The sequence below is a fragment of the Dreissena polymorpha genome, chromosome 1 (genome assembly GCF_020536995.1).
Source record: "Dreissena polymorpha isolate Duluth1 chromosome 1, UMN_Dpol_1.0, whole genome shotgun sequence".
In the NCBI taxonomy this organism is placed as follows: domain Eukaryota; kingdom Metazoa; phylum Mollusca; class Bivalvia; order Myida; family Dreissenidae; genus Dreissena; species Dreissena polymorpha.
This window is the reverse complement of record NC_068355.1, coordinates 131,568,700-131,640,788: the sequence shown is the minus strand read 5'-3', so window position 1 is coordinate 131,640,788 and position 72,089 is coordinate 131,568,700. Positions and strand designations below refer to the sequence as shown.

General features: G+C 33.8%; 1 protein-coding gene and 1 pseudogene across 2 annotated transcripts; both read left to right on the top strand.

The window, feature by feature from the left end:
• The first annotated feature begins 23,907 nt into the window (after positions 1-23,907).
• LOC127867149 (putative nuclease HARBI1) lies at positions 23,908-26,963 on the top strand (annotated as a pseudogene).
• A 16,522-nt stretch (positions 26,964-43,485) lies between these two features.
• Positions 43,486-68,081, top strand: LOC127850277 (uncharacterized protein C56G2.4-like). 2 transcript variants are annotated; one of them, XM_052383197.1, is made up of 11 exons: positions 43,486-43,777; positions 50,410-50,682; positions 50,922-51,033; positions 51,551-51,674; positions 52,596-52,776; positions 61,473-61,577; positions 62,110-62,230; positions 63,327-63,448; positions 64,177-64,293; positions 65,147-65,285; positions 65,923-68,081. In XM_052383197.1, exons 1-11 carry the CDS (start codon positions 43,738-43,740, stop codon positions 66,194-66,196), a joined length of 1,608 nt encoding a protein of 535 aa, XP_052239157.1. In that variant the 5' UTR covers positions 43,486-43,737; the 3' UTR covers positions 66,197-68,081. The 2 variants fall into 2 exon arrangements, with proteins under 2 accessions (XP_052239157.1, XP_052239148.1); XM_052383188.1 differs by having other exon boundaries at positions 43,489-43,777; positions 64,174-64,293.
• The last annotated feature ends 4,008 nt before the right edge of the window (positions 68,082-72,089 follow it).

The window sequence follows — 72,089 nt, the reverse complement described above, 5'->3', positions numbered from 1 at the left end:
TATAATAATTTTAAAACAAACCCAACTAAAAGAAAAGCAAAGATTAATCCTAAGTGAAGTCCGATGTACAATACTCATTTTTGACATGCTATAGATACTGTTTATTTCAAGTGCTCGTTACCACTTGACCCACGCCTGTCACCGCTTTATACTCCCTGACAAGTACGTGACTTTCGCTGTTCTTGGACAGATGTCATATTATCCAGGCGGTCACTGTACGCGCGGGTTTTTGTTTGAGTTGACATATCCAACTTGTATCTACTCCTAGAAGTTATATCGGAATGTTGCTTCTTCCTACTAATTGTTTTTATGCATTTTCGAGTAACGTTTTTCTATATTTTTTCCGTTCGTTACGTATTATATGAGAGAGTCCTAATTGCGTGTTATGAAATGCGAGTTTTTTGTTTTGTTTGTTCTCATCTTAATTATCAATCGTATTTAGTTGGTTATAAAATTGTTATTTAAATTTTGTGTATATTTCTTGTATCTACATTATATTTTGGTTATAACATTATTTATTCCTACAATTTTAAAATTTTACGTCACAATAGTTCGTCATTAATTAAATAAAAACATGTTGAATGTAATTTGATATCAGACGATTAAAGTGATGTCCTGTTTCTTTTGTGATATGTTTTGATTCCTATACATGTGTAAGTTCGATACATTGGCAGTATTCAATTCAGTGATATTTTCATATCATAGTCACTCGAAAAGATCATTTGTCATATTGGCTATTTGTATACCTGTGCTTTGCTTATAAAAAGTGTATTTCGACACATATGAAAACAACGTATACGAAGGAATCTTAAGATGATGATCAATTTGTATTTACTTACACAATTTAGATCGATAATTATCACAATATTAATATGCATTGTATTTAGTACAGCATATAAATTCTCGCTTCGATTGACGTACACGTTATTCACGGGTTGAATAAATGTACATGTAAATAGATAATATACAGTCCCGATAGGAAATGTTGATAAGAAATCGCGATAAATTAAACGAGTCAAAATATCTTTTTTTAAACCGTTTAACTTTAATTTTAACTACGACTAAGAATAACAACGCTGCCGATATTTTAATTTTTGTTATCATAAACATTAATTCAAATACACGATGAGGTAACACATATAAATTTAGAATAAATGAAATAGTGTTATCGTACATGTCCCGAATTATAACTGATTTGGATCTCCCATCCTTTGAGGTAAAGACTAGCGCAAGGCAAGGACACTACGATCTTTAATCTTTTCGCTTGTAATCGAATTGAATATGACTGAAATAACACGTCGACCCAGTGGAAACAGCGTATTCCAATATTAAAAATGATAACAGCATATATAAAACAAAATAAAAGATCTATCTGATACAGCACATACTATAAGCAGCGTCATCAACAGAAGCAAAACCAATGCTTTGGGCATTAATAAATACATGCACAGTGCCTAAACACATGATGAGACGGTTAGCTTCATGTAGGTCTGCAGCTTTGTGACCAAGAAGATCGGTGCTGACGCAAATTGAATGGTCCGACTAGCAAAGCCAACTGTGCCTAAAACTATTTTTTTCAGCTCAAATGGGTATCGGTTGTCCTAGATAGATCCGAGACCTGAAAGCACACCTCAGAACATGGCCATAACATATTTATTAATAAATCGAATTTTTTATAAGCATACTAACAAACAAAAGCAAATCACCATGACCATCAAATAAAGGCATGCCGTTGACTAGAGTCAACAATGGAAAAGGGAAATGGGTAGACCGGTGACTACCTGTCGATAGTCACTTGAGACTAAAAGGTAGACCAATACAATAATTAAATATCTAAAAAAACAAAGTGTTAACAGCAGATATACGAGAAGCCAGGATGTTGGCAATTGCACTTGGTTAGAATTTAACGATTTCAATGGAATTTCCCATATGTTGCCAAAACTGGTAACGGCGAGATTTGTTTAAACGATCGTCTACACATTAAAGTAATAAAGCTGCGACAGATTGAGCCAAATCGGTCAATTAGGTAAAGATGAGTAAAATACTCAACAATGTGTTTATTATATATATTTTTGTTGAAAAAGACTAGTGGTTAAAATTCTGTCAATACCGATCACAGCCTAAAAACATTATGTGAACAATCAGGAAAGTTAGCTTTGCCAGTTTGAGCGCAATCCATGGGTTCAGTATATATTGAAGTTTGAAAAGATAGAAAAGTAAAATGCTTGATGCAACCCACGTTGTAATTGATGGTGGTGGGTGGCGGTAACTAAGAATATGAACTTGCGAAACTGTTCATTACAAATAATTAATGATCTAAACACATACACTGCGCGAAAACAATAACTCAATTCCCAAAGCCCCATTAGTAACGTAAATCACTTCTACGATAAAAACAATCGAAACTGATATCTAAACGAAACAGCTCTCCATCAGACGCTGGACCGAACCATTTTACAATCAATAATAAAAAGTACATTGATGTGATTCATGGTTTGAGCACTTTTGGTTATTTAAGTATAAACCCTCATGTATTCTGTAAAATTGATATCTTAATGCGTCGATCATAAAATTCACAAAACACTCAAAAACGTAAAAGCCAATATTTCCTGTGGGTTCTTGTACTATGATATAATTGACACGTTGTTAAATGAGGTACACAAAAGCTGCCATTCTGTCCATATCGTAATGTTGCAATTGTGAACAACGCACATTCGAAATACACAACATTAAGGGAATAATTTAAGGGAAACACGTAAGGTATGAGGAACAATATATTTAAGATTGATATTGAGTTCTGATCGGCACGGCAATGCAATTATGAAAATATTAGATTCAGATGTTTATTTTCCACATTTCGAAACATGTTTCATTACATTAGATTTCCGATAAAGTATCCCCCCTCCCCTTAAACATTTGGTTCAAATTAAGTCTCCAAATATATGAGGGTATATCCCTTAAATCTAAGAAAAAAAATAACCACTCGATTTAGGTTAATCAAACTGCATACGAATTCTATTAAATAAACCTTGCTTTGAGTAATACACTATGGAAGATTTATCTACAAAAAAGAGAGAAACAAACAAGTTAATGATAAATGACTACACACTTGAACACCAGTTTTTTTGGGTTAAATTCCGAAACATAATACGACATTACACATGACCAATGGAACAACACAGCAGCAAGCATTTCATTTCAAATTCCTTTAATTGGTCAAGTTTAACTATGTCCTCCCTTTTACTGACTTAATACATTTAGTCTCATAGAAAGCGTTTAAAAGAATATATATTTGAACTTATTTACATTTTTCTTTCAGTTATAAGAAGTCAAATGTGTATTGGTGTGTGTGTATGTTTCAATGGAACATTTTTTGTAAGAATCATAAGAACCATGTATCATACAATGGTCTGAGTCATAGGTTATAGAGCGTTTAATAGGTCAGACAAGAAAAATACGTGAAATAGCATTTGAACGTGTTTTTAAACTTTGCATAGCCTACATTAAACTACGCAAATCACCACGTGCTACTTCAGTAAAGTTTCAATCCTTTTGTAAACAGTAGTTTCGTTGTTAGATAATGATGAATACAAATAACTATGCATTCTATACGTACTTGCGCAAATTGCGCCTGTTAATGAATTTGAATTAATGATTTTATCGCTGAAAACATTTGACTGTTATAGTGACTTCACAGAAATTAACATCTCTCAAACTTTCATAACTTATATATTTATGTTTTCATAACTTTTATGCAAAATTGACAAAGTCAGGTCGCTTCATAGTCCTGTGTTACACTCGATCGAGATGCATTGTATGGGAAACAATGAATCAACCTTCAGAATTAACAAAACAGCAGTGTTAAATAACGAATATTATAAGTATTTGTGATATTTTAGTCAATTAAAAGAATGTTGACATATTTTGTGGTTTATTAGTCAATCAGCCATGGCAGTGTTAGGCTATAAAACAATTTTAGCATTAAAGTGATATTATGGGCATTTTTCACTGTTAAGTTGAGCTGAAAAGAATTAACAGGTCAAAAGAGTTCGTTAAAATGTGGTTACTGACCAATTATCTGCAACTCATTTTGCTACCAGTTGTTTTTAAAACTATATTTTATATTCGAAATTTTACGTGACTGGTGATTCATGTAAGCCGAAATGATCCGTAAAACAAAATTGTGTCTTTGTGTCGTATGAACGAATCTGCACTTTAACTAAATTTAGTATCACATCGTACATGCATGATCAGTTGTCAAACGAAAGTACGGATGATATTCAAATGCAGTATTTTTCTCTTTCCGGGATATTGTTTTAGTATGTTGATGCTGCATTAACAAATATAAGTGTATATGAATTGAAAACACCAAAAATAAACAACGGTTACGATAGACACCTATAAAGTGTTAGATGCCTATAATATCACTTTAAGTCGGGATGGTTAAAAGTCATTAATCGGAGCCGACGAGGTATATTTGGCTATATTGCAGAAGTGATTCAGACGATCTGGTTGGTTAAAGAAATGGATTGAGATATGATGCTCATTTACATAACAATGTTATTTAAAAGAATCCCACTTGGAGATCTTGAAATATAGAGCAGAAATCGTTTTAGATGCAGTTAATATGAGTGAAATATTTGCTTTGTTTCTTTAAGACCGTTCTCATTCATATGATTTACAACGCCGGAACCTAACGGCGGGAGACATTTTGTATATTATACTATTTTTGGATTTCATAACACCCGTCTTGATCCGCTCAGACATTAATCATTTTTACAGACAATAACCTCACAACACGATGCATATTATTTAATGAACAAGCATATTGATTTGTTGATATCTGAGATGGTTATACACTAGAAGATCTTTTAAAGTACATGCGCAGATAAAAAGATCATGACAAATGCTACAAATATGATGTTTGACAAAGTGTAACCTGGGGTAGCAATAGAACATGAGAAGTTTGATTTTATAATCCGAGTTCGTTTTTTTTTGTCAAATGCACTAAAACACCGAAGCTGATATTTTTCAATAAAGCTGAACAAAATATCATATGTGAAATCTAATAAAAGTTCAGATAACATTGTTATCACAAATAACTAAAGAATAACTTATTATTAGTGTATGAAAGAAATAAAAAGAATAAAAATATAGATGCATTTCCACTTAAAATAATTCGTGCTACTTACATTGTTTGTAAATTCAAACGACCATGAACATTTAACTGTTGTTGTCGTGGAAGTACAAAAGCACTTTTAATTTCAGGAAAATTCTCTCGCAGCACAGAGGATCCGGCAAATATGAAAATAATATTCGATTCATAAATAATTTACTGTTAAACATATTTACAAACGCTTGCCCATTGAGGTCGCTGGGTCATAACGACAAACCGCGATACAAATGGTTGCGCTTCAGGACAAAGGCATTAAAAAATCACATATCTTTGGAGCAGAACCATTTAAGGGCAGCTTAATTCATCATGCATTCTCAATAATGGTTGGCTATATTTCCGTATCAACGTTTTCATCAATTGCGTCAATGACGCAATAAAGCGTAACTATTTTTTTTTGTAAAAATGTTATTCTAAAGTATTTTGTTGTTTGGGAAGCAACAGATACAACAGAAACAACATTTGGATAAGCGGATGTATTGATACATTGTGTGTCAGTTGGATGATTTATTTTAAAGCAACATCGTTTCGCAAGTTATTCCTATAATTAAACGTATGTGATATGTGTGCAACTGTGTTTGTTTTTACGTGTGTGAATTTGTATCTCTTATTGTTTATTGTTAGGTGCTTTTCTTTAAATATTGTGATTATATTGATAAAACAAAAAAAAAACGTTTAATTATTATCGGTAGATTGAAATAGTTATACATGTTTCTTTTTAAATTAACTTTTTAATTAAAACGGTTTATAGCAACAATTAAGTGTTTAGATGTATCAGCAACTATCATTTGACTTAAATCACATTAAATAAATCCATTATACATCGATTGAAGGCAGATTTGTTTCGCAAATTTGATTGAAATTATCCTTCTATTTTTTTTTTTACATTTGGTGTCTATTAACCAATATTTCGAAGGTATATCAGTAGTTAATCCTTTATATTTTTTAGAACGGCTGTACAATATGTATTCAATGTTTGAATTAAAGTTTTGGTTTTGGAAAAAGTCATATTAAGCTGATCGAAAAACTTTTGGTACCAAGGCAAAGGATAAAATTATTTGTAACTGTGAAATGACCGTTTTTGCATTCAAAATTATGATAATTATCGTATTTTTTTTACATTTAACTATGTTTTATCATGCACTGGTAAATAAAAGCTATTTGATTGCGAATAGTTATAGCGTTATTGAAATAATGTCGTTTGGAAATGAGTCGTAAATATCTTTAATGGTCTGTTATAGATTTGAAAACCAACTGATATTTTTAGGGTCCATCTCTTTTTACAACATGCTGTTTTGTGTGTTTACATGTACGGATATATTTTTTTTTCAAGAATATTGTCGATCTGTTCATATTATGGAGGTTATCAATTAAATAACAATAATGTGACTTGCCGATGATTTGTATCGCATCAGATAATTGTTTGACATCTTATAGCGTTGTATCCGGTTTGAACTAAGATTAAACGCGTGGCACACACATATGTCGAACGCTATGGTTTATCTCATGTAAGGCTATGTGAACAAATCACACAACATTAATTGAGAAAACATACTTTGCATTGTATGTAAAGAAGAGTATGTGCAATCACATGTGAATCCGATAGGAATTTCAGAAAATCCTGTTTTAATGCCAATCGTGTTTGGGTTGCTGAAAAATTGTTTAGGAACATCGTAACATAACTATTTAGAGGAGTAACGATAACGTGTTAAATTAACCTTAGCTTTAATTTTTTTATCAGCGTTATGATTACTAGGTCTACGTATGTTCATTCATAACATTTGAACGTTTTTATTTAATGAATAATCGGTATTTGACGCGAATTGAATGGACTAAGTTACTGGCATCTATTCATAGTTCATACAATATTTGTTTAATCTAAGTATGTAATTAGTCTTGTTATTATAGATTTTTTTATTACGTTTTCAAAATTGCTGTTTCTTTTGTAAGTGTACTAATATCGTTATATTTCAGAACATGCTTTCAATCGTTTGCGCTGTATTGATCTTAATTGGTCATGCGCCCGACGTTACCTGCCAAACAGGGGCGAACGTAAAGGCTCTCAAACAAAAACTGTTTGTCACGGATGCCTACGACTACAAGGTCCGACCCACTGATAATCAGTCAGAGCCAATCGGTAAAAAATATTAGCTATTTCTGGACGTGTTATCGAGATGCGCATTTTTTGGTGCTATTCCTTTAAATAACAGTGAATGTATTAATTGTACATAAAGCTATTCCAAAAATAACAAGTGTTACTTAAAGATGCAGACCGTACAACTTTTAGTGCATTTCGTGTGTACTATTGGAAACAATAACTAATATCACTACGATTGTTATTTTATAAAGAAATCAATTACTTAAATTCAGCAAGAAATTTCACAAAAACGTTAGCGTGTGTCATCATTATGCTTTCACCGAGTCACGGAATATAACGGTTTTTTGATAAACTACATATGATTCTTTTAGCATCTCAGATTCCAATTTAAGTTCTAAAGAACACATATATATTAAGAATTCTTGAATACAAGTCTTTGCGCACATCTCATTCACTTTTTCACTCAGCTACTGTTTGCTATTTTGTTTTCTTCAGTTCTCTCTCAGAGCACTCACTTGTTATGATGAGCACCCAGTTATAAGTCAGTTCACTCCTTTCTCCTAAAGCAAAACGGCTGCCCGCAAACGAAGGACCTTCACCTACAATTGTCTTTTTAGTGATAGTTCCTCCATGAGGCATCTTTAAAATAATAATTTTATTTTACTTTGCTCACCGAGCCATTAAAACATGATAACATCATAAGTGAAATATTATAGAAGCAATTCTCTTATCAACCTCTGTTGACCATTTTGAAAACCAGATGTAAAAATGTGTATTTGTTATGGTTTGATTTCTTAATAAGAAACTTGTTTCGAACGCCAAATTTGAGAACGATAAAAGCCCATGTTCCTGCAGTTATTTTAATATCGACGCCATAAATTGTAAGTTGTCCTTAACACGTATTATTTAATACTAAATTTGTTCCAGTTAAGTTCAAACGCCGCCGGAAGAGAAATGTATTTAATACAAACGGATAGTGTTTTTTATTTTTCACAGAGATCTTCGTCGACATTTATCTATTGGCAATAAATGAGATCAACGAAGCACAAGAAACGATAAAGACAACTGCATTTTTAGGTTTGACTTGGACAGATGAGTTTCTACAATGGGACTCTTCAAACTATGGTGGCATAGAGAGAGCATTCTGGCCTCAGGTACAGATCGAACTATTATTTTTTGTTATAGAAAATGAATTCGTATATCAACAACAACAACATATTTACATACGCGATGTTATTATTTTCAATGCGCTCCTCTGGATTATGTCTTAAAGCGAGATAATACGATTTTCATATGTGTTGAATTGTAATATATTGATAAAATATGTTACAATAACACAAAATAGCCAAGAAAAAAATATACATTGAAGACGAATTTTATAAAATGCAGACAAATAAGCGCCCGAGTCGACTGTGACGAAGATATTTCGTACATATTTTCCTACAATAACCGTCTTTTTATTAGGATCAGAGTTAGTGTTCGTGTGCCGTATGAATAGATATCGTTGCAGGAATTTAAAATGAACCGTAAAACTAAATTAAGATTCACATCGTACATGCATGATTTACATGCTGGCGATTTCGGCTGTACAGACATTTTTGATTTCAGAATTTAATATCTGGCTCGACACATGTTCTTCTTAACTTTTATTTTAATTTATATTGAAATATATGTTTAATAAGTTTTTTCACATTTTATATAAATTCATAAATATTTGACAAAATCGTATAATCTCGCTTTAAATAGAAAGGCTGTATTTCCTTAAAATATCTTACTAAAAGAGTTATGATACCGGCGTACTCAACTTCAGTTCATAATTATTAATGCACATGTATGCATAAATATTGACTTTATACTCTTTGGAAAATAGCCACACTAGGAGATTCACATCCATCTATCCTTATAGGAAGTTTGAAGGAGCGAAACCCGACTTTATACTATATAATTTTTATACATAAATTAACTTTACTGATTTAATGATAAAGTGCTAGATGAATTAGCGAGATTGCTTCAGAAATCTTTAGAGCAGCTTTTGATCTCAGACAATAGCTTTATTCGCAAATGATTGCGTCAAGGTGTAATATATATAACAAGAAATGAAATACGTTGTTCATTAAGATACCGATTCTTGAAATTTCCAATTACAGGGTGATGTATGGAAGCCTGACATTGCCTTGAGGAATTCCAACAAGGATTACAAGGAACTCGGTGTACCGTCACTCAATGTTTTAAACGGAAATGACGGACAAATGCAATGGTTGCCTTTCCATGTGAGGGACTATGTATTCGCATGTTTTAGTATACAAACAGACACACACACGCACATGCGCGCACACACACAACCACACATACATAAATAAATAAATGTATATATATATATATTGATTAATAAATAAATAAATATATATAAACATGTACATTAATGTTTCAATATTACTTTTCTACTTTTATAATATGATAATAGGGTGATTTGTCATATTTGAAGGTGTTTGAATCCACGTGTTCGATCGACATCACAAACTTTCCATTTGACTATCAAACCTGCTACCTGAAGTTTCAGGCTTGGAGTTACTCCAACGAAGAGGTAATGTGTATTTCTTTGGAATGAACAGCAATGTTAAAGCATTGGTATACTTGTTTTGTTATATCATCGATAAAGAAAAATACTATGTGTATTTGCAGTATCTTACTTTCAGATTAAAATTGAAGGTGGATTGAAGGGGATCGGACTTACCAATTACGAACCAAATTCGGCTTGGGATATTATTGACTCCAGTTGGAAAGTTGATGAAAACTCTACTGAGAGCACCATAAGTTTTAAGCTAATTATAAGACGAAAACCGCTGTTCTTTATGCTGTCTGTTCTCTTACCTATATTGACGCTAGCAATTTTAAACCTCTGTGTTTTTCTGCTGCCGACTACGAGTGGGGAAAAGGCCTCCTATGCCATAACGGTGTTCTTAGCTTTCGCTGTTTTCCTTACAATCGTTTCTTCATCGTTGCCACAGAATTCTGAATCCGTGTCGTTGATTGCGGCCTTTCTCATTATCCAAACTATCTGCAGCACATTGATAACCATCCTCGCATTGGCCCTTCTGCGAATGTCCAGTTTTGATGAAACGGTCGCAATACCTCGCATTTTCGTTTTCTTCATGCGATGTTTGAAACGCAAATCATGCTTCAAAGGGCCCAGCGTAGCATCGAGTCGAGAGGGCGAAATATGTGATACCGATAGCAGAATGCCCGATGAATCATCTACTGCTGACGTCAACTACTCGTGGAAAGAGGTCGTCAGCATTCTTGACGCTGTACTGTTTGTGCTATTCGCATGCACTCTCGTCGCATCGATGCTTGGCTGTTTTTTAAAAGCAGCCCTGAACCCAAAACCAAACTAGTAAGCTTCTTTGTCCATCTATCCATATTATACTCCGATTTTCCATTCATTGAGGGACATAACTTGACACAATTGAAAAACTTCTAGAATATGCGACGATTTGTAGCGCAAACATTAAAATGATAATTTCATAATGGAGGTAATTTGTTGAAGTGAAACACTTACAAACATTTACATCGTATTAGAACTGTCTGGCATTAATTAATTTTAATGATACAGAATATCGTCCATACCAACTTTTTTGCGAATATCTAGGAACATTTGTTTGCATGTTGTATATTGCACGGTGTACTATATAATTATGTAAGAACCTTTATTTTTTATTACACTTAAGTAATATTGTTTTTTGTAGATTTATTGTTACAGAATTAAGTTTTTAGTTTGAATTTAATATATTTACTTCTGTAAATGCATCGTCTGCATAGTATTTTGCTTTATGAATGTGCTTACCCATCAAGTATAGATAATCATATTTTATGATCGAGAAGCTTTTAACAAAACAAAACAGTGAGTTGCAGTTGTGTAGTGTAGGTTTTTGCCTAGCGATCAGGAGGTCCTGGGTTCGATCCCCGATTGTGGGAGCGATCTTTGAGTTCCCGCATAGACACCAAGTTCTGGTTCTAGTCTTTCTATGCAATTGAGCTAAAATAAATAAGTTTAAACTAAAATAACAAAACAAGAAACTCCATATTGACCGTTTAAAGTATTTGGGTATTTATATCAACCGCAGTGTTTTATTACAAAATAACAACAAAAACAAGAAAGGGCGGAATTGTAATTCTATTAAACCATTCATTTATCGATCGTCTATTGCAAATGACCGTCAGCAATTGGTTGACATGCTGTTTGATATCTGAAGTGATTGCACGCACGTAAAATAATTTGTTATTCAGATAAAATATTATATTGCAAGTTCGTAATTTGAGGCCACACACCCGTGTCAATCATATGGCATGAATGTTTAAAGGCACGATATTTTGTTGAATTTTAGTCTTTGGTATTTCATTGTTTTGGAATCTATATTTGAATTTGTGTGGGAACATTCTTAAACTTGTTTATGTAACTGGATATTTTGTAAACATGGTGAAAGCATGAAATAAAAATGACAAGTTGAAAAATAAATTGTTTTTACTGCTTATATACCATACCGTTTTACACAACATACAAGTCGTATCATGCTATAATAAATAGAATCAATATTTACAAATGAAATCCACAACCAAACAGCCTCACATGTGTGCCGTAAACAAATGTTTGCATGGTAACAATTCTTACACCACGATATAATCTTGAAAATCGAGCGATTTTAATATCTGAGAATAATGGTTATGCAAAACATATAATAAAACTGTAGCATTAAGTTATTAATCATCGTAAGTATTTACATCAGAAAACAATAAGGTGTAAAACTCCTCATAGCGAAGTTTAAGTATACTACTGAATAACTTTCCTTATGCATAAGATGTCTACATTTTTAAATTTCGCAACAAAGTTCATGTACAAACATCATGGAGGAAGAAATCCTAGAAAATTTGCCAAATGTAACACAAATACCACTATCGTGGCACATAGTGAGATGGAATGTCCTTGAACATTTGCATACAATTATTATCGTCTGATGGTTCTCAACGCTCTCCATAAGGATCTTCTTTCTCGTTGTAGTATAAAATGCCAGCCTCATCAGCATCAAGAAATTGTAATTCGTGGTAATATCATTAAATGTCTTAAAGGGGTTTTTGAGGTATGCCTTTCACTCAAAGAAGTGGACTGCCTTGCCCAGCTCAGACACACGATGATGAATGTGGTGAAAGATCAAGGATAAAACTTGAACGATTGAAATGATTAATTTACACTCCGAATCAGCTGCCATCCACTTCACCGTCAATACGCCAACGTGTTAGTGTTGGGAAATGTATTGTGTCCTTCCAGCATATGGTATAATGACTACCTAAACAATGCATATGATATGTTATGTTATTATGTAAACAAAACATACGGAATGTTATTGTAATATGGTGTTTAAAGATCAGGCTTCATTCAAGTTGATTCTCCTCAGTCACATAGCTATCCAGCCTCAAAAGCAATGCTTTCACAAATTTAAATATTGAGAAAAAAAACACGGTAATAATACTAAACTTGCATTTTGAATATTATTTATAGCATTTCTTTTGTTTTTAAGAATATTGTGAAACAACAAACATCATCGCTTTTTAATGTTAAGTTAGTAAAGACGTGAGAAGCAGACATACTATTTGTATCATAATACTAACTGTTTTCCGGATAAAAGTATGATACCAAAATCAAAAGACAACAGCTAATACGCTTTCACGTATATTGAATATGCGTGTGTATTAGTACAGTAAGCCGTATTATAACTATTTAACTTTGCTGAAAACAGGACATTGTCAATATCTTTTAATTGCATTGTTTGGAAAAATTGGTGCAAGAATAAAGCCTCTTTGCCGATTATTATGTTGTTTTAACTAAGTTTTTAGCATCACACGCCACATGAAATAACAAAAACAAACATAATTAGTGTTCTTGCCCGTTGCAAGTAAAAAATATATATTTTAGAAGCATATTTTTAAGATTGTACAATGTAAGGAAATAACCATAATGTTATAATGTTGTTACAAATGCATTTGTATATTGATGTTTTAATGTTCAATAAATATTATGAAATAACTATATACGGAGTGTGACTTCAATAAAGAACAACAATAACAAAAATAGGATCAGGTATCTGAATATGATAATTGAAAGTCCATTATACTTTCGCATGAGTCACTTCACCACTTTAGTGCTAAAAGTATGTGTGAAATAAGCTGTCTCCATGCATGGATAATCTCTAGGATATATGGCTGGTGTATGGCATTTTTGTTGTACAAATTATTTAAATTGTTTTAAATTATTTAAATGTTTAAATGAAAATTAGAACTCATAAGAAATGAACAAGTACATACAAACATCTACCAATATATCGGACGATTTGGTCATATCATTAAATGATATACCTTTTTCTCTCTGAACATATTCTATGATAATTTTCTGTGAAATTGGTCTCTTATAACTTAATTTAAAAGGAATTTTTGGGTGTAAATTATTATTTTTGTGTAGGCATTGTTGTCCCCCACTAACTTTACGCAACTTTGCATATAATAAAATGACATCAGCTGGCCAATGTTACCGCGGCATGAATAAGAATGTCGATGCTTACAGAGGATTTTTTATATATAAAAAGACAACTAGAAATGTCAAATAAATTAAACTTATGTTTTCTACTTTACGATATGAGTGTTTACACCCATATTAACAGTTGTATCCGACACGATTCGCACACATTATTAGAGATTAGATACTGGAATTATTCTAAAAATAGCGAACGGTAGCAATGCGCTAATATGTGTATTCTTACCCCTGCATGTGTCCATGCATTAATCGGCAACAATATGAATAAACACAACAAATAAATGGTACATATTTATATTTAACAATAGTTATATTAATATATATTTAAAGTAATATTGTCAGTTTTTTTAAAAATGTATCCCGCTATGTTACGGGGAGCATAAGTGATGCCAAAAACAAACTGCAACATGACGGCTGTATTTTCTGTGCTGCGACTACAGACGTCATGCTCAGGGTAAGCCGGACACCAGTGTACTCCCTGTTTCATCACGTGGAGTTGCTTCTGTAAAACATGGTTCCGATGGGGTTCCGCATTGAGCGGGTGCAGGGACGATTGGACATAATCAATCCCATTGTGTATCTGATGACTTCCCACAACAACCGCTGCAATAATGACAATTTACTATAAACACTGTCATACCACGGACAACTGATGAGTACGATCCACTTTCTCTCTGCAATACCACTGGTTTCTCAGGAATTTTCACCAAGCCCATGGGTAACTGTTGACTTCACACTACATACCGGGCAATACTACGATTGCCGGATGAATACACCACAACACACTAAAGTTACTTCGGGTACCTGATGACTATCCGCCATATCCGCAGCAGTATCAAGAGTATCTTATGACTTCCCAACATACCCACTGCAGTTCCATGGGGTTTTGATGATTATTCACATCCACTGCAGTTAAACGGCTATCTGATAAAATCGCACCACACCCAGTTCCATATAACAGACTATTTAGAAAATCGTTGAAAAATCTAATAGTATGAATCATGTTTGTTCAAGGTCAATCATATTTTGACATTGATGAAATACCGCATCTCACTAACCAACCATTTGCCAACTATATACATTCTTTAATCTAGATTTCTACAGATGCCCATCATAGCGTTTAATCACTTTCTTGACAAAGTAGGGCCTCATTGATAAGTAAACGTATAATAATATATTAAAAGAATGTCGAACTGATGTGCTCCACGCTCCTAGTCTAATCTATAACTTCTGAATGTGTACTGCAAAGCTGTTGAAATGAGGCTTATGCCAGAGCATAAAAGTTTATCCCACAGTAGAAAGCAACTACCGCCCAGTTTTACTTCTTAATACGATGGAATAAATGTTTAAAAAAAAACCAATGTATTCAAACACATTGAATGTTATAAAAGACATCATTTCAGTCTCACTTTTGGCCAAGTTACTAAATCACTAAATCCATAGCCTAGGATTAAATGACTGAATAATATCCTATTTACACTTGAATGCTTAATTTTCTAACTGGTTATTAGAAGTGTATCGGCTATGTCTACATAATTCGAATTGTGTGTCTCTTCCGTAAAATGTAATTGCAACCGATGCTGTATATGTTTATGCCCATTGATAACAGAATTACATTAATTGCAAATTCAAGCACAATCAATTGTGTTTGTTTATTTTGTCATTTGATTTGGGCTCTTGTCATGGTTTGTTGTTGTGTAGAGCCGAAAAATAAATTCAGCGTATCATCTCCGTATATTAGTAGATTACACTTTTGTTTCGGAATATTCTAGAAATAAAATAATTTCACAACCGACGATCGTTTTTGGGTCTTTTTAATATAATTTGCATTTAGGCAGATTCATTGGTTGATAAAATAGCCTTTTCTCCGATGTGTTTAAATGTCCTAATTTGTTTTATGCACAACATTAATAATTATCTGTGATATTTTTTTGAAACTGTTCAGATCTCTAACTGCAACATAGAACAATTGAGAGGATTCCGTTCCATATTTACCACACGTTTTGTTATTTCAAGGCTTATATATCTCATGTTATCCTCTATTAAGAACTGATAATAGTCATTTTGTAGAGTTGCTTTCGTTTCACTGAGAACTGGACATTTGGAATCGATACTTCGATGCATTTAAAAACAACAGTCACATGTGTTTGCACGATTCCCGTGGTTTTTAGGTAGAATTGTTGAGTTAAGAGTAAACAATAATTGGCTAACCCATTTTATTCATTGAGAGATAAAGACCAATATATATCATAGAATATACACGTCTTAGTATTTAAAGTCCTCCGTTTTACTTGTGTTTTCGTTAGGTATAGTGTAGTGATAGTGAAGAAAGTTGAGTACATTTTTGTTAACTCAAGCAGGTAGGAATAATATATTCTATTAAATCATAAGAAATTCTTGAATCGCAAACATCGAAGAACGAACTTTATTAAAACAAGAGGTATTAGAGATGAACATGCACTATGCAGTATGCAGGATATTCCATGTAAAACGAAAAATGATCTGTATTCATTTTCGTGTTGTTGTTTTTTCGATACAAAAACATAATGCTACCATGTATTTATATACTATTCTTGTCATAAATTATCATAATAGCTAAACAAATAGCAATATATATTGTTACATTAGTACTTACCTTGACCATGCACTATGCAATATAGTATTCAAAATGAAATTTTACAATATCTGATTCGGTTGTATAAACGTTCGGGGTAATGATCAAAGAGCAAATATGAAAACTTTTCTGAACATATTATCTACTAATAAACAAAGTATTTACAGTCACAGTGAAACATTGGATAGAAGTTTATTATTTTTATGAAAAGAAAACCATAATATATCACACCACAAATAGCACACTCATATTACAAGCATCTCATGTCAATACAAGCTAATATTCTTGTGGCGAAAATGAAATACTTGAGTACTAAAGTTTGGGTTGGATTGTAATTTTAACAATCCTCTATAAACACACAATAACTTGTTTAAACAGCGTAAATTTAAATTTGCCTGTCAAGGTAAACATTAAACTCAACAAACCGACTACCGACTGTTTTGAGCTAAACGTTCACATACTATTCGATACGTCATGCCTTTAATACTTAGTCATTTTTGCATTTTATGACAACTGTTTGGACAAAGGAAAATAAATTATTAAACAAAACGTTCAGTTACTTGCGTCACATTTTTGGCTTCTTTTCTAGTAAGCAGGTGTTTGTCAACGTACTTTCAAAGGAACCTAAAGCACGTCAATGAAAGTAAGCTTCTATATTCAACCATTATTTCTATGTAATCAATATATAAATTAGTGCAAACGACACTCGTAGACAGCTTCTATAACTGCATAAGTTTAATACAGAATACGTCGGACATATATGCATCTTTACGAAGTAATTCTAGTTTTACAGCTGTCTGGTTAATTGTATAAAGTTTTAGCGGGTAAAGACAGTCGTTATGTAATCCAATTTTTTTTATAAAATACAAAATGTCTCCCGACGTTGGGTTCCGGCGTTGTACAGAGAGAATTTGAAAGAAACAAAGCTAATGTTTCACTCATTTTATTTGCCTCTAAATTAAGTCAGTAAGCAAGATGGACATCAATTCTTTTATATGATAATTGTCTGCAAATTAATTTTGTTACTAGGCGTAAAACTTAGTATAGTGTAACCTGTACATTAACGTTGCGGTTAATTATGTTTTGGTTTGTCCCAAGCGGAAGTCATTCGCTTGTCAATGTTTCATAGATCGTATTTGGAGAAAGAAACAGAAATCCAGTTAGTTTTATATATCTAAATAGGAATCAGTAAATGATAAGTAAGTCATAACATTAAGAGGTATTACTGCTTTTGTATTTGTGTTTATCATCCCCGATTCTTTCTTCTATTCTTTTATTTCTTTACTCAAACTATCGGGCTATCGGTAAAAATACGTTGTTATGAATTATCACTTTCACTTTGTAATAATTAATATTTTAGCTAGCAAAACTAACCCCACCAGCCATATATAGGAACAGCAGGTCGTGAATAGCACATATTCAGTGAGTAAATTGTGTTTAGTTAGTCATTTGTATGTATTTGTTCATGTTGTATGTTTGTATCATTGTATGATGCAGTATGTGTAGGAATTTATATCTGTGCAAGATGATTTATTGTTTTAACTTGTTTTAATATTAATTATAGTGCTTTGATTCTTGTGTGTATGCGTATTGGCATATACTCTTGAGGGGAACCACACATGTTTTAATAAATGTATGTTGTGTTGTATATTTTCAGGACGTCATCTTCTACTACTGACTTCCTATACACAAGCTATCAGAATATTGATAATAAAATAAACTGTAACTTGCTTGCTACGAGTAAAAGTTAATAAAAAATACCCCGCGTGACAGGAGGTTACATTATTACAGTCCATCAGAAATAGCGGTATTCAAAACTCGAAATAAATATACCGTAACTATCGCTATGTATGACCCGATACTTTCACGTACTTGATATGAAATGTACTTTTGCACTCGAAATTTTCATATATGCATTATGTGCCTTAGCCGAAATGGAATTGCAATGATCTTATTGAATTCACTTGGTAAGAGAAAACCGATAATACAACCATTGCTGCCATAAAATAGTTACTCCCCCTTTACCAACCGTTCGGTCACTTGGCAGCGTGAAAACAATGCAGTGTACAAAAACCAACAGTACTGTAAATTGTAATATCTGAAAGAATGTTTCAATACGTACACTTTTATCAAAACAATAGTTATGAAATAAAAGCCAGCATAATAAACAAATACACTTGACTTTTAGATAACCTGCATTTCAATCAACTCATAACACGATGTATATTATTTGAAGAACACGTATATTGAGTTGTTGATATCTGAGATGGTTATACACTAGAGAACCTTTTAAAGTACATGCGCAGATAATATATCATGACAAATGCTACAAATCTGATGTTTTGATAAAGTTTAAACGGGGGTAGAAATACAACATGAGAAGTTTGATTTTAAAATCCGAGTTCGTTGTTTTCTGTCAAATTCACTAAAACACCGAAGCTGAATGGTGTTTTTCAATAAAGCTGAACAAAATATCATAGGTTAAATGTTATAAAAGTTCAGATAGCATTTGGATCTAAAAAAACTAAAGGAGCATTTATTATTAGTGTACAGAAGAATTAGATAGAATAACATTAGAAATGCATTATCACTTAAAAGAATGATTGCTTCTTACATCGTCTGTAAATTAAGACGACCATGAACATTTAACTGTTGTTGTCGTGGAAGTAACAAAAGAATTTTTAATTTCAGGAAATTTTCTCGCAACAAAGAGCATCCGGCAAATATGAAAATAATATTCAATACATAAATACTTTACTGTTAAAAGTACTTACACACGCCTGCCCATTGCGGTCGATAAATCATAACGACTTGTTTATTGAACAACGCGATAACAAATGGCTGCGCTTCACAACAAAGTAATTAAAAAGATCGAATATCTTTTTAGCAGAACCATGGCATTTTAGGTCAGCTCTATTCATCACGCATTCTCAATAATGTATGGCTATAATTCCGTATCAATTTAATAAATTGCTTCAATGACGCAATGAAGCGTTACTATGTTTTTGTAAACACTTTATTCTAAATTACTTTGTTGTTTGGGAAGCAACAGATACAACATTTTGATAAGCGAATGTGTGGATACATCGTGTGTTTGTTTGATGATTTTTACATTAACATCGTTTCGTAAGTTTTTCCTATAATAAAAAGTATGTGTGTAAGTGTGTATGTTTGTACGTGAATGTGTAACTCTTATTGTTTATTGTAACGAGCTTTTCTTTAAATATTGTGATAATATTGCTAAAACAAACAAACCGTTTAATAATTATCGGTAGATTGAAATATTAATATATGTTTCTATTTAAATTAACATTTAAATTAAAACGGTTTATAGCAACATTTAAGTGTTTAGATGTATCAACAACTATCATATGACTTTAATCAAATTGAATGAATCCATTATACATCGCTTGAAGGCAGATGTGTTTCGCAAATTTGATTGAAATTATCCTTTTATTGCGATTACATTTGGTGTCTATTTACCAATGTTTCGAGGTTATATCAGTGGTTAATCCCGCTGAACAATCTGTATTCAGTGGTGGAATCAAAGTTTTGGTTTTGGACCAGTCATATTAAGCTTATCGAAAAACATTTGTGACAAGGTGATTGATCCTATTATTTGTACTGTGATTGAAATTACCTTTTTGTATTCAAAATTATGATAATTATCGTGTTTTTAATATGTGTCATCACGCAGAGGCAAATAACAGCTTTTTGATTGTGGATAGTTATAGCGTTATTGAAATAACGTCAATAGGAAATGAATTTGCATTAAATCCGTTTACGTAGTCCGAAAACGGACTACTTTTACGTGTAATAGTCGTAAATATCTTTAATGTTATAGGTTTGAAAACCACCTGATATTTTTGGGTCCATCTCTTTTTGCAATATGCTGTTTTGTGTGTGTACATGTTCGGACATCAAATATTTTTTTCAAGAATATTGTAAATCTGTACATCATATGGAGGTAATCAATAAGATATAACAATGCTGTGATTTTCCGATGATTTCTTTCGCACCAGATAATTGTTTGACATCTTATAGCGTTGTATCCGGTTTGAACTACGATTAAACGCCTGACACACACACATGTCGAACGCTATGGTTTATGTTAAGTAAGGCTTTTTGAACAAATCACACAACATTAATTGAGAAAATATACGTTGCATTGTATGTAAAGAGGCGTATGTGCAATCATGAGTCAATCCGATAGGAATTTCAGAAAATATTGTTTAATGCCAATCGTGTTTGGGTTGCTGAAAAAGTGTTTCGGCACATCGTAACATACCGACTAAGAGGAGTAACGATAACTTAACAACTTAACCTTAGCTTTATTATTTTTTTTAAAGCAAACCAATTTTACGAATGCAATTGACTATCAGCATTATGATTGCTGGGTCTACGTATGTGTATTCATAATATTACAGCATTTCATTTGATGAATAATCGATATTTGACGTGAATTGAATGGACTTAGTTAATGGCACTATTCATAGTTCATACAATATTTGTTTTATCTAAACATGTATTAAGTCGTGTTATAATATTATACGACGTTTTAAAAATATCTGTTTCTTTCGTAAGTGTACTAATATCGTTATATTTCAGAACATGTTTTCAATCGTTTGCGCTGTATTGATCTTAAAGGGGCCTTTTCACAGATTTTGGCATATTTTGAAGTTTGTCATTAAATGCTTTATATTGATAAATGTAAACATTGGATCTTAAAAGCTCCAGTAAAAAAAATCAAGAATAAAATTAAAAAAAGGGAAAAAAAGTAGCCGGTACCAGGGCTCGAACCAGTGACCCCCGGAGTCCTGGGGGGGGGGCGTTTCTTAGAACAACGTACGTTCAAAAATCATGCGTAAGTGCAAAACATTCAGTTAGTAGCGTTTCTATAAACTTCGTAAAGTTACGTTTACCGTAAGTTTGCACGTAAAGTTACGGTTGCTCAAAGGCTCACGAAACTCAGTTATTTTGCGTAAATTGGCGGCGTATGTACCGATTTTTCGCAGACGCGAACGTCTTCCTCGAATTTATAAGAAAAGAATCATCCCAATTGATGAATTAATAGATTCGGAAATCGTTGAACGATATAGACTCACACGTGAAGCGATAATATATGTGCACAATTTGATCAAATACGATATATCGGCATTCACTGAGCGCAACCATGCGTTGGATTCGATGACGAAGGTATTTGCTATTTTCTTATTTAAAACGCTATGTTTATATCTCTAAGGTATAAGGAACGCTACAACTATTTAGCTTATGTAAACCCTTTATCCATTCTATACATAGATGGTGACGTCACTACGTTATTGTCACCTCTATACTTAGACGCATCCCATTCCCCTGGTTTGGGGAATTATGCTTTCGCCAAAGTAGTTCTGCGTTGGAATGAACATGTTAATAATGAAAGAAAAATCGTGTTTTATTGTGTGTTTAAAACGGAATCTTGTGTAAAGAAATGTTATTCAAATATGATAAAATGTGATTTTTTATCTCTATTAAGACTGATAGCGATTATCAGAGGTACGATCACCTGACCTTTCGCTTTCATTTTTCTCTCGTAAAAGAAGTGCTACCCACAACTCCTTTCGCGTTAGTACACAGGTCAGTAAGACCGGTGTGTACACAATGACCCTTTATCTATATTTAGACCTTGTAGTACTGTATGGCATGGGAAATTTCTGTAGCGGAAATCCTGGGTTGATTGTTGACGATTGTTGACAGACAAATGATGTGAATAGGCGATATCGCGGATTTAAGTTTGGCTACACAAGAATTTCAACAAGTTCGAAGCGATTGTTGTTATGATTTGTTCGATTTTTCTTTTGACAATTCAATCAACTTTCGTTTTTAACATGGCTATATTCGTCACACGTTGAAAGTTCATCAAACTAACTCGACAAATGTTGAGTGAAAGTACTTGTATTGTTGGATAACTTTTTACTAGCTTATAACGTAAGTGTGTTTACACATTTGTATAAATATCAATGGTTCAATCATACAGTAATATATGCACAAATTGATCGATCCATATGTCAACATCAGTTTACAAACTCTTAATTTTGTGTGGCACAAACTGTGTATTGTTATTGTTTTAGGTGCTAGTTACTTTGATATACCTTGCGAAAGGCGATTTCTACAGTGAAGTCGGGGATCTACATGGGATCAGCAAGAGTTCCGTGTCGAGATCGATTTCTGTGGTAAGAATATCATGAAAATATTATGTTGTCCTCACTGATTAAAGTGTACTGTACTTTTGTCTATTTTGTTTACAACCAGTCGCCAGCTTAGTTGATAGTTGCCTCTATTGTATACTGCAGTCAAGTCTCAAGTCCAAAACACTTGCCTTACTTTTCCAAATGGTTATTGTCGAAATAACACTTGTTACATACTGCAGAATTATAATATAACAAGAGATGTGTTTGTCAGAAACACAATGCCCCGTTCTGCACCGCTTTAAAGCCATATATTTTACCTTGAAGGATGACATTGACCTTGACCTTTCATCACTCAAAATGTGCAGCTCCATGAGATACACAGGCATGCCAAACATCAAGTTGCTGTCTGAAGCTACTTATAAGTTATGAGAATATTTCTAAACCTAAACTCAGAATTCGAAACCTAAACGTAGAACTTAAGTTCAATGTCAAGGTGAAAAGGGTAAAAATTTGTGTGCATATGGAAAGACCTTGTCCATATACACTTGCATACCAAATATGAAGTTTACATTTGAAGGGACATAAAAGTTATAAGGACTTTTAGAAACCTAAATGCGAAACCTAAATGCAAAGTGTGACGGAAAGACAGACGGACGGACGGTCCAATCACTATAAAACATGTAATAAAAGTTAGAACCGTTAATTAAAATAACTGTAATCGTGTATTGAAAAATAATAACTATTCGTTTTTCTAAATTATCAATTTAAATAAAAAAAAATAAGATTCAATATCTTTTATTTTATTCTTTTTAATACAGTTACCATGCAAACGAACATTTTTATAGTTTGATTGTGTTCATTCTTAATATTGACTGTCTGGAATTTTGAATTACTCATTTTAAATTAGTGTTGCTCTATTGGTCCTTGTTGGCTCAGGTACTACTCAAATGTACCCTGGGTACTCTTAAAGTATACTTCAATGTACCCCAAGAAAGCTTAATATACTTAAATGTACCTGTGTATTATAACGTTAAGTTGGTCGTTGTTGGCTAATGTTTTCAAAATAATTGTGTTCATATTTATGTCAATATTTTGTCAAATGGCCGGCATATTATGGAAACACATACTCCAAAAGCAGGTTTTGTTCAAAGAGAATTTTGTTTCGTATTCCGAAGCGCATTTAACGACATCAGGTTTTGTGCGGAAATAAACAATTATAATGTAATTAGCCTTATATAGGAGCTTAGAACTTTTTTCTTTAAAGGTGGTGGCAGCGCTTGAAAAAAAATGGACACAATCCATTTTCCAATAACAGCTGAAGACTTCAGAAGAGTCAAAACTGTTTTTTTTATGCTGGGAAAAATTCCAAATGTTATTGGTGCTGTTGATGGAACCTTAATACCCATAATTGCACCAAGTGAGGCGGAGGAGGTGTATGTATGCCGGAAGGGCTAGCATGCTATAAATGTTCAAGCGGTCGTGGACCATGAAATGAGGTACATTATTCTATGTTTGCAATTTATTATTTTTTTAACTATTCAAATACATGTATCTTTGTTCTTACCATAAACAGTTAATCATTGATAATAATGGATAAGGAATAGTTTGCCACTTTGTTGCTTAAACATTAAATGGTATGGATTGCCTTTTCAGATCAGAATAAACAACAATAGCGAATATTAACTAAAGTAACAAATACATGTATACACCATAATTTATTGCATTCATTCCATTTTTCATTACATAAATCAAGAAAATTATCACACATGATACATATCATTTTAATGAAATATACTGCAATATCATTATGCATGAACAATATATAAAACACTATTACTGTTGTTAAATATTCTTAATGATTTTGAAAGCCTATTTTAATAACTAATGAAATATATGTTACAGATTCACTGATGTTGTTGCCCAATGGCCAGGTTCAGTTCATGACAGCACAATCATGGAAAACTGTGCCTTGAAGCAGTGGCTGACAACTACTAACAACAACTGGCTGTTGGGCGACAGTGGTTATGGTTTAAAACCATATCTACTAACACCAATTGGTACACCAAGTACACCATCAGAGGTTCTTTACAACAATGCCCATGTTAAAACCAGACTAGTGGTGGAGAGGGCATTTGGGATATTGAAATCCAGGTTTAGGCAAGTATATGTACACTTAAATAAATGTTACAGGAAATTCAAACAATTGTTAGACAGTTATTAAATTATAACAGTTAACATTTAAGGGTACTATATTGTACACATTTGAAAAAAAACTATTTAGTTTATTTTAAAGCTATTTACATTTTGTAAATCATTGTTATAATATACAATAAACAATTTTTAACAACAAATTTCAGTTTGGCAATATGTCATGTTGATTTTAAATTTTTTAATTACTAAAACACGCAATATTGCCTTTATAGATGTTTACACAAAAGTGGAGGATGCCTCTTAGTTAAGCCCTCAAAAGCTGCACAAATTGTTAGTGTATGTATGAGATTACATAATCTGTGCAAGGAAATGAATGTTCCAACCCCACTTGTCTTGGAGGAGGACGACCATGACGAACATGTGTTTGATGGGCCACTTAATGGCCATGGCGTGCAAACGCGGCAAAGTGTAGTAAATTTATTATAAAACTTAATGAAGTTGATGAAACAGCTCAGTGAGTCATGTATTAACAAGAACAATGTTTAACTTAACCATAAAACATCATATCCAATGGATCTGTTACACATTTTCATACAAAATGTGATTTTATGTATTGAATATTTGAACAATGTATTTGTAATATGTCAATGGGCTAATTAACGCTTGATTGGTCATTGTCGGCTCGGGTACTACTTACATGTACCCCGGGTACTCTTAAGTATACTTACATATTACCCCGGGAACGGTAAATATACTAAAACGTACCCGGGAAATTTAAAGCTTAATCGGTCGTGGTCGGCTTCTTTTTAAATTAAATATATTCACATTTATGTTAAATTTCTGTAAAATGGCCTCTATATTATCGAAACTCATACTCACAAAGCATGTTGACGCAGTTTAAAAAAAAGAGAATTTTGTTTAAGATAATCGGTAGCGCGTTTTACGACATAGGATTTTAGGCGGGAATACAACTCAGGTACAGTCTTATATCGACCGGGTACGATTAAAAATATTTACCGTACCCGGGGTACATGTAAGTATACTTAAGAGTACCCGGGGTACACGTAAGTAGTACCCGAGGCGACAATGACCAATGGAGCCTAATTAACATGTACTTGTTCATAGATAAGATAACAATAGTTATGTTAAGAATTGGCATTTTGAAAATTCTTTGTTTAAGATACATTAATCATTCTTCATTATTGTATGATAGTGATTTTTAAATTAAAGTTGTTCACAATCATTTTTGCATTACATATGATGCATATGACTAATCAAACAAAAACAATAACTATGCTAATATGTAAAGAATATAAACTATTGTTACGGGTTGCAAGAGGCCAAAGTAGTGACATTGCTTATAGAGCTGATAAAGCTATTTATGTTATGCAGCTCATCTCTAATGTCTGCCTGAACTTGCAACTGCTGGCGCATTATCTCCAGTTTTTGTTCTTTCAAAGCCAGTTTTTGCTCTTCCACAGCCAAAATTCGCTCTTCATCTGAAATACATTCACAATTTTGTTTGCATTTATGTGATAGCAATACTTTTAGCTGGACTAATCACAGAATAGTTCCAGCTAAAATATTTACCTACATGTTGGTATCTGACAAACATGCACAACCTTCATATATTTGTTTTCTACGACATGTATTCGATTGAAATTCCTTACATGTGTTTTGGGTCATTGTTAGAGGTCACTGATCAAGCTCTATAAATCTAACATGCAATTTAGCAGAGTTATTTCATACTGTGCAAAGAAAATTCAGATTAACATTTGCATGTTAAAGCTCCTTTCACGCTCAGACATGAAAACAAGTCATAACATGAAGTTTCATTTATGACCAGTCTTTTGAGGGTCAAGATCACTGTTGCTTTAATTATATATAAATTTTGTGTTTTATAAATTATATTAGGATGAAGCTCTTGAGCTGAAATTTTGAGTGTAGATAGGTAACATGTAGATCTAGTGAGGGAATATATTTTGTGCAACAGGGTCACAATTAATGTTTACAAACACAAAATAAGTGTCCAGTCAATAACTTTACTTTGAAATTTCTGAGTAGGCAGTTTTTATGCAGACCTTGATTATGGAGTAAATTAAATTCAGCTGAATTAATTATTAAAAAATGTGAAAATATTATTTTTTTGAATTGTAGAATTTTTCATTCTTTAAAAAAAATATAAATTAGTTTCTTTCATATTTTTTTTTGCAACTTAAGATATTTACTTTAAAATTTGTCATTTTGGTCATTATATTATACGACTTACAGAAAAACTGCATCCTAACACCAAAATGAAACAATAAAATTTAAATAAAATAAATAATTTTTTGTAATGACATATAGTATTGTCAGTTTGTTCTTACATGTTCCACATCTGTTGTTGTTATTATCTCTGCTTGTTTTTCTACCTGCAATATAAATGTGCAGCATTAGTATAAGCACTCTATGTCAATATTAAAATAATTATCTGTTCATGTGTTTGATTATAGTGCAATACAATGTGTTTTTAAATACCAAGTGGGTATATTAAATTGTTGAAACAACAAGAATGTGTTTGGTTTTGAATATTGAATAAATTTTGGCCATATCTACAGTATGTAACATGCCATTTGTACAAAAACAAATTTATAAGTAAACAAATATTGAAATAATCAATTTTTTTCTTATAAATATGTTTTTGTATTTTAATTAAAAATTATTTAAAAGAAAAATTCTTGCTCCAAATATTAAACGCCTATTGTATACATATATCTTAGATTGGGGTGGTGAAATGGATGAGGTGTTTGCCTAGCGATCGGGAGTTGGTAGGTTGGATTCCTACTCAGGGAGCGTTCATTAGCTCATCCATATAAAGACACCAAGTACTGGTTCTTCCCTGGAAACGGACTTTACTATATCTGCCTATAATAAGCCTTCCCGTAATAGTCAGTAATTGACGTAAGAAGTATGAATTATAAGTACCTTTTTCTGGTGCACTTCCTTGTTCAACGTCCGCATTCTTCCTCTTTGAAGATGTGCTTGCAGATATTGATGACTCTTGAGATTATGTTAATAAAGATTGCCATTTACATCTGAATAAACAAGACGTTTAAAGAAAATCTTTGTTAATATATTATTGTTCATGGCATTATGTTACTCATCCTCAAACATGCCTGTCCACAATGGGGTTCAAACAAGGTACCTCCCTGTTACAATGCTTACAATCTTCCTCATCGCTATAAAGGCTAGGTCATACAGCATGGCATTACATGTACTCCTTATAGCTCAACCTTCTGCAATTATATGTATATCATGTTTTCTATAAATATTTAATAGTTTTAATTATAAATCATTATAATGTCATTTTTTGGAATAAAACTTTTCATGAAAGGATTTAACTTGCTGTAAATGCTTTTATTTATTTTAAAACAATATAACCACTGCAAAAATCAAATATTATGTATGTTTAAGCTATACCTTTGTTAATTGCACTTTCTTTTTCATAGTTTTTCATTGCTTTTTCTTGCAATGAAGCTGTTCCATCTGATTATAAAACAAGTCCATATTAAAATTTTTAAATACTATTATGTATTTAATAAAAATGCATCATAAGCATTGTGAAAAATGCATTATAAGCATTGTGAAAGACAATCTGGTTTAAGTTAAGGCTTAAATTAAGAATATCACACTGTCTTATATATTTACTGGTATGTGAAATAATTTAGCATATTAAATTAAACATGTTAATTTATATAAAAGCAAAAACAAATTTAACGTATAATTGCAGAGAGGTAATACAAGTAAATATACTTTCTTTGGCTATAAAATGTGAAGATAACAACTCATAAGCTATTACATGTGTGTGTATATATATTAAGGAGGTTGAAGAAAGGAAATATATAGTGGGAGGTAAACATTAAAGTATTTGCAAATACCTTCAGAAAGTTTTTTGTCTTCTGCAGTAAAGGTCGTCTGAACTGAAAATGTATGGTATATTTGATTAATTTTTAATCTTTCATTTTGCTAATGAGTGAAAACTTAGGAACTAATTTAGTATAAATAAAACAAACAGATATAATGAATTTAATATTTAAAATAAATGAGGTTTCAATATATATATATATATATATATATATATATATATATATATATATATATATATATATATATATATATATATATATATATATATATATATATATATATATATATATATATAACGTAACAAAGTGTAACATATTATTTAGCAACACAAATGTAATGTATTGCAATTTTATTTGATATTTGTTATATTACAATTGATGAAACTATAGTGATTTGAAGATATATTACCTTTGAAGTTATCAATTCCTGGAAAACCTATGGAGACCTTGGGAAGTGCACTCAGTAGCTATTTAAAAATGTGTAGAACATTTGTACACACAAATATAAAAAATGAAATGGCTTTTACGCAGATATAATAAAGAAAACAATAAATATATATGACTATTATGATTTTTTTACATGTATAAGCATTTAGATAAGTAAAAAATAAACTAGAATAAAAAATGACATATTACATCATTTACATCTACTTACTGGGTTTGAGTGCATTAATTATTTTATATAAGGTCATGTTAATTAAGAAACATGTACATGTAAATCAGTAGGTGTACCTTTTCCTGCCAATCTTTTAGATCAGCGATGGCTGGACCTCCCCCTGTAGCCCGAGCTTCTCTTAATCTTTTTCTTTCCTGCTGCCTGACATCTGTTTTGATGTCAGACAGCTTCTTTTTTACTTCCTCCACTGACCTTTGCGTGAGGGATTGGCTGTTGATACTGCAATGTTTAATTAAAGGGGTACCTTAAAATTATGTTTTTAATACGTAGAAGTAGATATGCCATAGATCTATATATATGTTGGTAGTTGAGACGTCTCTGTAGTCGATTTTTCTTATTTTAAACAGAAGACGACAAATAAAATATTTAAACCATTAAATCTTGATATTCCTACAAATGCACTTTTGATGATATGTAAATGTTAGAATTAAAATCATAAAAGTGTGGCTATAAATACTGTATGCAAAATGCAAAGTAGCAAACTACTGTAAGTTTAACAACATTTACCTTTCTGTAAATTTTCGTAAAGCTCGAGCTTTACTTTACTTGTCAATTGATTCGACAACTTTCCTTCTAACACCTCTTGATACTCAACGAAACCGTCTTCTAACGCGTTAATCTCATTCGCCGACCAATTCATCTTTCTTTTCTTCGCTGCTTCCATTTTGCAAGTCATCGTTTTACACGGGAAACGACACTGTCAAATGTTCTCTATAAGGTCCGCGCAATCACACGACTTCTGTTTAGAGAGTATTCTAGCATAGCAACTAAGTTTTCGGCTACGTTCGGTTTATAGAAACGCACTTACGCATTCGGAAAATTGTACGTAACTTTATACGTACGTACATTTTCGTCCGTAAAGTTACGCATTGTACCAGAAACGGCCCCCTGGAGTTAGTCTGAAGTAAAAACGCTTTAGCCCTCTCGGCTATTCTGCCGGGTATACACAGTTTAAGTATTTTATACCTTATATAAGCAATCTTCGTAGTTTCGTAAATTTAAACGACAACAACAGAACTCTCGAGATTATTCAATCGTTTCGCGTTGCAACGCTTTATAATTTTCAGGTTTTCAAATCGTCAAAAGATACATATAATGGCTATATTGGAATATGGGAAATGTTCAGTAATACTGTTTCCTCACAAATATCATAACTAAAACGAAAATTTGCTAATCTGAATTTTTTTCCAATTTTGTCAATTTACCAAACCGGGAAAAGATCCCTTTAATTGGTCATGCGTCCGACGTTACATGCCAAACAGGAGCGAATGTTAAAGCTCTCAAACAAAAGCTGTTCGTCACGGATGCCTACGACTACAAGGTCCGACCCACTGAAAATCAGTAAACGCCAATCGGTAAAACGGATTAACGATATCTGAAATTGTTATAGAGATGCACAATTGTTTTATTCCTTTGAATAATAGTCAATGCATCTACTGTACATATAGCCGTTCAACAATTCAACCAGTTTTTCCAGTCATTCTTAAAATGCAATAAGTGAACTTCTTAGAGCATTTCATTGGGTACTGTGGGAAACAAGAACTAGTATCATTGCGATTGTTATTTTACTAGCAATCAACGTCTTAAATTCAGCAAGAAATTTCACAAGAACTTTAGCGTGTGCCATTATTATGATTTCACTGAGTCACGGACTATTACGGATTTTTTTTAACAACTTTTAAATATAATTATTTTAGCCTCTCATACTCCAAGTTTAGGTCCAAAGAACGCATATATATTAAGAATGCTACAATACAAGTCTTAGCACACATCTTATGCAGTTTTTCATTCAGCAACTGTATGCTTATTTATTTTACTCAGTTCTCTCTCAGAAAGCACTGAGCATCCTGTTATAAGTCAGTACAATCCTTACTCCAAAAGCGAAAGGGCTGCCCTCAAACGAAGGACCTTTACTTATAATTGTCTTTTTAGTGATAGTTCCCCATAGGTCGTCTTTAAAATAATAATGTTCTTTTACTTTGCTCACCGAGCCATTTAACACAAGATAAAACCCCAAGTGAAATATTGCATAAGTAATCCTCTTATCAACCTCTCTTTACCGTGTGTCCCAGATGTAAACAAAATTGGTATGTATTATGGTTGATTTCTTAGTTAGAAACATGTTCTGAACGCAAAATTTGAGAAAAAGATTAATTCCCATGTTAATGTAGTTTTTGATTTTCAACGCCTTAAATTGTAAGATTTCATTCACACGTATTATCTAATACTTATATTCGTTCCAGTTAAGTTCAAACTCCACCGGAAGAGAAATGTATTTAATACAAACGATTCGTATTTTTTTCATCGGAGATCTTCGTCGACCTTTATCTATTGGCAATAAATGAGCTAAACGAAGCACAAGAAACGTTAAAGACAACTGCATTTTTAGATCTAGGTTGGACAGACGAGTTTCTACAATGGGACTCTACAAACTATGATGGCATAGAGAGAGCATTCTGGCCTCAGGTAAACATCGAGTAATTATTTATGTTTAAGAAAATGTATTCGTATAACAACAACAACAAATTTATATACACGATATTATTCTTTTTAATGCTTTCCTCTGGATTATGGCTTAAATAGAACGGCTGTATTTACTAAAACTATCTTGGAAATAGAGTTACGATACCGGCGTACTTCACTTCAGTTCACGATTATTAATGTACACGTACGCATAAATATTGACTTAATACTCTTTGGAAAATAGCCATACTAGGAGAATCAAATCATTCAAGCATTGTAGAAAGTTTGAAGGAGCGAAACCCGAATGAACACTATACAACGTTTATTCATTAATTAACGCTTGTGATTTCATGATAAAACGCTTGATGAATTAGCGAGATTGCTTCAGAAATCTTTAGAGCAGCTGCTGATCCCAGTCAAAAGCTTTATTCGCAAATAATTGTGCCAAGGTGTTATATATATATATATATATATATATATATATATATATATATATATATATATATATATATATATATATATAACAAGAAATGAAACACGTTGTACATTCAGATACCGATTCTTGAAATTTCCATGTACAGGGCGATGTATGGAAGCCTGACATTGCCTTGAGGAATTCCAACAAGGATTACAAGGAACTCGGTGTACCGTCACTAAATGTTGCGAACAGAAAGGACGGAAAAATGCAATGGTTGCCTTTCCATGTGAGGGACTATGTATTCGCATGTTTTAGTATACATAAATAAATAAATAAATAAATAAATAAATAAATAAATATATATATATATATATATATATATATATATATATATATATATATATATATATATATATATATATATATATATATATATATATATATATAAACATGTACATTGATGTTTCAACACCATATAATATGATAACGGGTGATTTGTCATATTTGAAGGTGTCTAAATCCACGTGTTCGATCGACATCACAAACTTTCCATTTGACTATCAGACCTGCTACCTGAAGTTTCAGGCTTGGAGTTACACCAAAGAAGAGGTAACGTGTATTTCTTTGGAATGAACAGCAATGCACTGTTAAAACTTTGGTATACCTGTTTTGTTATATCTCCGATAGAAAAGACACTATTTGTATTTTCATTATCTTACTGTTAGGTTGAAATGAAAGGTGGATTGAAGGGAATCGAACTGACCAATTACAAACCCAATTCGGCTTGGGATATTATTGACGCCAGTTGGAATGTTGATGAAAACTCCATTGAGAACACCATAAGTTTTAAGCTAACTATAAGACGAAAACCGCTTTTTCTTTGTTTCTTCATCGTTGCCACAGAATTCTGAATCCGTGTCGTTGATTGCGGCCTTTCTCATTATTCAAACTATTTGCAGCTCATTGATAACCATCCTCGCATTGGCCCTTCTGCGAATGTCCAGTTTTGATGAAACGGTGGCAATCCCTCGCATTTTCATTTTCTTTATGCGATGTATAAAACGCAAATCATGCTTCAAAGGGTCCAACGTTGCATCGAGTCGAGATGACGAATTAAGTGATACCGATAGCAAAATGCCCGATGAGTCGTCTACTGCTGACGTCAGCTACTCGTGGAAAGAGGTCGTCAGCATTCTTGACGCTGTACTGTTTGTGCTATTCGCATGCATTCTCGTCGCATCGATGCTTGGTTGTTTTTTTGAAAGAAGCCCTGTACCCAAAGCCGAACTAGTAAGCTACTTCGTCAATGTATACTCCGCATTGCCATTCATTGAGGGACATTGAAATAACTTGGTACAATTAAAAATCTTCTAGAACGGTTTGTCGCGCAAACAGTAAAATGATACCTTCATAATTAAGGTAATTTGTTGAAGTCAAAAACTTACAAACGTTTTCATCGAATTAGAACGTTCCGACTTTTTTATTTTAATGAAACATAATATCGTCCATACCAACTTTGTTTTCGTATATATAGTAAGATTTGTTTGTATGTTGTATGTTGCAAGGTGTGCTATAAAACTTTATATGAACTATTTTGATTAAGCTTAAGTAGTATTACTTTCTGTAGATAAATTGTAGCATAATTATTTTTTGTGATTTGTATTTTTTATATTTACTTCTGTTAATGTATCACCTGCATATTATTTTGCTTTGTGAATTTGCTTACCCATCCAGTATAGAAGAAAAACATATCTCACGATCGAGAAGCTTTCAACAAAACATAACAATGAGTCGCTGTGGTGTAGTGATTTTGGTGTCCGCCTAGCGATCGTGAGGTCCTGGGTTCGATCCCCCTTTAGAGGAGCGATCTTTAGATTTCCCCCATAGACACCAAGTACTGGTTCTAGTCCCAGAAAACGGACTCGATAGCGTTTCAAATAAGCCTTAGGCTTTCGATGTAATCGAGCTAAAACAAGAGATTGCCAATCAATATGGTCCCCTACCGGTGAAACTCCTCCATTGTCAGTAAAGTATTTTTTATATTTGTTGCCATAGCAACCATAATTTTTGGCGTAGGATTAAATGAAATGACGTGCATAATCTCCATATTGCCATCTATCCATGTTTCAAGTTTCATGAAAAAATATGAAAAACTTTTAAAGTTATCGCAGGATCCAGAATAGTGTGACAGACAGACAGACAGACAGACAGACAGACAGACAGACAGACAGACAGACGGAGTGCAAACCATAAGTCCCCCCCCCCCGGTTTCACCGTAAGGGAACAATAAATAGGTTTAAACTAACAAAACAAAACAAAAAAATCCTTACTGAGCGTTGCAAATATTTGGGTATTTATCTCAATCGCAGTGTTTTATCACAATATAACAACACAAACAATTAAGAGCGCAGTTTTCATTCTTTTAAACCATTCATTTTTAGAACGTCTATTGCAAATTACCGTAAAATATTATTTGACATGTTGTTTGATATTTGAAGTGTTTGCAAGTGTAAGAATTTGTATTTCAGATTAAATATGATGTTGCAAGTTAGTATTTTGAGGCCACACACCCTTGTAGTGCATTTGACATGTAATCGAAAAGCACGATATTTTGTTGCGCAATATTTTTTTACACATTTGGTATTTGCTATATTAATGTTTTGGAATCTATATATGAATTTGTGTGGAAAAATTCTTAAATATAGGATCTGGCACGAGTTGTCATATCATTGCATATTTTATTAAACGAGTTCAGGAATTTTGTTACTATGTGAGCCTTTGTCGAATTTCCGTGACGAGTTAAAAAAATATGGTATGATATGAGAACGAGTGTCAGATCGGTTTTATCACATGCTTTTAAATGAGCAAATTAAATAAATAATTACGCAAATATTATGATAAATCCCGAATGTTGTTTACATTTCGTGACGTCATTTGACGTTGCACGTCATTTCAGCAAAATAACACAATGCGAATAGTCAATAAACGAAAACTAAGCCAATGAAAACGCTTAAGAAGTATATTACACATGTGTAAGATAAAAATATTCGTAATGGTTATAATACATGTGAAACAGGGTATGGCATGTGATAAAATGTGTTTATGTAACTAGATATTTTGTAAAAATGGTGTAAGTATGAAATAACATTGACAAGTGGAAAAATAAATAGTTTTTATTGCTTATATACCATACCGTTTTACACAACATCCAAGTCGTATCATGCAATAATAAATAGAATCAATATTTACAGATCAAAACCACAACACAACAGCTTCATATTTATGCAGTAAAAAATGTTTGCATGGTAACAATTCTTACACCACGATCAAAACTTGAAAATCGATCGATTTTTATATTTGCGAATAAGAGTTATGCAAAACATATGATATAACTGAAGTATTACACTCATAAATCATTTAGTTTTAGTTTAAACCTATTTATTTTTTCTTCAAGTAACTTAACTGTTTACAATGTTGAGTCGCAGAAAAGATTATATTGATTAAACATATACACCATAGAAAACAATAAGGTGTAAAACTCCTTATAGTGAAGTATACGTATACTATCGAATAACTTCCCTTATGCATAAAATATCAACATTTTCACTACAAAATGTATGTACAAACATCATGGAGGAAGAAATATAAGAAAATTAGCCAATATGTAATACAGAAACCACTAACGTTGCAAAGGGTGAGATGGAATGTCCTTGCACATTGGCATACGATTATTATCGTCTGATGGCGATCTCAAGAGCGCTCAAGGCTCTCCTTAAGGATAATCTTTCTCGTTGTAGTATAAAATACCAGCTTCATCTACATCAAGAAATTGTAATCCGTGGTAATATCATTTAATGTCGTAAATGGGTGTTTGAGGTATGACTTTCACTCGAAAAAGTGAACTGCCTTGCCTTGGTCAGACACATGATGCTGAATGTTGTGAAAGATCAAGAATACAAGTTGAACGATTGGGATTATTTATTTACACTCCGAAAAAACTGTCCTCCACTTGACAGTCAATGCTCCAAAATGTCAGTCTCGAGAAAATGTATTATGTCCTGCCAGCCTTATATTCAGGTACATGGATTAATGACTCCCTAAAGAAAACATATACTATGTAATTTTCCTAGACCCATGTACGTCAATTGTAAAGAAATATCGGAAATGTCAGGTAATTCAACGCCTCTAAAGGCGTGGTAAATGCGAATACCATTGATATCATGTTTAATGCTTTGAAGCGATTTCATACTTCGGCTTAAAAATTGCGCATATAAACAGGTGGTATCGATATCTACCAGGCATGCTTGCAAAGAATAATATTCACAAAATATAACAAGATAAGTTCGACTAAACTGGTAGCGAAGAACTTTTAGTTCCGTACATCGTTCCACTTCCGTTTCTGAAAAAATCAAAGTACTGACAGTACTGGTGTGACGATGCTTTTGAAGTGGATGGATATAAAACATCAATTTAAGTCTATCTATATCACCACAATTGTGTATGTTGATACGAACATTTGGGTACGATAAAAAATTTGGGTACGAAAAAAAATTTGGTACGAAAAAAATTTGCGTACGAAACATTTTTGGTACGAAAAAAGTTTAGGGGTACGGGGAAGTAGTACCCGTGGGTAACTTGACCCATTGAGCGAAACTGGGAGGCGGGTCACATTCTTTAAGTATGGCAATACCTTCATGATGATTCTCAAAAGTAGGTATGAGCACATAGCCGGACCATGTGAGTTCAATCGTATGAGCACTTGACTATCCGAGTTCGCCCACGAACATATGGATAAGTTAACTAATAGCGAAATTACCTAATACATGTATATGCTGAAATCTAACAATCGAACGAAATATCAAACATGGTATGTACACTTAGGTGGTTGTGTAATTTCTGTTAGAATATCGTATTCAATATGTAAATTTTAAATGATTGTGCCCGCACTTCAGTTTGTTGCCTTGTTTGAGTCTATACGCGCCTAGGCTGCACCCAGTCTGTGTATTTGTGTTTTTCCAAGGTAATGAGTTACCTCCGCGCTGAGGCTGCATAATGTTGGGACCCGGAGTGTGTCCAGCACTCCTACCTAATAATATTATCAGGGATGTCAATTGTTCCAAATTTAAAATCCGGAAAATTAGGCCGGGGTCTAGGAACACAGGTCCCCAACGGAGATTAAGGGCAATGCCCCCCCCCCTCCAGCCCTCTCAAATAATTGTACTATTTTATAGTATTCCTAGTTGCAATTTCTTGTGAAAACTGAGCAAATATTATTCATCAGAACGTCTGCATCACCGCATTTGTATTCGTCATTATTGGTTTGTTAATAATGGAAGTAAAAAATAAATCAGAGACAAATTGCTGTATCCGAAAACGAACAAATCCGAAAAATATACGTGTTTTAAACATTAAATAAAATGTGCATATCGTATGAATGCCGAAAAATGAAAAACATTCACCTAGCAAATACGTAATCAATATGTAATTTGGTTAACATATTGCTTTACAATATGATATTGAAATGCTTAACTTCGCTAATCGATAACTTAAAATAGTTCATGATGGCGGATATTTGCAGTATTACCGAATAGCGGGAAGGGCTTTCGGTGTTCGGAAAGGGCCTAAATGTATTTATTTTCAATGTTTGAAAAATTATTTATTGCTATTTTCATAAACAGTACCTTTAATTGTGTTTATATTTTACATTTCATTCAAATCCATCAAGAAATGATATAATTTTACAATATTTTTGAATGCCGTACGATACGATCGAGTAACGGAAAGGGGCGAGTACCACGAAAAGGGCTCGTAGCGGAAAAGGGCCTCGGCCTTCGGAAAGAGGCTTAAAAAATATTTTTAAAGCTTTAAAGACATTTGACAGGGCTCGATCATCGTTAAGTTTCGTAATAAACTTAAAATACCTGTCGATGTTCGGAAAGCGCTTTATATATTTAAACGGTTACTTTCTTAAAACATGCATTGGTATTGTCGTAAACAAGTAATAAAATTGTGATCAGTGTTCCGTGTTTATTGAATATTGTGTATATTTGATAAATACATTTTTGTGATACCATAATTGACGTAAAAAGCGAAATATATTTTATGATACCATATTTGACGCCAAAAGTGAAATATATTTTATTATCTTTATTTACATAAATATACACAGAGTATCATACGTAATAACATATTAACACACACTAACAAATGGCAACATAGCATACATTATGACTGAAACTGTACGATGAAGAACAAAAATAATACAGTAGGCAATATGCCCATGAGTATGCATGAAATCATATGTCAATACAATATAGATACACCCAAGTCACAGGTCCTTCAAAGTAAATTATCATAATTAAATCGAGACATTGTCAATGTCTTAGACGTTAACGATAATTAATGTTTTGTCTTCATGGAGATCAACGTTTTTAAGTTCTTTTAATGATGTCGATGAGTTTGTTTTTTTATTTCTTCATTATTGTTGTATAAGTTGTCTTTTAGCACTTGGTGTTCTCGATCTTTCCGCTCTTTTTCTTTTCCGTTGGTGTGGTTGTTTTGACGGCTGTTGGTGTTTGTTGGACTGTCCTTGTTCCATCAGCTGATACTATTGTGTTAATGTTTTTCACATAATAATTTAAAAATCTTCGTGTTCGCTTTTGTCGGGCTTCTTCTGTCATTGTTGCCCAGAAGCTGATGTCGGTCTTGTGGTGCTGGTATTTTTCTGCCAATCTGTAAATTCCTGTGTCGCGAATGGCCCTTACTCGTTTCTCCTGTTCACCTTTGACGATGTTGTACAGCGTGTATTAATAAATCGTGGTAAATCTTGTTGTCGCCACTGTGTTGCATTTTTCAGACATTATTTGCACTTTCAAAATTGTTGTTTGTCCAACACTTTGCAAGTTTTCCTCGTCTAGTCGGTTTGATCACGTGTTCAATGAGTAAATGTTGAAGTTTTGTTTCGAAGTAATTGAGAAATGTTCGTTTCTTTGTTTCCACTCAATCAATGTCCGACTATGTAAATAGTTCATTAATGGCAAGTACTTGAGTTTCTTATACAAAACACGTCTTGTCGAGACGTCCTCAAATATTTGTTTGAATACACGGGTAATTATGCTAGATACACTTGAAGCGTCTCCTTTGAAAAATAATTAACGTTTTAATGAGTTGATATTTATGACAGATTTAAATATTTTGACAGATTTAAAAATTAACATTCCGAATTTGATGACACGATATTTAAATATTGAAATTTCGCCCAAGCTTGTTTGATATATTGAAATCTAGCCTAGTCCAGATACGATTTATTTTAGTTTCATCAATATGAATTAGATATACAAAATCAATAATCTTATTAACAAATGATATGACGTTTGAATATGGCATGTATGGTATAGATTAAATATATTCTATTACCTTTGTTAAAATTATCGTGTACACTCTTTATAAACTCTGTGAAAAAACAAATAAATCTTAATGCATTTATATCAGTAAATACATGTACAATGTATAAGTATTGTTCTGTATTCGATTGACTTGTGTCCAATTTGACAGTATATTGAAGTTTTACGGATACAATTGAAGATTATTCAATGATCATTTAACCACTAACCAGTAGACCTTAATGAATGTTGCGTCTATTGGCGGACATTACAGCTAATGTCTGAAATAATAGCAGTTTCGCGGTCATTCAATCTTTTTATCCATAAATTTAATATATTATTAAAGTTGATGTTTATTAACAAGATATTTTAACGTGATTGCGTTGTTTGATGACACATATGTATAATGTACTTGAACAAATACCGACCACATTTGCGGATAATAAGACGATTTGTATCAGTTGGGTTTCATATGCTTTAATCTGTAGACAATTACGACAATTATCATTAGCTAGGCGTGAAAACATGACAAGCATGCTACCAATTGCGTGATCATAATCAAGTAATTACAAATATGTTATACAGAAATCTTCCACTTATATCATTTTATCCAATGAAAAAAAAACGATGGTTAGCGAAAAAAAGCACAAACTAAAACAATGTCATATTGTGACCAAAAAAATAATACTTCTACGCTGACGTATATACGCTCGCCCCTTTCCGTTACTCGTTTCGTACGGCATTCAAAAATATTGTAAAGTTAAATCATTTCTTGATGGATTTGAATGAAATTAAAATATAAACACAATGTTAGGTACTGTTAATGAAAATACCAATAAATGTTTTTTTTAAACATTGAAAATAAATAAATTTAGGCCCTTTCCGAACACCGAAAGCCCTTTCCGTGGAAAGGGGCCCTTTCCGCTATTCAGTCATACCCAGGATATGTTCGTTGCCTCGTAGGAATTTCGGAAAGTAGCGACGATTTTCCGTCAGTTATCGTTAATGTCCGTGCCATCGGCTAGCCAATCAGAAATTAATCAATAAAATACCGGGCAAAATCGGTACCGAGCACAAAGACGATGGAACTTTGACAAATATATTAATTTGGTTCTCCGTTGATCGTGCTTTCAAACGATTTTAACCCTTATTCCCCCCTCCTAAAAATTATCTAATCTGATATTGATCTCAAAATCCACAATGGTCGGCTGAAATCCGGATTTCCGGGATAATCCGGAATATTGACACCACTGAAGGTTAGATCGACGACAGTTGGGACGAATTTTGAATGATAGCTGCAATTTACAGCTATTTGTTTTGTACTGAAATACTTTTTAATTTTTTATATGGTCAAATGCTGCGGGGGGGGGGGGATGAGATTATCCGGAAAAAAACACCTGTCCGGACTGGTGACCACAAAACAGACAAAATATAACATTGCGCCGGAAGCGGGAATCGAACCGGTGTCGTAAAGGTGAAAAAGCGAATGTCCTTACCAGCGGGACGGACAATTACGCAAAGAAATGTTGTTATATCTATATATATCATAGCAGTGCAGTGTTAACAATTTGTTCGAAATTGTTCGCATTCTTCAGTTTTGTGATCACGTAAAAAGTTAATATTACATGTTTTATTCGCAATTTATTTACTAAATCGAGAACAAATATCAAACAAAATAGAGAAAATATATAGTTGTTTCATTGGTCCATAAAAATAAAATGGATGTAAAATTACTAATTTTAAATTAACGTTCTGATACACTTATTGAATCTGTTTCCCCAGGATATGCTGTTCTATTAATATTTACCTTTATCAACACGAACGACAACTCTGCTAGGAGAATGTTATCAATGAAAATCAACGAGCAATCTCCTACGCAGTGGCGAATGCCAAGGGAAGTAACTGAAAAATCGAGTTATCTCAATCGGACTGGCTCGGTCTTTTACAGGTTCCCATTGTGAAGATTTTTTTTACTGGTTATCAAACCTTAGACGACGCTGTTCCAGCATCGTCAATAATCGTTTGCGTTACAGCTGCATCAAAATAGAAAAATAGTGAAGTAATTCTCCGTTGTTATTTGTTTGAAAACATTTAACACAATTGACTAAATTATTTACGTATCGGACAATCCCATGTTATTGAAATAATCTAGTGCATTACATGATGTTACAAATTAGATTTATTACACTGAAATTATTAATAGACTCTACATTTAATTCAATAAGTTGCCTAAATCGTATCGGTTTACGTTATTAACAATGGTGAATAAGAAAAGTTGTTTGAAAACAAGAAATTGGTAAAGCGTTCGGAATGGTCTTTTCTCGCCTGTATGGTAAAATCAACATCTTCATCAAAATGAATAAACGTGTATTATGTAATCTGTGCAATAAATCTATGTACGCGTCAATTAAATGTTATACTTGTGTGTGTCATCATTAGCATTCAGACTGTACCGACATCAAAAGTGGGATATAGAGAGCTAACATTAGAGTCAATCTGCATTCAGAAAATACCGCGTGCGGAAAAGATTTTGTGTTTCGGACTTAAAATTGAATTTAAAGGTTTATAAACTATTTTAGGAAATGAAATCAAACTGCGTCTGGGTTGTGGTGCGAGTCGTTTTCATGTTAACCACGATGAAAACCTTAAATACGTATAGCGAACAACTGGAAAATCTCGTACAGTCAGTACTTATTTAAGGACCGGATTCTTCGACAATTTTCGATACATTTCCAAAAATACAGATTTATAGGTGCTCTTTTGGCTGAGCATACGCTCATGTGATTAGCGCAAAAAGGCTAGAAAGGATGATGGTACATAACGTTGTACCTGGAAATTCAAAAAAACAACACAATTTATACAGCGGGTTTAAATCCCACCAAAATTGAACGCTCGACCGATACATTGAAAATAAACAACCACACATAGTGCGCTTTTCAGCGATCCCCTTGTACAATCATTTCAAAACGCCGGTAATATATGGCCAAGATAACGTACTTAGTAAGATGACTGAACTGGATGTCGTAAAACCCCTGGCCATAATTTCGGATTGCCATTTTTACAGAATGGCAAACTTGGACCAAGATAACAGAGTTATTAAACCGACTGAACTTTGTGTCATAAAACGCACGGCCATAAATGTCGGGATGCCAATTGAAAAGCCCACCTTAATTGCGATGTTAAACGTATATCTGTTAGCGAGCGGCTAGTAGTTGTAGACCCTAACTAGATTTCATGTTGATTTGCGTTATTTATCTATGATTTTCGGCAAAATTTCTCTATAATTCTTTTGTCTATTTTACTAAGATAAGCTTATTTCACCAGTTTTGTATTTCAATACCGTTTAGGTGTTTTTTTTTTTTTTAAGATAGAATATTAATGCCAAAACCTATGTTTCAAATAAGCAGGAAAAATGAATACATTGATAGTGTCCTTACAAAAATCTTTGGTGAATGACATAAGTGATTTACACCTGTTATCCTTAATAAAGTCCATACATTTAGTTCTGAATTTATTGTCCCAAAATAAAAGAAGTATTTAACCCATATAATTGTACATACGGGAAGTAAGACTAAACTTGATTACCAAATGGCGAGAATGGTAAACAATCGATGTCATTCGAATATTCTTTTGGTCGATTTTCAGTTTTCGGGCTATATAACCACATGGGCCAGTTGAAATACGAAGCGTTGTCATGTTAATCACCAGCATAGAAACATCTCAATAAGTGATTAAACAAACATACTTAAATCAATATACAATCAATTTCGCACGGATATGAACACAGCTTAAATATTACACATATTAAAAGGTGAAACTGCGATAAGAGAAGAATTTACATTAAATGTCCCTGGCATAAACCTAGAACAAATAAAGGCGCGGACTAAGTCACTGAACATGCGGTGACGTAGTAATTGTGGGAACATATAAATACCGTTTCATTATGAGTAATGTTCGGTGAATAACACTGATACGCTGATATTGTGCATTTGTACCTTAAGTGGTTCATGAATTTCAACATTAAATAGTGACCAAGGATCAGTTATTACTTGCGTAACGTCAGAAGACATAAACGAAACGTCTAGTCGTTTGAAAAAAGGCAGTATGATGCGGATGTTTGCTGTCGTCGTTGTAACTCATCTTGGTAAGTACATTTATTACTTTCAACGATATTGTCGATCATAATTTTGAGCAAAATTTCTAATAATCTATTTGCACATTTAGCTTTAATATTATATTAACTATATAAAAAGACAAAAGCATGTACATGGACCGTCTGCCCCTTTTTGATACGAGTGAGATATAATCACCGCTACAAGCGAGATTTTAGTGATAATTATGTGCATATTTGTGTACTGATTATGCATTTTGTATATCTATGAATAATATATTGCCTCAGTTCTTATTTCGAAAGTTGTGTTGACGTATCGAATCGTCGGATACAAAAAAATCAACAACAACACACACGATGGAACCAATAAGTGAGCGTTATCAACTGGACAAGCAATTTGGTTGATCAATTCTTTATTTTCTGACGTACAGTGAGTGAGCTGTTTGCTTACTTCAAAAACAATAAGAATAACAACAACAACAATTAGTACTATTCCTATTTCTCCAACTACTACTACTTCTACTACTACTACTACAGCTACTACTACTACTACTACTACTACTACTACTACTACTACTACTACTACTACTACTACTACTACTACTACTACTACTACTACTACTACTACTTCTACTACTACTACTACTACTACTACTACTACTACTACTACTACTACTACTACTACTACTTCTACTACTACTACTACTACTTCTACTACTACTACTACTCTACTACTACTACTATTACTACTATTACTACTACTACTACTTCTACTACTACTACTACTACTACTACTATTACTACTACTACTACTACTACTACTACTACTACTACTGCTACTACTACTACTACTACTACTACTACTACTACTACTACTTCTTCTACTACTACTACTACTACTACTACTACTACTACTACTACTACTACTATTACTACTACTACTACTACTACTACTACTACTACTACTACTACTACTACTACTACTACTACTACTACTACTACAGTTTAACGGAGATATTGGCACATACCCTGACATTAATTATTTTAAATAAGATATACCATTTATCCTTGTGCTTACTATACTTAACCAAGACTCGTATAGAAAGCCTTCATAAAATGTTTGATTCAAACTGTGCATACCGATGTATTAATTAATAATATTTGTGTTCTGAAAATTGACACTTAAAACACGCAACAGAAACATTATGCTTTAATCACACCGCTGTAAACGTCCTTAAACCTTAACATGTACAGAATTAAGTCACGCGCATTTTACGACCTCGTGCATTTGAATGTGTTTTTGTTACCATGTGCGCGACTTACAGTGATTTTAGGTGTAGTTAACACACGTTTAGTCATATAGATTAATCAAAGCGCTGATGGCAATAAAGTTGTTCGCTATTGATCTTAGACGAAACTCAGTTTTCAAAAGTATGTGATAGCTTTTTATATCTGAAGTTTGAAATGAACAAAACCCATTCAAATTTAGAAAGATTGTATCTTAAAGCACAGGTCGAGATGTGGGTGCACTGTTTATCCTCATATTTATGTTATTGAGATAACTTAGACAAAATAAAAACTATATTTCTTTTCTTTTTTTCGCAATTGGTTTCTGCACTGGCAACCATCTTTAGAATTTTGGCTGCCTTGCTAAAGAATAACAAGTCTAGAATCATGTACATGTTGTGTTATGTGTATCTTGTACTTTGTTCATTTGCTTTAAATTATTGAGCAACAATTTTGCCGACATGACATACTTTTAATGCATCTTGTATTGTTGTGAGCCGGGCCTAATTGATCCACAGTTGCCCATTTGTATTGTTTGTTTAATTGGATTGAGTTGTGTCAAGCTTTGAAAAAGCTAGTTGTCCTGCTTTTTAGCCCAACTGTAAGCAACTTTTAAAGTTGTGTTTCCAGGGGACCTAAATCTACTGGCCCCAGGGTAACAGGCAACTACTAAACCTGTAATGTATTCATGATCTAAGATCTGACAGTGTATTGAAGACATTCAATTTGCAAGTCTTAAGGCATTAAAGGGACCTTTTCACGTTTTGGTAAATTGACATATTTAAACGTTTTAATAATTTGGAGAGTTCTGTCGTTGTCGTTATATTTTTTCATACTACGAGGGTTGCTTATATAAAGTATAAAATACATCTCTCATTATATGAGCACGGATGTCCGAGTGGTCTAAACGATATACTTTTATTCCAGGGATCAAAGCTTCGAGCCCAGTTGAGAGTTTGTTTGTTTCTTTAATTTTATTCTGGTTTTTTTAATGGAACTTTTAAGATCCAATGTTAACATTTATCAATGTTAAGCATTTAATGACAAACTGTGAAAAGGTCCCGTTTAGATGTTTACTAAAAATACCACAAGGTAATTTTTTAACTCATTGGTTGTTTATTTGATTTTACAGTGATTTTGTTTATTTGCCTTGTCAGCAAGGTTACTTTGAAGTTATTATCACTTTTTATATTTTTTTTAATCATTAATAAAAAAGATAATTTAACCTTCATTTTGGGAAAACAGTGCTTAATGCATATGTATTAATTGTCATCCCAGTACCAGAGACTCTCTTTAAGCGAAAAAACACCATAAAATCAAACAGTGTCGTCCTTGATTAGCTTGCGCCCACTGCACAGGTTAATTTGTGTGCAAATGACACCACTTATTTGACATGGATTAAGCCCCGTTTTTTCCTGAACGCAGCCAATATGTACAGATTTCAATGACAAACTGGCCAATGTCGTCGCACAAGCTGTTAAACACGATTGATAACATACACACACTCAAAGTATGCAGTGTACTAGTTGTGAAGTATAAACAGGCTAATCAGTGTGCACAGGCAGATGCGGTGGTTATCGTTCTTAGCCTAGTTAAGAGCAGACCGACTTGAATTTTATGGCAGTAACATTCGCTTGCGAACAACTAAAAAGCGTGAGGTGTTTAATCTTTACATATCGGATTTGATTTTGAAAATAAATAAAACGCTTAAATACATATAGTTTTCCCAGCTTTAATACATATAGTTGTCCCAAATACATTTATATCCGTGGTAACCATTATTAATGTGCTGGTCATTTAAAGCTTATACGTCATAGTGATGAGGCGAATATGAATCAAATGTGGCAATGAATGAAAACTGACAATGCTTCAAATGATGTCATATGCGTTTATTGAACCCAGCACCATGTTCATTTGGTAAAATTAGTATTTTATGACGTAGCAGCCTTAAACCTATGCGCTCATTTTTAAGTTTACAAAAAATCAATTTTTTAAATATAAGAAAGAGTGCTATGCAAAGTAAGCTTACTTTTAAATACCTTCTGAACGACTGTAGATAGTGATTAAGAACATTTTCACACCAACAAAGCACAAATACCTAACGATTATAATTTATATTTTTAAAACCATCCCCACAATATATATTGTATCGTTTTCAAACTTTGTACGTGTTTTTGTAGAAATTATGAATTCTATTATATAACTACGTATTATCACCAGTGCAGTCACATTGTTTGCTCGAGAGTTTCTGATATAGTTAAAGTGATATATGGGCATATATCCGTTGATAGGTGTCTATCCCCACCGTTGTCTATTTTTGGTGTTTTCACTTCATATACACTTATATTTGTTAATGCAGAAACAACATATCAAAACACTATCCCGGAAAGAGAAAACTAAAGCATTTGAATATCAACCGTACTTTCGTTTTGACAACTGACGACAGAAATAATTCGATTTACGATGTGAATTTAAATTTGGCTTTAGTACAGATTCGTTCATACGACACACAGACACTATTTTTTACGGATCATTTCGGCTTACATGACTCACCAGTCATGTAAAATATCGAATATTATATATATTTGTCATAAACAACTGGAAGCAAGATGAGTTGCAGATAATTGATCAGTAACCATATTTTAACTAACACTGTTGACCTGTTAATTCTTTTAAGCTCAATTCAACAGCGAAAAATGCCCATAATGTAACTTTAAATTGAAAAAGAAATGTATACATTTGTAAAACCATTACACTGTTTAATACTGTCAAGTTTCAATATGCTTAAGCAATGATACAGTCAAGTTACCTTTTCCGGATCATTACCCATAGCGGATCACTTTGATGTTCAAGACTGCGTATCGCGATAAATGGTTGACATTTTTTAATGATATTTTGCACACAGCATCTTCAAGGCATGTGCTTTAAAACGCATTGATTGAGTCGTAATCGGATCTACTCTTTGTCAAACGTTTCGGTATGTATTGCTGACATGTATATACGACTTTGTTGACTTCCGTCTCGTTTCCAAATCGAGGTTGAACATTTTTCGCGGCCACATGCAATAACTCTGTTGGAAAGTTAGAAGTTTACGCATTAATTTAAAGGCCATTTAGTACCGTAATTACTCTATGTTTTCGGACACTCTAAGTTTTCGGACACCCCTTTTTTTAGCAAAAATAATTATTTTTTCGTGACTCTAAATTTTCGGATACACGGTTTTCGTCCATAACTAATGTCTCTAAGTTTTCGGACAGTATATTTTACAGCGCTATTTTACCAAATTTCGGTCCTGTTTTCGATATTTAATGGCACTTAGATCACGGGGTTTTACAACCAGATTAAGATCATAAAACCTGGCAGCTGCATGCTGAGGGCAACGGACCATTAAATTTGCGTTATTGGGTAAATAACCTTGTAAACCGGTATTAAACAATGGTTTTGCCCGATGCACCCTATTGCAAGTTTAACGAACAATGGAAGGTGTTAGACAACAACTATCGGAAACTATCGGAAATGAACAAACAAAGAATTCATAGTTTGCTTTTTTTATTGAGTTAATTACAGGTTCATACAAGCGAGTATCGGTACATCCCATGCTCATCTTTAAACTCGTTGGTCAAAGTACAACCTTGTAGTAACTTTCTGTAAAATAAATTAAGCATTTAAAATTATTCAAAATGCAGTGCAAACATATATAAATGTAATTTATACTACATGGTATGGTATTTTACAAGCACGTGCTATTACCGGTAATCGTTGATACAATTGAGGCTATTTTCGGATACTTCAATTATCGACTCTTAGTTTTCGGACACCTGAATATTGTGAATATTTTTCGTATCTAAATTTTCGGACACGAAACAAAATAATTATTTTTAAGTGTCCGAAAACATTGAGTTATTACGGTAGTCTTTCTGCCTACAAAAGTACATTTCAGTTTTGATTCGTGTTTAAGATTTTGCAGCACCTTATATGAAATGTAGAATTAGGTGAATAACGGATCAAGCGTGATAATATACGTATTGATAATATATTATATTAAAATATATGCAAATCTTGTTGATTCTTACAATAAATTATCTCAATCTTAATGTTTTATTTATGTTCAATGTACAATATCGATGATTAGATATGATTCAAAATTATTTACATGGTTTAAAAGATGCCCATATCTTTTCGATCGTTTTAGGATTTTCAACAGATAGTTCACACAAGAACACCGTGCGTAAAGTGTGGATGCAAGATCACATATAGAAAACAATTAATAAAAAAAATTGAATATAATTTATAACTGGCAATATAACTTGGTCATTGGAAACGACACTTTTTATGTTTCGACAGTTCAAATAGCGTGTTAGATGCCCCCTGAGTGGTTTCAGTCATGTGATCCGTTATGGCTGCAACTGATCCGTTAGTGCATGAATTCTGCGGCGAAAAAAGGGAACACAAATACATTTTGCCTTCGTGTAAAAATTAGTTTCGTGCTGTATCAGAAAGCTTAGGTAGTATTTAATCAAACTGGTGTCAAAGAAGTCTGAAAACATGTATTGTTTTCCACCGGAACAACTTAATTACGCTACTGATCCGGTAATGGTAACTTGACTGTATATTGCATGATAATTAACGGTCAAAAATTAAAACAATTACAATCATCCAATCACATATACCGAGAAGCCCCCATCTTTTTTTAAATGGTTTTCTTTACATAGTCGTTATTTCCGAATTAATTGTATTGTCCTTATTGGATTACCTTTGAGATTGCAAACGAGTTTATTTAGACGCGTTTAACATACTAACTGCAACGTGGAATTCAATGAAATAGTGTATAACTCAATTGCATATTGTTAATATTGGAACAGAATTAGTGTATTACTCATTTTAAGAGTGCAAATAATGCAACACATTCGGGGAAGGGACGGGAAGGGATGATGTATTTTGACTACGTCTTAAACTAGGGACTGCGACAACCTACCAAAATATTAGGTAATTACGATACATACATTATTTGTATCCGAAAATCATAGCTTCAACAAGCAATCAGACTTACAAACGATGAGCCGGATGGTCATGTTAACAGATTATATTAGCCGTGATCTGAGAAAACTGGTCTTGATGCATGTGCGTAAAGTGTCATTCTAGATAAGCCTGTGCAGTCCGCACATGCTAATCAGGGACGACACTTTCCGCCTAAACTTGATTTTCGGTAAGGAGGGACTTCCTTGAAACTAAAAATACCATACAAGCGGAAAGAGTCGTTCCTGATTAGCCTGTGCCGACTGCACAGGCTAATCTGGTATGACACTTTCCGCACATGCATTAAGCCCAGTTTTCTCAGAACATGAATATTTTTATTTGAATTTAATTGCCTGTTTCAGCAACGGTACTGGCAACACCATGTTCCGAACAGAATCGCACGAGCGCACTTATCGACTGTATTGACAAGGTCAAGACTCAATTCATGGACAACGACGCATTTTGGTTCGGGAGACAGTACCCTACCAGATGCCCGGGACAAGGAGCAACCATTGACCCGAAGTGCGTGAATATCCGGCCGGATGTTGCTGACAGTCTTGGTACCCGGCTTTTCAAAAGCAACGTGATTAATTCCATTGACAGGTTCCTCTATGTGCGGTTCGTATCAATCGGAAGTAAGTAGTCCGGGGTCCGTTTTCTCCTTTTTAAAACAAAAACAAATCAAGAACATAAAAAGTTATAATTTGAATTTAAAAAACATAAATGACACTTACTTAAGTAAATGTATCGCATTAATAAAATTCGTTGTCATGTTTCTCTTCAAATATTTTTCAATCGTATAAATCTGTTAACGAAAGATTGTCTTTGTAAAACTTAAATGCTTATCGTTTAAAGTATTACCGTTTTTTTTCAGGAAACTACACTGGATGCGGCACGACGTACACCTGGGATGGCAAAGAGAGGATTAATATTGACGTCGACCCACTTTCAGATGACGTCGAGACGCCGTGGTTTGTTCGAAACACGTAAATGCCTTTTCATTCTATTTGACTGATGCTTCATTTTGTTATGCTGATTATTTAGATTTGCACGGAATAGAGAGATGCGATGTTGGTCATTTATGATTTTTATTTATGTTCCGAATATATACCGCATAAGAAGTAAAACAATCGATTGGCTCTTTTAAGATGAATTTCAGCAAAAAAGTGACGCAAGTGATTACAGTCCACGCAATATCGTTTTTAGGTTCCGAACATTATCTGTTCCCACAATTCGTTAGTTTGTTTGTCTTTTTTTTTCAAATGATAAACGCTTTGTTAAATGTTATATCAGCACTGTGTTTTGTACATTTTTGAATTTACATCTATATTGAAATACAATATAATGTTACATGTTATTTGCCTTTATAAGTTCGTGTAAATATAAATCGAATTTAAGACCGTTTTTCAGACCCTTGTAAATTGTGTCGTCCATAAAGAATTTGGTTGAATTTATATTTTATCACCTAGAAAAGCAATAAATTACAAATCCTTTTTCATGCAGACCCAACATAACCTGGAGTTATAACGCTACAGATTACTACACGTTGATTGTTTATGACGCCGGATACTTGTTCGCTCATGCCGTTTACGTTAACGTTAGGGGAAACGATCTCAGCAGTGGGCAGGTTAGTTAGCCGTATAACCCATTGAAATAAATCGGTAAACCTTTTTCATTGTGTCGACCATTACATAAGTTATATTCGCTACAATAACACTTAACTCAAATGTGTGAATGGAAACATTGAAATACACGTTTTCGATGTGTCTTAAAGGGATCTTTTCACGCTTTGGTAAATTGACAAAATTGAAAAAAGTTGTTTCAGATTCGAAAATTTTCGTTTTAGTTATGATATTTGTGAGGAAACAGTAATACTGACTATTTATCATGGTCTAATATAGCCATTATATGCATCTTTTGACGATTTTAAAACCTAAAAATTATAAAGCGTTGCAACGCGAAACGATTGAATAATTTGGAGAGTTCTGTTTTTGTCGTTAAATTTTGTGAAACTACGAAGATTGCTTATATAAGGTATAAAATACATCAAGTCTGTGTACACGGCGGAATAGCTCAGTAGGCTAAAGCGTTTTTACTTCTGGACTCTGGCAGGACTCCAGGGGTCACTGGTTCGAACCCTGCTCCGGGCAATGTTATTTTCCTTTTTTAAATTTTATTCTTGATTTTTTACTGAAGCTTTTACGATCCAATGCTTACATTTATCAATATAAAGCATTTAATGAATAAGTTAAAAAATGCCAAAATCTGTGAAAAGGCCCCTTTAAATGCCGCTTTTCGTCAAGTAAATTATGTTGTTGTTTATTTCTCGGGAGCAACTTAACGATTTGTCAACTGTTTTGTCCTGTAACACCAACACATATTTGCTTGTTCTTTACTTTGTTTGTAAGATTTACAAGTAAAATCGAAACGACGTCTATCCCCTCAATTATATTTAAGAAATATTCAATAAAATACATTTATATATAAGACGAAAGCTTTAATAGCTATTAAATTATCAACAAAACAAAAACATTATTTAATATTTCAGGCTGTTAAGGAGTACCATGGCCCGACACTCAGCTTCAATCTTCAAAATCCATACATATTCCTGCTTTACAAGCATTCCGAACCGGTGAATGTGACGGAACAACTTAGAAACATCATTTTACGTGTCAACGGGACCGACCTTTGGCCTATTCACGATTTCGTACAAGGACTTAATTTGGGAGGTAAACGGTTTTATTCATTGTACAACGCCAAATTTATTGCCAACCAGGCATTTGTAAATTGTTCTCTAATACACAGATCAGACTTTTGATAGAAATATATTTATGAAAGATTGAGATCTTTAAATAACCTTTTTACATTTGGTATTATGTTTGCGATTTTTTTTATAAATCATGTGCGTTATACCCCCGTCAAACCGGATTGGCGTCCTAACTGCGACCTTACGGCGACCCAGGTCGCAGTGAGGACGCCATAGACGCCGGAGGGACGCAGTAAGACCCCAAGAGAACGCAGGGAGGTCGCCGAAAATTGCTCAGGACGCGAGCCCACGGCGACTACTTTGAACATGAAGTCCGGCGTTTTTACGGCGTTCTGTTAAGGACGTCGTAGGGACGCCGTAGAGACGCTAAAGTTGTAGTAGGGACGTGGTAGGGTCGCTGTAAGGTCGCTATGGACGTCGTGTGGTCGCCGCTCAAACCTACAGAAAATGATCATTGACTGCAAGGCGACCGTAAGGCGACCTTATTGCGACTTTAGTACGTCCTTTGTACGTCTATTGCGTCCTCATTACGACTATGGCGTTCTTACTGCGACTTCATTGCGTCCTTACGGCGTCTATTGCAACCCTACTACGACTAGCGCGTTCCTACTGCGACCCCAGTGCGTCTTTAGGGCGACCATATCAACGCCTATATAAAGCAATCTTTTTTGACGATGCTGCGAAGCAGCTCGTCTAAGTTATCATACCATGAAAAAATTCTTCACAATGGCGACAATGTAAAAGACCGAGCCATTCCGATTGAGATAGCTCGATTTTTCTAATCGGCATACCTCGCTGATTATCATTGATAAAGGTATAGGAAGCTCAGCTATAAATAGGATAGCATATTCTGGGAAAAAGATTTAATAATAGTTTGAAAACGTTAATTTTAAATCATTTATATTCAATCCATTGTATGTTTATAGATCAATGAAACAACCATGCATTTTCTGTTTTGTTTTGACATTTGTCGTGATTCAGTAAATACATTGCGAATTAAAACGTGAATAATTAACTTTCAACGCGATCATGAGTGTAAAGAAAACGAATTATTTCGAACCTGCCATTTGTAAACGTTGTAGCGACTATGGTATATAAACAGCATAATAGCCATATAACATCTGTGAAACTCGCTCTTAAGCATGCTTTCTCATTTTGCATATTTAATAAACTTTTCAAACAGAAATTACAGAGCCACATCAGTACACATACTATGTTTGATAATTCATTCGTTTGTTGGATATTGTTTGCTGTTTTAAACACATATTAGGTCATATCGAAACCTTACCATGTGTTCATGGGCGAACTCACGTATTCAAGTGCTCTTACGACTATGTGCTCATACCTACTTTCGGGAATCATCATGAAATTATTGCCGTACTTAACGAACAAACATGCTTAAGCTTATTGAATAAGAGAAAAAACAATAATCAAAAGAGAAAAAGTATATGTTCATGCACATGGGCATGTGAAATCACGTCCGTACACATAGCATCATTAACTTAGGAAAGGAAACAACGAAATATAAAGTTTGGTATGATATACATATGAAATTAGCATGGTGTAATTAAAGAGCATGTCAAATTTTGAATTTATATATCGATCCGGGAACAAAATTGGCAGCAACCCTACGCCATCTGGCGACTGGCGAGCTGTATGCCAGCATAGAGTTTGACTTTCGACCTCCGGCCAATACACTGTCCCTTGTAGTGAAGTATGTGTGCCAAGCCATCGTCGACGAAAACCAAGATGAGCTAATTAAGTGCCCTACACCGCCTGAAGAATGGCTAACAGTGGCGACGAACTTTGAGCGCCTCTGGAACGTCCCTCACGCGTGTGTTGCTTTAGATGGAAAGCATGTTGCAATTAGAAAGCCCCCTAGTAGTGGAAACCTTTTCAACAACTACAAGGGGTTCTTCTCCATTGTGTTGATGGGATAAGTTGATGCCGATTATAAATTCCTTTGGATAGATGTGGGGGAGATGGATACATGTCGGAAGCCATGATCTACAACAACTCGGAGCTAAAGGAGTGCCTTTCTAATGGATCTATAGGTTTACCACCACCATCACCTCTTCCAAATGACGACCAAGACACGCCATACTTTCTTCTTGGTGATGATGCGTTCTGTCTCCGAACTTACATGATGAAACCTTTTTCGGCTCGAAACCTTACAAAGGAGCAGCGCATTTACAACTATCGCATTTCTCGTGGCAGAAGAATTGTTGAAAATGCGTTCGGTATTCTTGCCCAGCGCTGGCAAGTTCTTTTAGGGACGATACAGCAAATACCCGAAACAGCACGACTTATTGTTGAGGCTTATGTCTACCTTCATAACCTTATGAGGATGCAATTTCCAACTTTGCAAAATGCAATCGTTGACCACGGGGACGTCGACCATGACATAGTCCTCGGAGCATGGCGGATCAACGCTAACATGGTGGACGTGGGACGTGCACTTGGCCCAAACAGGGACAGCACTACAGCAAAGAAGCAACGCGAGTATTTTAAGTTGTATTTCAATTCAGAAGCAGGATCTGTGCCCTGGCAGGACAGTATGATTTAGAGTTGTAACCATTTGGAATACTTGGACTGTTATAAAGAGTTGTAATCAATTTGCATACGTTCAATGATATCATCAAGAAATGTAATCAGTCGGAAAACGCAGAATGTTATCATTTAGAGTTGTAATTAGTTGGAATACATGTGTACAAAGACTGTTATCATAAGAGTGGTAATCAATTGGAATATGTAGACGGTTAACATTTAGAGAAGTAATCAATTTGAATATATAAACTGTTATCACTAAACATGTATGTACATGCTTACAATATGTATTATTAGAGATAGTACTTGATACTATAGTATATACAGGTCTGATGAAAATGTTTACGAGAATATTAAGAATATAGGCTAGAAATTGAATAAAACATCAACTGTCTTTAGGTATCTTTTTTATATCTAAACTACTTTAGATTAATATGGATTATGTCATTCGATTATTTTACGTTTGATTATGCCAAATCATAAATATTCCATATACTGTACCAAGCTTATTAACTTTTAGTAAAGAAAATGTAAGAATCATTAGTTTTACACAAACGGTTTCCACGACGCGTTAATTGTCGCGCATGAACGTCATTGCAAACAGGATGAGACGTCATCAAGAGCAATGCAAGTCGTGCTCGTGATTAGTTCGAAATAAGAACTCAGCGTATTCTTCTTTGGTTTAAGTAAAAACATATGTCAGAGTGTTATAATTATTACAGGTAGTTTTATGTGTTTTCACATTTTGGTTTTAATAATATAATCTGGTAGTTGAGTCACTGAGAACACCAACTTATTTTTCAAAGGAACATAGCTGCATTTGTTTGCTGTTTTGAAGTTGTCCACTTATAAACCCTTATGAGCCTTATTAAAATGAAAAAAGTTTAATCTGATAGAAAAGAAATTGACAAAAAGAGATTTAATGTTTTACTGGTTTATCTAAACATAATGACTCCTAATAAATCAATATTCATGCAATAAATAAATAAAACAATTAACAAAATAAAAAAAAATTGCATCAGTGAATTATTTTCTATTTAACGGTATTTCAATACAACGTAAACACAGAAAACTAGTGAGCATGATAATGTTTATAAACAAAATGTCAACAACACTATAAGAGCATAATACTATAATAGTATAAGGTACATGTATTGTCGGTAATATAAAACAGCTTGGCAAAAAATTTCAAGGTATGATCATCTTTCCTTCGATAGTATATAAAAACACATATTCCTGCAATCAGTAAAAACAGTATTTTCGACTTAACAATGAACGCTTTGTTTCTAATGGTATTCACTTGTTCTAACTAAGCATTTCCATGAAAGAATTGCTGAAACATCCACTGAATGATGTATCTTCATTTGGGGGAGAGGCAGCACAAATATTCTGGTTCGGATTCTTTGGGGTGCTCTGTACTGGCCGAAGTGTAGTAAGCGCTGGCTCGTTCTGTGCCTTGAACCATAGTTGCACTCAAGGTGGTCGACAAATTCTCTGGAAAACGCTGCCAATGCGATTGCTGGCTGCTTTGTCTCTGTTGGCCTGGCTGCCACTGTTGTTGCGGTGGTTGCGGGGTCCCCCACGGCTGTTGTTGCTGCGGCTGCGGCGTCTGTGAGCGAGCCTGGTCGTTTAAGTCCAGATACTTATACAGCAGGCTAGTTTGCTCCTGTTGGAATTGACGCCACAACGATGGGCAAAACCATCACAGACTTTAGCCAATTACCGAAGGTATCTCGCTCGCTAGGTGCAGAAGGTGGCTTGACCATTTCCAGCAACTTCACTGCAGCTTAATTCACTGGCGACCTCTCTCGTCCAACGCGTTTAACAAACATTTCTTCTTCTTGTGAGACTCTTGGGCGTTTGGGTCTGGCATCATGGATTGTAGGCTCGTCGCCATCTGTTATAGAGGTAGACGGTCCCTTGATTTCGTCTGAATTCGCAAGTTCCGGGTCATCTTCACCTGGGTCGATCCTTGGTATGCGAGCTTTGCCTTCAACTGCAAATAAATAAAATTGTATAATTTATTAAATATACGTATGCAACTTTATTGCGGAGAATAATCATTGACATTTAAATGAAAATAAAAATAAGTGTTTACTTATCGAATGTTATGAATTCGAAATCACTCTTCTTATATAGCATGTAGAATTTTACCTTTTTGACATGCAAACATTGAATCGATAGTATATATATATATATATATATATATATATATATATATATATATATATATATATATATATATATATATATATATATTTCTGTCTGGTACTATTATTAAAATGCAAATGCAGCTTGGAAAAAAAACAAAAGTGGTACTTACGCTCACAACAGTTCGTGGTTGGAACCCATGGATATGGGACTTTAAGAATTTAAAGTTCTCCAGTACCCACAAATCGCGTTCCGTCCGTTCTCCAGAGCCAGAGCCCGACTTCAATTTCGCCGACTTGCAAAACCTAGTTCGAATAAACCGATACCACACATGGAGAATGCTGACGTCTTTTCCAGGAGCACAGCTCGCTTGTACCAAAGAGCGTCCTACTTGGCCTTGTCTTTGTACGATGAGAGTTTGTTGTTGTACAAAATAAGATGCTCCTTTAGCCACTCTACCATTACCTCTTGTTCTGATGATGATAAATCGCTTCTGGTCGCTAGCTTACTTTTTGTTCAATTTAACAGGGCTGTCAGCTGGGTGCATGCTGCTAGCCACAGACTGAGTGTCGTTGTCCGAGCCCCTATCCGGGGATGGTGACGGACTAGCTACTTTTGGGGGTTTACCCCGTCCATGCGTCTTATTTCTTGGCATTATTGAATGTGTTTCTCTGCACGCATCGACGATTGGAAAGAAAATGAAAAAACGGCCTTTTATACTACCAGTATGGTTGCCGTGTGGTCGCCGCGCAGTCGCCGTACGGTCGCTGCGGAGACGCCATGGCCGCAATAAGATCGCAGTAAGAACGTCAAGGACGCCGCTCAGATGCCGTATGGTCGGCTTTGGTCGCCGTAAGGACGCAGTACGAACGCTGTAAGGTTGCGAGGGACGTATTAAGGACGCCGTGAGGACGCGCAGATCGCCATAAACCAGGACGCTGGTGTGACGGGAAGGCGAAAAGCACGAAAAACATCATTTTTCACCGAAAAAGTCATTTGCGTCCTTACTACGACAATCAGAAATTTCCAGAAACACAGTCTCAGGTCGCCGTAAGAACGCCAGTCCGGTGTGACGGGGGTATTATATGTTGTATTCTTTCACTCACCATTTCTATTGTTTAACTCAAATTTGTCTTAAACAGCTCCATACACTGTTTGTTGAAAAACTGTTTGAAAATGTCTTAATCTGGCTAAATTGTAAAAGTTCAAGTTTTGATGACGCCCTATTGGAATTTACACGCGAGTCTTCTCAGACAGCAGGCCCCGCTTGCTCGACTTCTCCAACAGACTTAAGTCTCTTCATATTTTGAATATTGCAACCTAATATATCAATTATATTCACTATCCGTCAAACAATTTTTATGAAGCAGTTTTGTTTTTATTTATAACTGTGGTTAATGAGCACGTCATTGCAAGTTGTTTATGCGTAGCGTTTTATTAGGATGTTATTACGTGCAGATTGTCACAGTCTTTTACATTTACATTACGATACTAAAGTATCCGTTTCCTTGCTTAAACACTTTACAGCCCTACTAAAAGGATCTTCTGGAGCGAATGTTATCTAATCTAACTGTTTACAGCTCATTCATATGTCAGTCTCATGGTGTATCTCTTCTAACTGTTCAAAGACGATTCATATGTCAGACGCACTGTGTATCTTTAATAACTGTTCACAGAAGATTCATTTGTCAGACTTACAGTGTATCTCTTCTTACTGTCTACAGAATATTCATATGTCAGTCCCACTGTATATTTCTTCTAACTGTTCACAGAAGATTCATACTTCAGACGCACGGTGTATCTTTTATAACTGTTCACAGAAGATTCATTTGTCAGTCCCTCTGTGTATCTCTTCTAATCGTTCACAGAAGATTCATACGTCAAACGCACGGTGTATCTTTTATAACTGTTCACAGAAGATTCATATGTCAGACGCACTGTGTATCTCTTCTTACTGTTCACAGAAGATTCATACGTCAGACGCACGGTGTATCTTTTATTACTGTTCACACAAGATTCATATGGCAGACGCACTGTGTATCTCTTCTTACTGTTCACAGAAGATTTATATCTCAGACGCACAGTGTATCTCTTCTTACTGTCTACTGAAGATTCATTTGTCAGTCCCACTGTGTATCTCTTCTTACTGTTAAAAGAAGATTCATATGTCAGACGCACAGTGTATCTCCTCTAACTGTTCACAGAAGATAAATATGTCAGTCTCACTGTGTATCTCTTCTAACTGTTTACAGAAGATTTATATGAGACCCCACCTGTGTATCTCTTCTAACTGCTCATAGAAGATTCATATAGGAGCCTACCTGTGTATCTCCTCTTACTGTTCACAGCACATGCATATGAGAGCCCACATATGTACTTCTTCTAACTGTTCACAGCACGTTGATGTGATAGCCCCAATGTGCTGACCGTGGATATTGTAAACATGTAATTACTGTGAAACGTTTATCCAGTTTGTATTTTACCGTAAACTGCTAAATTTTAATATATCATTCGGTATATTTACATTCACTCATATTAACCCTTATAATAAGTATTCTTTCGAATACGTTCAATAACTATATTCATGACTTTAAAACAAGTGTTTAAAACATACGCATATTGCCAGGTATTCCTGCAGTGACTTTAGATAGCGTTATTGACATTCGAATACTAACTTGTATAAACAGAATACCTTTGATATGAACATAATGAAATATCATTCTGCTCCTATGTCAGGTCAAAGTATTTGTTGCTTTAGCTGACCTTTTTGAAAAGCTATTGGCTCAGTTTCTTGTTCCTATTGTTTTCAGTTAAACCGTCTATTGACATAGCGCATAGCACAGACAGTTGTTTCACTTATATTCTTATTAACCCAGTATTTATCATTAAATGGCATTCATTTGACTCCGTGTTCAAATCGTTTTTTTTTATTTTAGCCTTTGCTTTTGGAACATGACACACTTGTCAAAATCTCATTTAACTTAATAATGATGGTAACCATGAGGGACTATTACGTACCGCACTTGGGTAATACTTTCTAAATGGGAAATATCATGTTTCCATCGAAGATTTGTAAGTCGCCATGTTTAAGCAGGATAAGGGCTCTTATCTAGTAAAGCAATTATTCAGACATGGTAATTGGTTAATAGACCCGGTATATTTGTATATATATAAACAACGGGTTTGAACATGATTATATTCCCATTAGATATTCCAGGCGTGTTCTCTTTAGCAATATGTTTTAAAACATTTTTTCCCTACAATTTATTGTTTTACCTCTTATAGATAATGTCATTCAGAAGGATAATGTGCATACTTCTAAATCACCTATTTAATGTTTTGTTTGACAAGAAAACAAGAACACATTTAAAACTTCCAAATAAAGAGTACAGTATAAACTGCCCCAATCTTGAGCAGCATAGTTAAGAATAATTGTTTAAATTGAAATATAAATATCACCAGATTATGTTTAAATGAAAAATGTGTTTGCTATATTCATAATTCATTGCTAATAAAGGACCTATTTTCTGTCAAAAGCTTGAAATGCTTCAAATTCTTAGAAGTTCATTTCTTGAACACCATAACTCAAACTGATATGTGTTTTACCACATAAATAAATATATTTATGACATGAAATTAATGAAGACTTTATTGAAAACATTAAACTATTCGTTGAAATAAGATTATATGATTATTAAATCCCTCCAATGTTCAAGAAAGACAGGAAAAAATTTGTGTCTGTTTCTTGAAAATCTACAACTGAAGTCTTCTTGGCAAGATGTTTTTTAACGGGACTGATAACAATTTAAGAGCCTTTTATTCTCATCGCAGATGTGAAAAAAAACTGATGGGAAAATTTAGGAAGTTGGGCAATTGGGTAGGAATGCAATAAATATTCCGGTTTCCTATCGCGCGAATCTTTTAGAAACCACAAGTAAATCCGTCTCCATTCTTACTCAGATCCTGTCGCTTTGAATTGGATGGTTGTCACGGGTGACGAATATGCGGCCGCCTTCGCAGAAGAGGAGAACGGAATGTTCTATTGCCCGGAGTTCTCCACAAATGGTAAATATAACACAAGCATGCTTGCTCAAGCATGAAAACGACTATGGATAAATTTTGTACAAATAATTTTTTTAAATAAAATAAATCAATACGATACCATTTCCCACAGTATTGAAATGAAGACCACAATTTTCATGCATCTCTAAAAAATTCCACCTGTTTTATTTTTTATTTGTGAAGATAAAATATTCGTATATTCTTTTGTTTTACGTCCTCAATTGTCTCGTGTACTCTGTACATATGTGAATAAGTAAATGATAGTATTCACAAATGTGAACAAATGTTTGACAATGACTCGGATTATCATCCACTAGCATTGTCTAGAAGAAGAGCTCCCCAAAAATAACCAGTTACCAGTTTTCTTCGTTACTGTTTAAACATGGTTTATAATATTTCTGTGACAACGGCGATTAACTGAATGTATATTATTTTATATTGATGCCAACGCACATTTATCGTTAAAGAAAACCTATATACAAAGTACAGTTTTAGATTATGAATTCGCATGGTTACAGTTTGGTATTTTTTCTAGCTTTGCACCGAATACCCCGCCCATTCTTCAGCAATTTTACTCAGCTTTCGGTTTGGTTGGACGTTACCATGACGACGTCCATTCTACACTACTCGGTCTGTTGTAACAAGTTCACATTCGGGTATGTTATTTGTAGGTACTATGAAGAATCCATGGTTATACAAGGTATTCATATGCCCCTATGGCGGATCCATAGTCCTAAATTGTCTTCAGGGGAACCTGTGGCTGATCCATGACCTTACTTTGTTCATAGGGACATATTACGGATCTATGGTCGTTCTGGGTCTTGAAAGGTACCTTTGGCGGAACCATGGCTATTCTTGGGTTGATTATACTTTGACTCGTATATGATTTCATTTAATGAAATTGCATCGCATCGCAAAAATCAGCCCGGCTAGCTCAGTTTGTAAAGGTGTGGCTTTTAATCCTGAAATTATTCCAACGGCCATTATTCCCTTATTTCTTATTCAAGAAGGGCAGTTGTTAGTTACTGGCATAGTCATGAGCACTGGTATACCAGGTTTCTAAGTACAGCGAGACGGAATTTAAGGTGAAATAGGCGACATATCCAGGCAAAGCATAATCTAATTTAACCGTTTGTAAAAAATACTTCTCGATGCTAATATACGACATGACACATTAAATTATAAAATATTAACTGAACGCGAAATAATCATATCGTTGAAAATTTTGTCATTGCTTGAAGTGAATGCCATTCGTTGAAAGTTTTATTTTTCCAAGTATTAAACAATGGATGCAAATCTTTAGAACCTTGGAAACTATAAGTGGTCATAAACGAGAACAAAGGCTTATAACATACCATAGTACCACAATAAGGCTTTCACGCATTACTCATTTGTAATATGTGCAAATGTGCATAAGTCGTAAAATCAGTTTAGTAAAACATATTTAAACAGTACCCAGTTTATTAACAAAATCCCCATTTTCTCTAACAACATTATTTTTAACAACGCATACACATTATTATACAACAACTCATATTTGTAATTATTTTACACGCTCGACGTTTATTTAAGACACAATTTACTATCGATGCATAAAGGAAGGATATCGGTTCCGTTGTCAAAAATATATATTATTGTTTAATAAAATAGTGAAACCTTGACCATTAATCTCGGGTCTCATTCATAACGTCACCTGGCTGCGTCACCATGCGCAAACACATGCAACTTTACAAACACAATCTGTATTACCAGTGCTGGGGCCCAACAGTTGGACCCTATAGGAAACCGGATCTACCACACTGCGGATGTGAGGAGCGAGGCCATAGTCACTTACTCACTTAAGAAGGCCGGTTACCTTCCATCGGACTTCACGGGTGGGTAGTGTGCATTTGTTAAAGCTGATGCAAAAGACATTGAAGTCGTACATTTTTAAACAAATATCACGTTTTAATGCACTAAAATAATCTTAATTTAAATTGTTGATTACATGTAATCGAATTTTCAGTGTTCACATGTTGCAATAAATTTTGCTCTCAATATCTGTATCTGCGCAATTGTTTATATAATGTATATTTGTGGTTAGTTTAGGAAATAAAATAATATCAGAATTGCATTCATGCAACAACGGCCACTTAAGGTCATAAGATGTAACAAAAATAAGAGGATTAACTTTTCCCAGAAAGATCAAAACTACATTTATTTTGACGTGTGTTATTGACTGATTACTTTTTAATAAAAAAAAGAAACTTAACTGGTCATATGACTTGAATGGACTGTCAATAATATTTAATAAATGAGACACAACGTAATGTTGGTGTAGTTTTTGCCTTCAGCTTGATTGTACTTATAAGCATTATTAAGGCCCTGCCAGTTGCGTTAATATGTGGACCATCTTAGAATAAAACACAAAAAACAACAACTAGTGTTAATGGTGATTTTCAAACGCAGACTCAAACTGATGTTCTTATCAAGATCTATTTCACTCGAAATGTGTGTATGTTGGTGCACAACGTTATGTTCTTGAAGCTGATAATTATCAAAAGACGACACTTTGATGTGAAACAGACTGTCAAAATGAGCTTACCGTCTATGGTTTTAGGAGAGATGTACAGCATTGTGACCATGGACCCCGATGTTCCATCGCCCACCGTTGGGACTCAGGAACGGCCCAAGTTACATGGCTTGTTTATAAACATCAAGGATGGTAACTTCAGCACTGGTAAGTATAGGAACACTGAAACTCCACAAACATGGTCAGGGGAGAAACTCATGTTACCATCCACTTTTAAGAAAAATGAAATTTTGCAAAAACAAAACAAGACAATACATAGACAGCTAGCAGTGTACATAAACACGATTAACGCTTGAGTCTTGGATAGGTAAATGCAAAGAGTGTGATTCTTGAACCGGTTGAAATCCAGCGATTTGTATTTATGCCAACATACGACACAATATTTATTTAACATGGGACTAGCTGATACTTCTTAAGAAATTTAAAATGCAAAATGAAAAATGCTTTAAGAAGTTGCGATTCAAAGTTCAACACACTTAAATTAGCATAGATGTTTTGAAATCATAATCATATTTTCGAAATCAAAATAGATTTTCATTATAAGTTTTTATTACCAAATAAAACAATTAGTGTCGTCCTGATGCATGACTAGTAAAACACTCAGACTATCGTATGTGTACTTTTTTCAGTCAAACGTTGTTTATGAGACTATAAACAATTCGTATAAAATATATAAGACATTGATTGTAAATTTAAAAGCTTGTAAAAAAATGAATAGAAAATGTCAGTTTAAACGGGAAATTTGCATACATAAACCGACATTAATTCATCTAGACACGCTATTTACTGTCTAAAAGTATACGCAAAAGGGAGTGGGTCGAACTTTCGCTAGAATTAATTATTGGTTTCAATCAATGGTAACACATGTTTCGATGGCGAACGAAGTTCTCTCACTAATGATAAAATATTAATACCACTAAATATCATTAACCAATGGTATTATTGCAAACGTGTTTAATATTGTTTTTAAACCTATATAGAATAATGTCAATGTTCAAAGGTGAGTTAGTCCACGGCTATTCGGGGCCCACGCCACCCGACAACAAGCCCCACTACTACTACTTCATGCTGTACAGACATGACGGCCCCCTGAACGCGACGACAATGCCATCGTACTCATCTGACCCCAGTGACGGAAGGTTCGCTCGTGTGTTATTATGTTCTGATTCTATTCTAGGCTTGCACTAAAATCAACATTTTGGAACTCGTCATCACTAAGTGTCAGATGAAAGTCGCGAGCATTTTTTTCCTTCGTGTTAATTTACATTTTAAACAATATATTCAAAAACCATAAGCTGTTCCGTTTTTGACATAAATTATGACATTTTATGGAAAATATATTAAGTCTTCTGCATATTTATTCTTAATCAAATTGGTTCTTTGGCGGAATTTATGTCAGCAACTTATTAACATGTAGTATACATATTATTTTACAGTTATTCAATGTACATCAAACACCAATAACATTTTATTCTATGACTTTAAATCAGAGCATACGACTTTGTATACAAACACATATTCTTTTTAAATTGAATTTATTTAAGGTCGTGTTTGTCGCAATTTTTTTCAACACAATGGAACTACCAGACTGAATATAATTAAATAATTTAAACTGTTTTCTAATTTGTTTTGCATACTCATTATTAAATAATATGGTTATCCACTTATGAAGATACTTGGCCGAACATGATGTTTACGTACACAATAATATCACTTATAAATTGCACGTGCGGGAATCATTATCACAGTTTAAATAACGTTATTAAATAATTTCAGATATCTGTTTGACATCAACCGCCTGGTGTCCGACCACAACATGACGCTAGTGGGTGCCAATTGGCTGCGCGCGACGACGGACGATTACGTCACTTACCGCCTCGTTGCTAGGGAACCTGCAAACGAAAATTCATTGTGCGCGAACTACCCCGGATATAGCAAACCGTGTCCCACTTCCGGGAGTTCTAGGGCTTTTATGATGCACAAAATTTCACTTCTCTTTGTTGGTTTGTCATTACGTTTTGTGTATATAGTGTTTTCTGCGTTGAAGTAAACTTGGACTTTAGATGAAACAACAGATGTAACAGTTGGCATAAGGCAATTGATTTTCTAATGAAATATTTATGGCAAGCAGTTCGACGCATAATCCCAAGAAACAAGGTTTTTCATGAGAACCTATGGTTCCCAAATGAAATCTTGGGATCTAATGAAAACTTAGGATATCCGAGAGAACGACGCGTAAAGCTTTCGAGAACCTAGGTTCCTGTGAAAACCTTAGATATCAAACAAGAACTTTGGTTATCAGAATAAGAACCTAGGTTCTCATAAAAAAAACGAGTTTTTCATGAGAACCTAAGTTTTCTGTGTCTATGAGAAACTAGGTTCTCATGAAAAACCTAGTTTCTCATGAGAACCTAGGTTCTCTAGCGTAAACTAAGGTTTTCAAATGAGAACCTAGGTTCTCATGAAAAACCTAGTTTCTCATTAGAACCTAGGTTTTCATAAAAAAAACTAGTTTCTCATGAGGACCTAGGTTCTCATGCAAAAACAAGGTTTCTTGGGATTTCATAAACCTAGTTTCTCATGAGAACCTAGGTTCTCATGAAAAACCTAGTTTCTTGGAATTTCATAAACCTAGTTTCTCATGAGAACCTGGTTTCTTGGGATTATACAACAGGCATAAGCCGTCGGTGACCGCCTCTTTTTCATATGTACGACATTTTTCGTGCATGGGTGTTCTTGAGGAATGAAAGTAGTAAAGAAATCGGTCTACATTGGTCTGAACTCATGAATAAAATATTAAACTGTTTATGAAATACATCTTTAATTGTAAATATTATTTTGAGACTAAAAATTGAAACAAATTCAGATCAATCGTTACATAATTCATTGATACCGCATTAAATGAGTTTCAGATATTCAGTTCCCTTGCTTGGGCCTCAAACGACTGTACGGTACAATATTGGGCTATTTCTAAGTTTTCTATTTTAAGTATGTCTGTTATATATTACAGAAATCATTATGTTATAAATAGAAGTTTAATCTCTATTGATAATGTGTAAAAATGTATTATTCAATCTTGAGATATCGGCCCACAGTGCAAGAAAAACTTATGCACTAAAGACTTTGCAAACATATTTCAACAACTTGAGATATCTGCATAAAATAAAGTATTTAACGGCGTGTTTTGATTCTGTCCAGCCCGTGTGTAATCATTTGTGAACCACATTGATCCTGCGCCCTGAATAATATGTGTCCCGTATTCGTAACAAGCAAGTTCACGCCGTCCGACGCGTAATTCTGGAAACCTATGGTTCCCAAATGAAAACCACGGATTTAGTATTAAAGATGAGAACTTAAGTTCTCATCATGAGAACTATGCTTTTCACTGTGTAATTCTGGGAACCTAGGTTCTCATGAGAACTATGGTTTCCAATTGAAAACCACGGATTATGGCAAGCAGTTCGACGCATAATCCTAAAAAACTAGGTTTTTCATTTGAACCTAGGTTCTCAGAACCAGAACTTTGGTTTTCAAATGAGAACCTAGGTTCTCCTAGGATATCGTATAAAAAAACTCGGGTTCTGGAAGCCATGTGCAATCTTCAAGCGAGAACCTAGGTTCTCATGAAAAACTTAGTTTCTTGGGATTATGCGTCGAACCGCTTGCCATAAATATATACCATTTTTCTAGTATATAAAAGTATGTTTTCATAATGTTTTATATCTACGCGCGTGTGTAATTTGTTATGTAAATGAGAATACAACTGAACATACGTCAGTTCAAAGTGTGAATCTATGTAAAAAACTAGGTTTGTATTTTTTTTGTTATAAGTGTAAAAACGCAACAACAACAACAACAACAAAACATATCACTGTAGAGAAATCTGGTTTATTAGTGTGGTTCATTGTTTAAATAATAAAATATCTTTCAATTTATGGTTGACAGTTGTCATCATTTATCATTCTGATAACTTAAATGTAAGTAATTGCACTAGAGTGTTTTCACGCCGTCGTTATTTTTTTACACAAGCAGTACAGTTTAGTCATTACAAATTGTGTGGTCAAACAACAATACACTTTTTCGTCTTCAATAAGTCAAAACACGACAGTATCATGTTGAAAACAAATATTCTTATGAATCGATCATGCAGTTATCGTCTCTTAATTACGACAACATAGAATTGAAATATGTAATAACCCTACCATTGACAGGCGTAATGCGAATATTTGTATAATGCCATATCCGCGCATGTCCTCAAACAAGGAAATGAAACCTTATGTGACTTTATAGCGGACATGGCATCTCCAGACCAGGCGTAGATCAAACGACTGGTTTGGAAATGACCTCGTGTCAGTTGTTGGTGACCAATGCATGATTTGTAGCAGTATATAAGGGACCGATTTTTTAGTCAGAATCATTAGCGACTATTCATCTTAAAGGCATTCCTTCAGTTTGGTGAAGTAAATATGAAATCGATACCGAATACAGGAAAACATCAATTCAATTTAAATACTTCAAATAACAAGTTGTAGTTAAAAAACTGATATAAAGAAGATACAGATTTTAGGCGCAGCGCATTGTTGGATTAAATTAAAGTCTATGTTAACTCGCAGTAAATTTTCTTTTACAAAAGTAACAAAGAAGAATAATGTTTAGAACTGACTTTAAGGCATCCGCTTGTATCTCAATGCACGTAAACTTTCTTGTTCGTACTGTTTGTTTAAAATATCAATGAACACGTCGTTCTAAAGTCTATTTGTTAAGATATTTTACATTAATTGATTTGTAAACACATAAACATGGATGTCAAATCATTCAACGTAACACACTACCAAGTTTGAAAAGAGCACTGAATGTACACTTGCTCTGAATGCAATATAATTTAAACAAACGTCAAGATGCCAAGGACCGTTTGCAACTGTTAGCATACGATTGAGATACATGTATATTCATAGCTGCAAGCAAGATAACCATGTACGTGTATGATAACTCATATATGCAACGGTTTTGAAACAGTTTTGCACTCCCGCAAGTCTAATGTAACATATTAGTTGACTGACCAAATCTTCAGATATAAACCTAAATGACAGCAAACATAAATTAACTATTCAGTAAACATCAACACCACCGTAAGCGGATTTTCAATAGTGTGGCTCACTGCATGCTGTTCTTCTGTACAGGAAGTGATACATATTTTCCATAGCATTAAGGGAACTACGGAATAGCAAAGACCACCGCCACCACCACCGCCACCGCCACCACCATCACCTACAACTACACCTACACCACCATCACCTACACCACCATCACCACCACTACTTCAATTTAAGATTGCACGTGTGGAATATTAATTTACTTCATTTCTTCTGAACTAAGAGTTTTGTTTTTGTTATGATGAACTGGTTTAGACTATCAAAATGTTTAACTGACCGTTCCAAGTCGATGGTCAGAGCTTAAATAATATTTCACGTTTGATGTCGTGTTGTGTCCGATAATACATATCGTTAGTACAAATTATATCCGCTGGACAAATATATTGAGAATACATGGTTGGTGCCGAGATGGAGAAATTTAGCTTATTTATCCTGCTTTATTTTAAATTATATATCTAACTAAAACATTTATCAAAGACATATATATGATAAATCGACATAACAAAATAATTATTCAGGTCGGGCCTCAAACATGTACACAACATTCCTTACGACCGAAAACTACCGACTGTGACACGTACAAAATATTTCCACATTAAACTGTTTTTTAATACTTTCCTATTGAAAATATTTAAAGATGTAAAAAAATCGTGAATCGAGAATATGATATGTTTAATGCAAGAAATTAAAAAAAAATCAACATCAAAACAAAAACTCAATTTTTGTTCAAGTTCAAGGTCATTGACTGAAACAAGTGTCTGTAAAAACGGATGAACAGATAAATATCACACTAAACGTAGCCCAAATAATTAGACGTAATCTACCGATCACGTCTAAACGGTTAATGTCGTTTTCCTATAGCAAATTGATTTCAATTTATACTTCAGTTTTTCTTGTCAATCTTTGCTTATTCATAAAATTATATGATATAGACATAAATGTGAGCGATTACCTCTTAAATGTGTAAGAATTGTGCTATAAAACCACTTTTGTACGTTTTGAAAATAAACAAAATCAACACACGAAGTTTATTTGTCGTTTATAGAATTACCTTGAATTACCTTGAACGAAATTAATTTTCGCATAGGTTACACATAACCAATTGTTGTTTTACAAAAACCAAACACAACACTTTTTAGATTTAGCTTTTTCAGCTTTTAAAAGTTAAAGTGTATTAAATTACATATTTTCACTATCTTGACATTTCTCATGTAATGATTTTTGAAAGATGCGTATGTATCTTACAATTATATCACGCTCGACATTCGGCTACTCTCATGATCAGTTGAGGGTTACCTTACACTAATGTAAACTACTATTCTCTAGATAATTTACTCTTGAATTTCGATTTCGTCATGATAACCTCAGTGAATAGTCAGGGGTATAAACGAATCGCTCAAACATGTCACTGAATTTTATAAATATGTTGACAATTGCTATCGCACTGTTTATTGCCTATGTTACTTTATGGTGATATTGTCAATTGCCAAAATGTATATTCTTTATGTACGTATTCATTACTTCAATTATCAGAATGTTTATTCTTAAAATGTGCCTATTCATTACTTCAATATATTTTATTTGGTTGTTATAAACAATGTATATACAATATGCTGTGAAACTGTACTTCATTCTGATTGTTTGCTGTATATATTTTCTGCTCTCCTACCCTGGAGGAGATAAAAAGTATATATATACTCTTTTAATAAATGAAACCTATATGTGTATGTTAAAACTAACAGTTGTATACATCATTTACTATTTACACAATGTTATGAAATGTATCCTTTAATTAAAAAAAATGTGTTTGATAGCAAACAAGGAATAATACTAAAATCACTTAAAAAAAAAGAATATATGGTAGGTGTTTATTTCGATCCAATACTCCATGTGAGGCCCATGAGAACAACATATTTGCACTATAAATAAACAAAAAGAAAACAAATGTGCAAAAATACGCAAACCAACTCCTATGCTCACACGCACACACTCATATGTAACAAAACAAAAATAAACGTACATGCACACAATTTAAATCATGAATAAAGGCGGAGAAGCTCATTCTGAGTGAGAAATAATAATATTCGAAACATAATACTGATAATCGAATCGTTTCTTAAAAGCGACAAAAGTCTCTGACATTGTATTAATTGACCTACACTATACTATAATCCTAAAGATAATTTCCCCTTTCTCGTTTAGATGCTCTATCAACCATTTCAACTCGTGTTCATACTCCCTGCTTTCCCTTTTCCTACACCTAATGCAAATATTATCTTGGTTTGAGGATTTTAATGTTATGTCTGTGATCATGGAGTCTAATTGCAAGACTGAAAAAATATGTATTTTCACTTTTATGATGGTTGCGGTTGTTAAAGACAAAACGGGGCTCCCCAGCTGTCACAGTTGCTGATATATATGGATCTGAATACTTCACCTTATTCAGAAATACAATGTGTCTCGTCAATAACGCTCGATTGGTCATTCTTAGACCGAGTACAACTTAAATGTACCTCGGGTACTCTTAAGTATACTTAAAAATACTCCGGGTACGGAAAATATATTAAAACGTACCTGGGAATTCAAACGCTAAATTTTTCGTTGTCGGCTTTTTTTTCAAATTAATTATGTACGTATTTATGTCAATATTCTGTAAAATGTTCTCAATATTATCGAAACTCCTGCTGAAAAAAGCATTTTGAGAAAGTTGTTTTTTTTTTCAAAGAGAATTTTGTTTCGTATTCCGTAGCGCGTTTAGAAGACATCGGTTTTTAGTCGGGCATACAACTC

Coding starts and splice junctions, on each gene's coding strand:
- LOC127850277 (XM_052383188.1), top strand. CDS start 43,738: ATGATGCGGATGTTTGCTGTCGTCGTTGTAACTCATCTTG. Junction 52,777..61,472: donor ACAAGGACTTAATTTGGGAG/GTAAACGGTTTT, acceptor ATTCTTACTCAG/ATCCTGTCGCTTTGAATTGG. Junction 61,578..62,109: donor CCCGGAGTTCTCCACAAATG/GTAAATATAACA, acceptor TATTTTTTCTAG/CTTTGCACCGAATACCCCGC.